The sequence below is a fragment of the Canis lupus genome, chromosome 26, assembly GCF_003254725.2.
Source record: "Canis lupus dingo isolate Sandy chromosome 26, ASM325472v2, whole genome shotgun sequence".
Lineage (NCBI taxonomy): Eukaryota > Metazoa > Chordata > Mammalia > Carnivora > Canidae > Canis > Canis lupus.
Genome location: NC_064268.1, coordinates 25,911,291 through 25,983,379, shown reverse-complemented (window position 1 = coordinate 25,983,379; position 72,089 = coordinate 25,911,291). Strand labels below are relative to the sequence as shown.

General features: G+C 44.8%; 3 pseudogenes and 3 gene segments (V, D, J or C); all 6 read right to left on the bottom strand.

Moving 5' to 3' along the window:
• Positions 1-9,873: 9,873 nt before the first annotated feature.
• LOC112676867 (immunoglobulin lambda variable 1-40-like) lies at positions 9,874-10,484 on the bottom strand. The segment is given in 2 exon segments: positions 9,874-10,238; positions 10,317-10,484. Coding segments are annotated over 2 exon segments (423 nt in total).
• An 18,104-nt stretch (positions 10,485-28,588) lies between these two features.
• On the bottom strand, positions 28,589-29,277 carry LOC125753770 (immunoglobulin lambda variable 1-40-like). The segment is given in 2 exon segments: positions 28,589-29,013; positions 29,126-29,277. Coding segments are annotated over 2 exon segments (483 nt in total).
• An 8,291-nt stretch (positions 29,278-37,568) lies between these two features.
• LOC125753769 (probable non-functional immunoglobulin lambda variable 1-50) lies at positions 37,569-39,249 on the bottom strand (annotated as a pseudogene).
• A 7,867-nt stretch (positions 39,250-47,116) lies between these two features.
• On the bottom strand, positions 47,117-47,735 carry LOC118352330 (immunoglobulin lambda variable 1-40-like). The segment is given in 2 exon segments: positions 47,117-47,487; positions 47,580-47,735. Coding segments are annotated over 2 exon segments (414 nt in total).
• A 1,190-nt stretch (positions 47,736-48,925) lies between these two features.
• LOC118352338 (ATP synthase subunit d, mitochondrial-like) lies at positions 48,926-49,401 on the bottom strand (annotated as a pseudogene).
• Positions 49,402-52,771: 3,370 nt separating this feature from the next.
• LOC112676886 (60S ribosomal protein L12-like) lies at positions 52,772-53,247 on the bottom strand (annotated as a pseudogene).
• Positions 53,248-72,089: the final 18,842 nt, after the last annotated feature.

Here is a 72,089-nt window from a genome sequence, read left to right as displayed (position 1 = left end):
GCTGTGGTCATCAAGACAGTGTAGTACTCACACAAAAACAGACACATAGATCAATGGAAAAGAATAGAGAATCCAGATATGGCCCCTCAACTCTATGGTCAACTAATATTTCACTAAGCAGGAAAGACTATCCACTGGAACAAAGACAATCTCCTCAATAAATGGTGCTGGGAAAATTGGACCTCCACATGCAGAAGAATGAAACTGGACCACTCTCTTACACCACACACAAAGATAAACTAAAAATGGATGAAAGATCTAAAAGTGAGACAAAATTCCATCAAAATCCTAGAGGAGGGATCCCTGGGTGGCGCAGCGGTTTGGCGCCTGCCTTTGGCCCAGGGCGCAATCCTGGAGACCCGGGATCGAGTCCCACGTCAGGCTCCCGGTGCATGGAGCCTGCTTCTCCCTCTGCCTATGTCTCTGCCTCTCTCTCTCTCTCTGTGACTATCATAAATAAATAAAAATTAAAAAAAAATTAAAAAAAAATCCTAGAGGGGAACACAGGCAACACGCTTTTTGGAATTGGCCACAGCAACTTATCACAAGATACATATAAGAAAGCAAGGGAAACAAGCAAAAATGAATTATTGGGACTTCATCAAGATAAAAAGCTTCAGTGCAGCAACATTAACAGTCAACAAAACTAAAAGCCTACAGAATGTGGGAAGATACTTGCCAATGATATATAACATAAAGGGCTAATATCCAAGATATATAAAGAACTTAAAGTCAACACCCAAGAAAAAATAATCCATCATGAAATGGACAGAATCTATGAAAAGACTTTTCTCCAAAGACCTGCATGAGACCGAACAAACACATGAGAAAATGCTCCACGTCACTTGTTGTCAAATCTCCATGAGATATCACTTTACACTAGTGAGAATGGCTAACATTAACAAGACAGGAATCAACAAATGTTGCAAAGAATGTGGAGAAAGGAGAACTCTCTTGCACTGTTGGTGGGAATTCAAGCTGTTACAGCCACTCTGGGAAACAGTGCAGAGGATTCTCAAGAAGGTAAAAATAGAGCTACCCTACCTCCCAGTAATTACACTACTGAGTATTGGGGGCAACCACTGGGGGCAGCCCAGAGATCCAGATGTAGTGAAATTATGGGATGCCTGCATCCCAGTGTTCATAGCAGCAATGTCCACAATAGCTAAACTGTGGAAGGAGCCACCATATCCTTTGACAAATGAATGGATAAAGGGGATATATACAATGCAATATTACTCAGCCGTCAGAAAGGATGAATTACCTAAAATTTATGTTGACCTGATGGAACTGGAAGATATTTTGCTGAGTGAAATAAGTCGATTGGAGAAAGACAATCATCAAATGGTTTCACTCATATGTGGAATATAAGAAATAGTGAACAGGACTATAAGGGAAAGGAGCAAAACTGGGTGGTGGGAAGTTTGGGAAGAAGACAAACCATAAGAGTCCTGACTCTGGGAAACAAACAAAGGGTTGCAGAAGGGGAGGAGAGTAGGGGACAGGGTGACTGGGTGAGAAGCACTAAGGAGGGCATTGATGGGATGAGCACTGGTGTTATATGTTGACAAATTGAGTTTAAATAAATAATTTTTAAAATATTATTATGCCTGGGTGGCTCAGGTGGTAAATGGTCTGCTTTCAGCTCAAGACATGATGCTGGGGTCCTGATATTCAGCCCAGCATAGGGCTACCTACTGAGCAAGTAATCCTTTGTCCCTCTCCGTCAGCTCCCCATTATCTTATGACATCTCTCTCTTTCAGATAAATACATAAAATATTTTTTGTGTTGAGTGTACACATTTAGGGATGCCTAGGTGGTTCATAGTTTGAGCGTCTGCCTTTGGCTCAGGGCATGATCCTAGAATCCCGAGATGTAGTCCCACATCAGGCTCCCTACAGTGGGTTTGCTTCTCCCTCTGACTATGTCTCTGTCTCTCTCTGTGTAGCACTCATGAATAAATAAATAATTTTTTTGAAAAAAATAAATATACATCTGTAGGAGCTCCTTGTTAGCTCACTCACTGGAGGGTGGGATTCTTGATCTCGGTTGTAGGTTTGAGCCCGATGCTGGATGTAGAGGTTTCTGAAAACTAAAATCTTAGAAAAAGAAAAATATATAAATATAAGTGTAATATTTCCTAAAACATAGTATGCTGGTGTGTGCTATCATCTGTATGGATTTCATCTATACTACACATTTTATGAGCAAGAAAGTATTAGTGATGTTAAGATTTTAGTATTAATAAACATTTTATCTAACAGTTTAGAGGGTCCACGGATACTGTCGTTAAGAAAGCAAAGAGTTACAGGGAGGCACATTTTCATGCCAGCATCCCCGAGGAATATGCTCTACTGTGGTCACCAGTAAAGGGATTCAGTACCTTAGGGCCTGTGTCCCTGCTTGGGAGCTATGGCCCCAGGTCTGTGGCCCACCTCCTCATCTGTCTCTGTCACTGTGCTTAGCATCACTGTCATACACCTGACTGTAAGCTCCACAGAGGCTTCTCAATGAAGAGGACCAGATAAAAGGACCCAGGGGTTTTTGTTTCACTTCCTCCTTATCTGAGATGCTGTGGGTAAGTGAGGCTGCTCCCACTGCCATGTTGTATACCACAGTAGTAGTCAGTCTCATCCTCAGGATGGGCTCCTGTGATGGTGAGGGCAGCTTTCTTCCCACAGATGGATCCAGAGAAGCGATCAGGGACCCCAGAGGGGCGGCTGTTTGTGTCATAGATAATCATGCGAGGAGCCTGCCCTGGGGTCTGCTGGGACCAGTTGGGGTATTTATTGTAGTGACTGACCCAGAGCTGAGGCCACAAGTGAGTGTGACTGTCCCTCCCCTAGACACTGACAGTGATGGGTCCTGGGTCACCACAATCTGAGAATCAGCTTCTAAAACGAAAAAAAAAGAGAAAGGTGCCATTATGGGAGACAAGGGTCACATGAATCCCTGCTTCTCTGTGCCTCCAACAGATGCAGAATCCATTTCCCTGACCTGAGCCATAAGCAAGGAGCCTGAGGAAAAGAACCATCCAGGCCATGGTGGGGACCTTCACTGGAGGTGGGCTCCATAGTCTCTTTGGCTGGAAAAGGCTGTCCGAGAACATTTCCATGACTCCAGACCTATGAGAATAAGCAAGTGCTTTATGCAAAGCAGCTTTCTCTCTCTCCCTGCCCCACGGTCACCAGCAAGTCACCTGGGAGATCTTGAATGGGACAGATTCTGGGACCTCACACACACAAATGTCTGCAGGGTGACCTGGGACACAGACTGGCAGGAAGACATCTATCTCCAAATCAACGACCTATGACCCTGGTGACCTCCATCCCAAAGTTCCTCTCTGAGAATCCTGACACCTGTATGAAGAGATGGATACATTCTCCAACTCCTGGCCCAGCCTCTAAATCACCTCAACTTTAAACCCTGTCTGGAACATTTTCTTCCCTCCCCAGGGACATTGCTCCTTGTCTCTGGAGGATCCTAGCAGTCACTCCTCCAGCCATGAGGACACTGGGAATCTCAGAGTCCTTGTGACAGATGTAACGCTGGTGCTCTCCTCTTTGTTAATCAGGGACCATGTATGCAGTAGTCCAGGGAGAGCTGACCAAGGATGTCTCTTTATCAGAAATGAACCCAACTTTCTGTGAACAAATGATCCTCATGGTCCATTTTGAACTCCATTTCCCATTGTGTTTTGCTGAGGATCAGAGGGTCCTGAAGGCTGTGGAAGGAACTTGGAGACTGAGGACTGGCAGGAGCATAAGGAGTCTTCAGGAACAGGGGAAGATGAAGCTCAGGCCATGTGTTTGCCCAAGTGTTAGATACCAAAATGCCTGCCATTCATTTTGTAACTACTTGCAAATTGTTGGTTTGATAAATCATGCATGTTCCTTTTTCCTTTCTCTTCATGTTTTAGAGCCTGAAATCATATCAGAGAAAAACAATCATACTCATGATCTTCCAGTTAAACTAAGGCATCCCTGACACTTTAGAAAACAATAGGTAATTTCACATCTATCAAATTTTGAGATGAGGAATGATATTCATACAAAGAAAAAAGAAAGAATGGGGAAATCTAAAAACACAAACACTATTTATTTCCATATATAACTATAAAGTAGTGACATAGGGGGATCCCTGGGTGGCGCAGCAGTTTGGCGCCTGCCTTTGGCCCAGGGCGGGATCCTGGAGACCAAGGATCGAGTCCCACATCAGGCTCCGGGTGCATGGAGCCTGCTTCTCCCTCTGCCTGTGTCTCTGCCTCTCTCTCTCTCTCTGTGACTATCATAAGTAAATTTAAAAAAATTAAAAAAAAATAAAGTAGTGACATATACGAGAAAGTCCAGTAAGAAATAACAAGTGAAATGATGGCAGACAAAGGACTCAGGCACTTAGTCCCTATTTCATCAAGAGCACAATTGGAAGTCATAGTATGAGCAAGGGTCCCTGAGGGTGGCCACCTGGACACATTGCCCCAGGCCTTCCCCAGACAGCAGTGTCCTATTGACTTTCCAGTGGGGAAGATCTGGGTGTAGATCTGCAGCCAGAGCAGAATGGAGGGATTTTTTTAATAATAAATTTATTTTTTATTGGTGTTCAATTTGCCAACATACAGAACAACACCCAGTGCTCATCCCGTCAAGTGCCCCCCTCAGTGCCCATCACCCATTCACCCCCACTCCCCACCCTCCTCCCCTTCCACCACCCCCAGTTCGTTTCCCAGAGTTAGGAGTCTTTATGTTCTGTCTCCCTTTCTGACATTTCCCACCCATCTCCTCTCCCTTCCCTTCTATTCCCTTTCACTATTATATTATGCTGAGTGAAATGAGTCAATCGGAGAAGGACAAACATCATATGTTGTCATTCATTTGGGGAATATAAATATAAATAAAGAATGGAGGGATTGATAGACTGGAGACAGAATCACCCAAGTGCCCAAGAGTCCTCACAGGAAGGAAGGTGATAGAGCAACGCCCCCGTGGGTCCTGAGTGATTCTACATGAGTCAGGCAGGAGCTTCCTCTGGGCAGTTCTTGTACCTCTGAGAGGACATATTGATGCAGGCCAACCAGGGCGCTCTAGAGATCACTGTGTCCCTGTGGTGCGTCCTGTCACATCACTGTTCTCTCCCACAGGGCACGAAATATAGTTCATCTTGAATTAACTGGGGAGTCACGGTAATCAGCCAGCCTCCCTCACCTTGAAGGGAGCCCTGAGCCTCCCCTAGAACCTGTCTCAGGCATCCTCAAGGCTTCCCAGGTCAAATAAATCCTTTCCTACTGGGAAGGTCTGGAGCCACTGGTGAGCACAAGGATTGGAGACTGGGTGTGGAGAACCCAGGGCCCAGGATCCCCTCTCAAAGTTGGAAGATGCAGACAGAAACCCTGTCCCCCGCTGGCTCTAGGGTGATGCAGGCTGTCCCTGGGGAGAGCTGTCTTTGGGCTGTGCTGCTCATCTCGGAAGGACCATGCTGATGCACTCCATTCATGAGGGTCTATGGTACCCAGGAGACCCATCAGTGGGACAAAGTGTGAGCAGATAAAACTACAGGGTGCCCAGTATGTAAATAACAACAAAAACAGTGAGATATAGGTTTCCTGACACAAGAGAAGTCATTTTAGTCCCCAGCTATATTCTGGGATCTCTGTCCTAGTGTTTCTCTGTTCCCAGCACACATCTTGCAGATCTACCTAAGAATTAAAAAGAAATACAAAACAAACAAACAATACAAAACTCAAACAATACTTGAGGATTTTAACAGGACAAAGAGAATGGGGACCTGACGGTTTCTACCAGGCCAGGAGAGATCCTGACCACATCAGAGAACACAAATCACTGTTGAACCCACCAGTGCTGATTCAAAGGAAGCCAGGCTTTGCACTCCTTACCCCAAATGAGGAGCCCAAACCCTTTCTGGTTTACACTGGCTCTGAGACCAGGTCCTCAGCGCCTTCCCCCCTGTGGGACAGTGACCTCTGCTTCACTCCTGAACAAAAGAAACTATTTGGGAAGCCCAGGGTGGCTCAGCTGTTTCACACTGCCTGCAGCCTGGAGCATGATCCTGGACCCCAGGATGGAGTCCCAAGTCGGGTCCCTGCATGGAGCCCCCTTCTCTCTCTTCCTGTTTCTCTGCCTCTCTCTGTCTCTCTGTTTCTCTGTCTCTCTCTCTGTCTCTGTCTCTCTCTCTGTCTCTCATGAATAATAAACAAAATCTTAAAAAAAGAAACTATTTAACGTTTCTCCATACTTGATCCCTGCAAAACTTACAATCTGTCATTGAGCACTCTTATACTTTTATAACAATATATTTATTAGCACAAGGGTTTAAGATTCTGTTTTTCTATAAGATGATATAACTGGAAACATCGGTTATATTATCAAGATGGTTTTTTAATTTAATTTTTAATAGACTATTTTTAGAATAGCTTTATTTTCACAGAAATACTTTTTTTTAACTTATTTTTTATTGGTGTTCAATTTACTAACATACAGAATAACACCCAGTGCCCGTCACCCATTCACTCCCACCCCCCGCCCTCTTCCCCTTCTACCACCCCTAGTTCATTTCCCAGAGTTAGCAATCTTTACGTTCTGTCTCCCTTTCTGATATTCCCCACACATTTCTTCTCCCTTCCCTTATATTCCCTTTCACTATTATTTATATTCCCCAAATGAATGAGAACATATAATGTTTGTCCTTCTCCGACTGACTTACTTCACTCAGCATAATACCCTCCAGTTCCATCCACGTTGAAGCAAATGGTGGGTATTTGTCATTTCTAATAGCTGAGTAATATTCCATTGTATACATAAACCACATCTTCTTTATCCATTCATCTTTCGTTGGACACCGAGGCTCCTTCCACAGTTTGGCTATCGTGGCCATTGCTGCTATAAACATCGGGGTGCAGGTGTCCCGGCGTTTCATTGCATTTGTATCTTTGGGGTAAATCCCCAACAGTGCAATTGCTGGGTCGTAGGGCAGGTATATTTTTAACTGTTTGAGGAACCTGAGTAAAAGACACCAAGATTTCCCATATTCTCCCTGTCTCACACATGCATAACCCCTCCTTGCTATTGACATCCCCCATAAGAATTGTATATTTGTTACAATTGATTAACCAACACTAACACATTATTATCACCCAAAGCCCATACTTTACATTAGGGCTGACTCTTCATGAGCGAACATTCCATGAATTTGGACAAATGTAGAATGACAGGTACCCATCATTATTTTATGCTACAAAGCATTTTCATTGCCCTAGAAATACTCTATAACCTCCCCCCTCTAACCTTGGCCACCATTGATCTTTTTATTATCTCCATAGTTTTGTCTTTACTAAAATGTCATATAGTTGGAATCATAGTATGTAGCCTTCTCAGATTGGCTTCTTTCACTTATTAATATGCATTTAAACTTTCTTCATATCTTTTCATGGCTTCATAGCTCATTTCTTTTTAGTACCGAAAAATATTCCATTATCTGGATGTACCACAGTTCATTTATCCATTCATCTACTAAAGGACATCTTGGTTACTTTCAAGTTTTGACAATAATTTTTTTAATAATAAATTTATTTTTTATTGGTGTTCAATTTGCCAACATACAGAATAACACCCAGTGCTCATCCCATCAAGTGCCCCCTCAGTGCCCGTCACCCACTCACCCCCAGCCCCCGCCATCCTCCGATTCCACCACTCCCAGTTCGTTTCCCAGAGTTAGGAGTCTCTCATGTTCTGTCTCCCTTTCTGATATTTCCCACTCACTTTTCTCTTTCCCGTTTATTCCCTTTCACTATTTTTTATATTCTCCAAATGAATGAGACCATATAATGTTTGTCCTCCTCCAATTGACTTATTTCACTCAGCATAATATCCTCCAGTTCCATCCACATTGAAGCAAATGGTGGGTATTTGTCGTTTCTAATGGCTGAGTAATATTCCATTGTATACATAGACCACATCTTCTTTATCCATTCATCTTTCTTTTTTTTTTTAATTTTTTTTTATTTATTTATTTATGATAGTCACACAGAGAGAGAGAGAGAGAGAGGCAGAGACACAGGCAGAGGGAGAAGCAGGCTCCATGCACCGGGAACCCGATGTGGGATTCGATCCCGGGTCTCCGGGATCGCGCCCTGGGCCAAAGGCAGGCGCCAAACCGCTGCGCCACCCAGGGATCCCTCCATTCATCTTTCGATGGACACTGAGGCTCCTTCCACAGTTTGGCTCTTGTGGATATTGCTGCTATAAACGTCGGGATGCAGGTGTCCCGGTGTTTCATTGCATCTGTATCTTTGGGGTAAATCCCCAGCAGTGCGATTGCTGAGTCGTAGGGCAGATCTATTTTTAACTCTGAGGAACCTCCACAGTTTTCAGGAGTGGCTGCTCCATTTCACATTCCCCCCAACAGTGTAAGAGGGCTCCCCTTTCTCCGCATCCTCTCCAATATTTGTTGTTTCCTGACTTATTAATTTTCCCTATTCTCACTTGTGTGAGGTGGTATCTCATTGTGGTTTTTATTTGTATTTCCCTGATGGCAAGTGATGCAGAGCATTTTCTCATGTGCGTGTTGGCCATGTCTTGACTAGAATGTCATACTGGTTTTATATATAAATATTTTCTTTTATTTGAAACGCCCTTGGACGTTGTGGTTCAATTCCAGGAAAGGCTCCAACACATCACAATGACTGAGCCCTCAGCCCAGGGGACACACTCTGTCATCCTAAGGGGCTCAAGTGCAGTTTCTTTGCTCCTTTTTCAAACTTCCTGTTCACACTCCCTCAGGTCCCCACCTTCCTGTCCTCCCCCTTTGGGGACAAGGGCCACACACCTTGGAGAAGTGGATGGGATGATATTCCCCTGTGAGATCTGTCATGGACCCCAGACTCCTAGAAGACATTCTCTGCCTGCGCGAGGGTTCTGTGACTCTGGGGTACAGTTTACTGAATTGTGACCACACAGCAGTGTGGTGTGGACGCTGACACAGGGCCCCATAGGAGAGTGACATCACCACAAATACCGTCACCTCACACACTCACCTTCCTCCTTCCTCCACATGCTGTCAGTCACTGGTGTCCTTACCACCTCTAGATTCCCGCCTCTTCCAAAATACAATGAAATTCCTATGATGTGGAATTTAGCCTTTTATATGTTATTCATCCTGAGGAAATTTGCAGTTAATATTCATGCATGTTTTTGAACTTAAGAAATTATTTCTTTAAATGTTGACTACTATTACCCTCTCCGACTATACATCAGTTTGGATTAAATCTTCCTTACTTCAAGTCTGGTCATTTTATAAAAATCTGGTATAAAAAAAGTGTGCAGATTTATAATTGCTTTGAATTGTGTTGATTATGAATAAAGTTTCCATAAACATTCACATGGGGATTTTTCTCTAGAAAGCTTCTTTTCTTACCTTTTATAATTCTGAGTGTGGCATTGATTTATGTGTTCCATGTCATCATCAAATAATAAGAAGAACTCATCCTCTGGTTGAAGCTAAGAAATAGTGATCCCAGCTGCAAAAAGAGCTGACATGTGCTTCAGCAGAACAGGGATGAGGAAGAAGGACCATGATAGCTTCATGACCTAAGATTATTTCTTTTACTGAGAAATCAGAAGATCCCAAGTGAATGTACACTAGCCTAAAAGAACCTGTCCCTGATCATGAGGACAAAACTGTCTCTTTCCTTTGACACCTTCTGTGCACAATGGGATACTCTGAGTTACTCTGAGGTCAGAGATGATCAAGCAAGTGACATTCCCGGGAGGTCCCCCAAATGCACCTGGGATCAGGGCATCAACTGAAGAATCAGCAGAAACCCAGGGGGAGCCTAAGCAGGCAGCTGCTGGGGCACTCACTCACTTTGCAGTCGGGTAAGTAGGTTTTTGTCTCACTACCCCACAGGCCTGGAGGACCGTGGGAGCTTTGAGACTACTGTCGTATGTTGAGCAGTAATAATCAGCCTCGTCCTCAGCCTGGAGCCCAGAGATGGTCAGGGTGGCTGTGCTGCCTGACCTGGAGCCAGAGAATCGATCAGGGACCCCCAACGGTCGGTTACTACTACCATAGATGATGGTTCTGGGGCCTGATCCTGGGAGCTGTTGGTACCAGCCTACACTATATGTACCAATGTTGGAGCTCCTTCCAGTGCAGATGGTGACCCTCTGACCCAGGGAACCGGACACTGAGGCCGGCTGAGTTAGCACAGACTGGGCCCAGGAACCTGCAAGAAGGAGAGAAATAGGATGATGCTGTATCCTGGACCCCACATGTCCTCCCAGGGCCCCTCCACTTGTCCCACCTGTGCAGTGAGTGAGGAGGGTGAGGAGGAGACGGGACCAGCCCATGGTGGAGGTCATCACTGATTCTGTCTTCAGTGGCCCCTCAGCTGAGCAGAGCCTCCCCTCATCTCTCCCTTCCCCTCTTCATCCTCTGAGAGAGGGAGGGGCCCTTCCTTGCAAATGAGACCCCAGCTCTCTTAACCCTCCCTGGCCCTGGGTCAGGTCCCTCTGTCTGAGGATGTCAGGGGGGTGGGCAGAGGAGGGGCTGTTTGGGGCTGGGGTGTGGTTAGGGAGGTCCCCGCTGTGAGTCCAGAGCAGAGGCCACAGTCAGTGCCAGGAGGTCTTTCCAGCTCTGATCAAGCCTGACCCCTCATAAATATGCCTCAATCGCCTTGTGGCATCCTGACACCACCTCACCCTGCATGACATGGGGATCAGTTGGCCATAGGACTCAGGTCCTGTCTCCAGAGCTCTATCCACTTTCCTCGTATGATCTGGACATGTCTCCCCACATGTGGTCTCCCATGACTGCGGCATAGACTTTAGGCTACACTCTCATTTCTTGGTGTGAGGGACTACTAGGTTGCTCAGTGGTAAGCATCTGTCTTTGGCTCAGGGCATGAACCTAGAGTTCTGGGATCAAGCCCCCCATCCGGTTCTGTGCAGGGAGCCTGCTTCTCCCTCTGCCTATGTCTCTCTCTCTCTGTGTGTCTCTCTCTCTGTGTCTCTCTCTCTGTCTCTCTCTCTCGGTCTCTCTCTCTCTGTGTCTCTGCCACAGATCCCTTGGTTTTTCTTGGGCCGCTCAGGACTGAGGTGGTGTCACTACACCAATTCGACTGACATCACTGTCACATCAAGAGGACTGAAGGGTCCCCATAAACAAATGGCCTCTTCTGCGCAGGATACTTAGACCTTCCTCCTATATGATGACCCTGGTTGCAGCCCTCTCCTTCTCTGAGTTTTCTGAAATACTGAAGACCCAGGGAGCAAGATTTTCCAGGTTGTGGGGGAAGCCCTTGTGTGCTTTCCTAGAAAGGTTACACTTAACATCGTTGTCGTCTCTCACTGTTTTTTGACCTGTTTTAAACTTAGTTTAAATAAATAAAACGTTTTTTAAAAAGGAATGATTTTGGCCTTCATTTAAACAGACATTTATAAACATTTTATAAAATGATTTGTCTCTTTTTTTAACCTCATGGGTCTGATCATGCAGGCAGGAAAACCTGAAGTGGTGCCCATGAGCCCCCATGAGGACCCTGTTGTATGAACTTCACAGCCATATGAGTGCTGGAATTCCCATACACAGACGAGCTTCCTGGATAAAAATTCCAGGTCCCACTCATATCTGGGGTGGGCAAAGCTGGGGCCTGGGTCCAGCATGTTCAGGACAGAGCAATTGTTAATTCAGCCCCCCATGAGTAGGAGAATGAATTTCTATTGGCAAAAAGCACCTGGACCCAGGGTTGTTGTCAAGGTCACCTGTGAGTGGTTAGAGTAGAAATGAGGGGCCATGTCCCTGAGGTCACAGACCCTGTGGCTCCTACTTGGAACAGATGAATTAGCAGAGGTCCAGCCTGGCTGGATGTGTCCCTGTTGAGACTGTGGGAGGGAAAGCCCAGCCATAGAGCATAGGGAGGGTGAGTCCCACATCCTCAGGGGGCTTGACCTCTGGTGGAGCAGCCCTGCGGCTGGGGTCCCAGAATCAATATACTGATTAGCCTCAGGCGCTGATTGGAGCCCAGAAATGGTGGGGGGCTGAGCTGCCTGTGGGGACAGAGAGTTTCCCTAGGAATCCTGAGGATCAGCATTGTCCCAAGGAACAGGTATTCAGAGAATATCCTGGCTGCCCAGGTGACACGACCAGAGTCCCATGTGTTCCCTGCTACTAGAGATTGTGCCTTCTGGAGACTGTGACACCAAGGATAGCGGTGAGCACAGAGGAGCCTAAATTTTGGATGGATGGAGAAGCCCAAAAACTGCAGAGCTCAGGACAATATACAACCGGAGATGAGACAACTGTGATTGTGAATGTGTGTGTGTCTGCATGTTTGTGCACACACGACCCAAAATTAGGCCATGTGGCCCTCATTCCCTTCTAAGCCTTCTCAACACACTGGGGGATTGCCCTTTATTTCAGGCCCTGGAGCCCGGATTTCAAGGCCCATGTCTCAAAGTCCTTCACCCTGAGAGAGGATTGATCCAGGCAGTGAGGACTCATATGAGAGCAGCCCTGTAATAACATCCCTGAATCAGACGTGCAGGTGCTGATGAGTGACAGAAATAGGAAGGAGAATGTAGGGTGTCACATGCAGCCCCAATTTCTTTTCATTCTTCTCCTCATAGATGGACTCTGGGGACTCGAAACTTCAGCAAATTCATTTCTGGTTTTCTCTGAAATCCTGAGGTGGAGACAAAGCTCAGACCTGAAGAACTAGTGGGAGAGAGAAGCCTGAGGGACAGAGGAACAGAGGGGAGAAGAGGAGGGAGGGGTGGGGGTGTTGTCAGGGAGAATCTGCAGGACCTGGTCCAAATTCACGAGTGTCTGGTTCAGAGAGACTGTCTGTGACCAGGGTTATAGACAGTGTTTCAACTGTGGGTACATCAGGAGTGACAAAGGTCACACTTTATGGAATGAGATGATAGAACTGATTGTGGATGAATATTTGCTGGGCAGCAGGTTCAGTTGCAGACACAGTATTTATCCCTGTCCATCTTCTCCAGCCCCAAAGGGGGTGTGCAGTTGGGCTTTGATTCTTCATCGCTTCCTGTCTTCCTCAGATGTCCTGTGATGTGTCACTTTGCAGACATCCCTTAGTATTTATCTTCTGTGTTTGAATCCAGACCTTCTGGGGCACTGGGGTGGCTCAGTGGTTGAGCGTCTGTCTTCACCTCAGGTTGTCTTCTCAGGTCCAGGGATGGAGTCCTGAATCAGGAACCCCACGGGGAGCCTGCTTCTCCCTCTGCCTATGTCTCTGCCTCTCTCCGTGTTGCAAATAAATAAATAAATAAATAAATAAATAAATAAATAAATATTAAAAAAAAAACAAAGAACCCAGACCTTCCTACATATATGTGCCCCTGCATGTATCTCCAGGTAATATTCTCTGAGAAGTAGCTCCATACCATGTCTGTGGGTCCAGGGGTCTTTGTCTCACGTCTTCCTTATGTGAGACGCTGTGAGTATCGGGAGCTGCTCCCACTGCCATGGTCTGTAGCACAGTGACAGTCAGCCTCGTCCTCAGGCTGCACCCCAGAGATGAGCAGGAGCCCTGCATTGGCTGAGGTGTCCTTGGAGCCTGAGAAGAGGCTGGGGACCTGAGGCCCTGGTGAGTCTCAGTAGACCATTAACAGGTACTCAGGAGGCCTCCTGGCTGCTGGAACCAGCGTATGGCCACCGCTTCAGCCACTGCTCATAGTGGAGGTGAGTCTGGCTGTTGTTCCCAGGGATGCAGAGAGGGAGGTCGCTGGGTCAGCACAGGCTGGGATGGGGAACCTGCAGACACATTCACGGGTGATGGATCAGGGGCCAGACTGAATTTCCTCAAACCTCTAAGCTAGACCAGCTGACATAGGCTGACAGTGGCTCTGTTTCCTTGAGGTCAGTCCTGACCTGTGCATTGACAGAGTAGAATGAACATTAAAGATCCCAGGGCAGGGTGACAGAGTCCATGGTCCCCTCCATGGGGCTGGGCTGCGCCAGGCCTCCTCTTCTCCTCCACCCTCTGCCACAGGAGGGGCTGTCCATGCACATGGGCTCCACCCACTGACTGCCCAACCCCTCCCCAGGCCCTGATCCTGGAGCTCTGCTCACACCACACACTGAGGAGGATGGAGATGGCTTCAGTTCCGGAGAGAGCCCTGGGGGGAGGCACCTGCTGAGACCACACACATGTCCCCAGGGGAGACTGCCAGGCCAGAGGGGACACAGATGCTGAGTCCATATCAGGGAGCTCAGAACCCAGTTCTCAGGCCCAGGCACCCTGAGTGAAGGGTCCTCACTGAGCAGCCCTGTAGTGACCACAGGGCAGTTCGTCAGCGCCCCCTCCTGATTACAGGGCACACACTTCCGCAAGGCCAAAGCCCTGAGAGCCCAGCTGGTTTCCAGGGCTCATCAGTTCCCTCTCTATTGACATGTCCAAGTCTGACTCTGAGAATGGGTTCTTTTTTTTTAATTTATTTTTTATTGGTGTTCAATTTACTAACATACAGAATAACCCCCAGTGCCCTCACCCATTCACTCCCACCCCCCGCCCTCCTCCCCTTCTACCACCCCTAGTTCGTTTCCCAGAGTTAGCAGTCTTTACGTTCTGTCTCCCTTTCTGATATTTCCCACACATTTCTTCTCCCTTCCCTTATATTCCCTTTCACTATTATTTATATTCCCCAAATGAATGAGAACATATAATGTTTGTCCTTCTCCGACTGACTTACTTCACTCAGCATAATACCCTCCAGTTCCATCCACATTGAAGCAAATGGTGGGTATTTGTCATTTCTAATAGCTGAGTAATATTCCATTGTATACATAAACCACATCTTCTTTATCCATTCATCTTTTGTTGGACACCGAGGCTCCTTCCACAGTTTGGCTATTGTGGACATTGCTGCTATAAACATTGGGGTGAAAAAAAAATAAACATTGGGGTGCAGGTGTCCCGGCGTTTCATTGCATGTGTATCTTTGGGGTAAATCCCCAACAGTGCAATTGCTGGGTCGTAGGGCAGGTCTATTTTGAACTGTTTGAGGAACCTCCACACAGTTTTCCAGAGTGGCTGCACCAGTTCACATTCCCACCAACAGTGTAAGAGGGTTCCTTTTTCTCCGCATCCTCTCCAACATTTGTTGTTTCCTGCCTTGTTAATTTTCCTCATTCACACTGGTGTGAGGTGGTATCTCATTGTGGTTTTGATTTGTATTTTCCTGATGGCAAGTGATGCAGAACATTTTCTCATATGCATGTTGGCCATGTCTATGTCTTCCTCTGTGAGATTTCTGTTCATGTCTTATGCCCATTTCATGATTGGATTGTTTGTTTCTTTGGTGTTGAGTTTAAGAAGTTCTTTATAGATCTTGGAAACTAGCCCTTTATCTGATACATCATTTGCAAATATCTTCTCCCATTCTGTAGGTTGTCTTTTAGTTTTGTCGACTGTATCCTTTGCTGTGCAAAAGCTTCTTATCTTGATGAAGTCCCAATAGTTCATTTTTGCTTTTGTTTCTTTTGCCTTCGTGGATGTATCTTGCAAGAAGTTACTGTGGCCGAGTTCAAAAAGGGTGTTGCCTGTGTTCTTCTCTAGGATTTTGATGGAATCTTGTCTCACATTTAGATCTTTCATCCATTTTGAGTTTATCTTTGTGTATGGTGAAAGAGAGTGGTCTAGTTTCATTCTTCTGCATGTGGATGTCCAATTTTCCCAGCACCATTTATTGAAGAGACTGTCTTTCTTCCAATGGATAGTCTTTCCTCCTTTATCGAATATTAGTTGACCAAAAAGTTCAGGGTCCACTTCTGGATTCTCTCTTCTGTTCCACTGATCTATGTGTCTGTTTTTGTGCCAGGACCACACTGTCTTGATGACCACAGCTTGTAGTACAACCTGAAATCTGGCATTGTGATGCCCCCAGATATGGTTTTCTTTTTTAAAATTCCCCTGGCTATTTGGGGTCTTTTCCGATTCCACACAAATCTTAAAATAATTTGTTCTAACTCTCTGAAGAAAGTCCATGGTATTTTGATAGGGAGTGCATTAAACGTGTACATTGCTCTGGGTAACATTGACATTTTCACAATATTAATTCTGCCAATCCCTGAGCATGGAATGTTTTTCCATCTCTTTGTGTCTTCCTCAATTTCTTTCAGAAGTGTTCTATAGTTTTGAGGGTATAGATCCTTTACATCTTTGGTGAGGTTTATTCCTAGGTATCTTATGCTTTTGGGTGCAATTGTAAATGGGATTGGCTCCTTAATTTCTCTTTCTTCAGTCTCATTGTTAGTGTATAGAAATGCCACTGATTTCTGGGCATTGATTTTGTATCCTGCCACGCTACCGAATTGCTGTATGAGTTCTAGCAATCTTGGGGTGGAGGCTTTTGGGTTTTCTATGTAGAGTATCATGTCATCAGCGAAGAGGGAGAGTTTGACTTCTTCTTTGCCAATTTGAATGCCTTTAATGTCTTTTTGTTGTCTGATTGCTGAGGCTAGGACTTCCAGTACTATGTTGAACAGCAGTGGTGAGAGTGGACATCCCTGTCTTGTTCCTGATCTTAGGAGAAAGGCTCCCAGTGCTTCCCCATTGAGGATGATATTTGCTGTGGGCTTTTCATAGATGGCTTTTAAGATGTTGAGGAATGTTCCCTCTATCCCTACACTCTGAAGAGTTTTGATCAGGAATGGATGCTGTATTTTGTCAAATGCTTTCTCTGCATCTAATGAGAGGATCATATGGTTCTTGGTTTTTCTCTTGCTGATATGATGAATCACATTGATTGTTTTACGGGTGTTGAACCAGCCTTGTGTCCCAGGATAAATCCTACTCGGTCGTGGCGAATAATTTTCTTAATGTACTGTTGGATCCTCTTGGCCAGTATCTTGTTGAGAATTTTTGCATCCATGTTCATCAGGGATATTGGTCTGTAATTCTCCTTTTTGGTGGGGTCTTTGTCTGGCTTTGGAATTAAGGTGATGCTGGCTTCATAGAACGAATTTGGAAGTACTCCATCTCTTTCTATCTTTCCAAACAGCTTTAGGAGAATAGGTATGGTTTCTTCTTTAAACGTTTGATAAAATTCCCCAGGGAAGCCATCTGGCCCTGGACTCTTGTGTCTTGGGAGGTTTTTGATGACTGCTTCAATTTCCTCCCTGGTTATTGGCCTGTTCAGGTTTTCTATTTCTTCCTCTTCCAGTTTTGGTAGTTTGTGGCTTTCCAGGAATGCGTCCATTTCTTCTAGATTGCCTAATTTATTGGCGTATAGCTGTTCATAATATGTTTTTAAAATCGTTTGTATTTCCTTGGTGTTGGTAGTGATCTCTCCTTTCTCATTCATGATTTTATTAATTTGAGTCTTCTCGCTCTTCTTTTTAATAAGGCTGGCTAATGGTTTATCTATCTTATTAATTCTTTCAAAGAACCAACTCCTGGTTCTGTTGATCTGTTCCACAGTTCTTCTGGTCTCGATTTCGTTGAGTTCTGCTCGAATCTTTATTAACTCCCTTCTTCTCTTGGGCGTAGGATCTATTTGCTGTTTTTTCTCTAGCTCCTTTATGTGCAAGGTTAGCTTTTGTATTTGAGATCTTTCCAGTTTTTGAATGGATGCTTGTATTGCGATGTATTTCCCCCTTAGGACTGCTTTTGCTGCATCCCAAAGATTTTGAACGGTTGTATCTTCATTCTCATTAGTTTCCATGAATCTTTTTAATTCTTCCTTAATTTCCTGGTTGACCCTTTTATCTTTTAGCAGGAGATGGTCCTTAACCTCCATGTGTTTGAGGTCCTTCCAAACTTCTTGTTGTGATTTAGTTCTAATTTCAAGGCATTATGGTCTGGGGAAGATGCAGGGGACAATCCCAATCTTTTGGTATCGGTTCAGACCCGATTTGTGACCCAATATGTGGTCTATTCTGGAGAAAGTTCCATGTGCGCTTGAGAAGAATGTGTATTCAGTTGAGTTTGGATGTAAAGTTCTGTAGATATCTGTGAAATCCATCTGGTCCAGTGTATCATTTAAAGCTCTCGTTTCTTTGGAGATGTTGTGCTTAGAAGACCTATAGAGTATAGAAAGAGCTAGATTGAAGTCACCAAGTATAAGTGTATTATTATCTAAGTATTTCTTCACTTTGGTTAATAATTGATTTATATATTTGGCAGCTCCCACATTCGGAGCATATATATTGAGAATTGTTAAGTCCTCTTGTTGAAAAGATCCTTTAAGTATGATATAGTGTCCCTCTTCATCTCTCACTACAGTCTTTGGGGTAAATTTTAGTTTATTTGATATAAGGATGGCTACCCCTGCTTTCTTTTGAGGACCATTCGAATGGTAAATGGTTCTCCAACCTTTTATTTTCAGGCTGTAGGTGTCCTTCTGTCTAAAATGAGTCTCTTGTAGACAGCAAATAGATGGGTCCTGCTTTTTTATCCAGTCTGAAACCCTGCGCCTTTTGATGGGGTCATTAAGCCCGTTCACATTCAGAGTTACTATTGAGAGATATGAGTTTAGTGTCATCATGATATCTATTAAGTCCTTGATTTTGTGGACTGTTCCAATGAACTTCTTCTTAAAGGGGAATTTTAAGAGTCCCCCTTAAAATTTCTTGCAGAGCTGGTTTGGAGGTCACATATTCTTTTAGTTGCTGCCTGTCTTGGAAGCTTTTTATCTCTCCTTCCATTTTGAATGAGAGCCTTGCTGGATAAAGGATTCTTGGTTGCATGTTCTTCTCATTTAGGACCCTGAATATATCCTGCCAGCCCTTTCTGGCCTGCCAGGTCTCTGTGGAGAGGTCTGCTGTTACCCTAATACTCCTCCCCATAAAAGTCAGGGATTTCTTGTCTCTTGCTGCTTTTTGGATCTTCTCTTTATCTTTGGAATTTGCAAGCTTCACTATTAAATGTTGAGGTGTTGAACGGTTTTTATTGATTTTAGGGGGGGATCTCTCTATTTCCTGGATCTGAATGCCTGTTTCCCTTCCCAGATTAGGAAAGTTTTCAGCTAGAATTTGTTCAAATACATATTCTGGCCCTCTGTCCCTTTCGGCGCCCTCGGGAACCCCAATTAAACGTAGGTTTTTCTTTCTCACGCTGTCGTTTATTTCCCTTAATCTATCTTCATGGTCTTTTAATTGTTTGTCTCTTTTTTCCTCAGTTTCCCTCTTTGCTATCAACTTGTCTTCTATGTCACTCACTCGTTCTTCCACTTCGTTAACCCTTGTTGTTAGGACTTCTAGTTTGGATTGCATCTCATTCAATTGATTTTTAATTTCTGCCTGATTAGCTCTAAATTCTGCAGTCATGAAGTCTCTTGAGTCCTTTATACTTTTTTCTAGAGCCACCAGTAGCTGTATAATAGTGCTTCTGAATTGGCTTTCTGACATTGAATTGTAATCCAGATTTTGTAACTCTGTGGGAGAGAGGACTGTTTCTGATTCTTTCTTTTGAGGTGAGGTTTTCCTTCTAGTCATTTTGGTCAGTGCAGAGTGGCCAAAAGCAAGCTGTATTGGGAAAAAGAGAAAAAGAGAGGAGAGAAAGAAGGAAAGAAAAGAGAAAGAGAAAAAAAAGGGAAGAAAGAAAAAAACGAAAAAAAAAAAGAAAAAGAGAAAGAAAAAGAAAGGAGAAAAAAAGAGGTGGGGGAAGGAAACAAATCAAAAAGCAAAACAAAACAAAACAAAACAAAAAATAAATAAAAAAAAGAACCACGGGGCAGTATCTTCTGATTCTGTGTACTTTAAGTCCCTTGGCTTCTCCTGGAAGTTGTCAGTCTAGCTGGTATTCTGGGGGAGTGGCCTGCTGTGCTGATTTTCAGGTGTTAGCACTTGGGGGAGCTGCTGTGCCCCCTGCCTGGTGCAGGGCTCAGTGGGGGTTGTTTACCCCGTGAGGCCCCAAGAGCAACAGCCCCAGTGGCGGGGCCAGCTCTGGAAACCTGGATTCAGCTCCTGCAGGAACTCCGGAGCTCTCCGTCTGCAGGGTCTGGAGGCTCCGGGGCGGGGCCGCTGATCTGCTCAGCTCGGGCAGGAGCGTCCTTGCTCTCCTGGACTCTCCCGGCCTCTGCCTGTCCCGGGGGGAGGCCGGATCCTGGGCTGTGTCCCGGCGCCCTGTGCTCCGGAGCCTGCGCTGGTGGATTCACGCTCCCGGTTCGCGCAACCCCCTCCGCGGAGGTGCCGCCCAAGCCCCTCCGAGCTGCTCCTGGAACCGCGGAGGCCCCTCTGCACGGAGCCTCTTCCTCTGCCCGAGCCCCTCCGAGCTGCTCCCGGGGCCGCGCAGCCCCCTCCGCGGAGCCGCCGCCCGAGCCCCTCCTGGCTGCTCCGGGTCCCGCCGGGTCCCGCCGTGCGCTCTCCAGCCCTTAGGGAGCTCGGCGCACTCTCCTGGGCGCGCAGTTGCTCTTTTACTGTCCCAGGGAGCCCGAGGGCATCCCCTCCCTCCTTGGTCCTGCTCCAACTCCCTGTGAGCCCCTTTCCGCCCAGGAAGGTCGGTGCAGCTCCTGCATCTCCGGGACAGGGCTCTCCTGTCCTGGGGACACTCGCCCCGGCCTCAGCCCGGCTCCTCGCGGGGCCCCTCCCCCTCGGAGGCCTTTTGTTTCTTTATTTCTTTTTCTCCGTCTTCCTACCTTGATAGATGCACGAACTCTTCTCACTGTAGCATTCCAGCTGGTCTCTCTTTAAATCTCAGGCCGAATTCATAGATTTTCAGGATAATTTGAAGGTTTTCTAGGTAATTTGGTGGAGACAGGTGATTTGGAGACCCTACTCTTCCGCCATCTTCTATTTATTCTGAGAATGGGTTCTATCCAGCATTAAAAGCATGAGTTCCACATGTTCTCACAGAAATGTATTTGCATTTTAACCTCCATTTTTTGTTTATTTTTGTGTATTTTAGGGATCCCTGGGTGGCGCAGCGGTTTGGCGCCTGCCCTTGGCCCAGGGCGCGATCCTGGAGACCTGGGATCGAATCCCACATCGGGCTCCCAGTGCATGGAGCCTGCTTCTCCCTCTGTCTGTGTCTCTGCCTCTCTCTCTCTCTCTCTCTCTCTCTCTCTGTGACTATCATAAATAAATAAATAAAAATAAATAAATAAAAAAAATAAAAAAAAATTAAATATTTTTTTTGGAGTTAGTTTGCCAACATATATTATAACATCCAGTGTCATCCATCAAGTGCCACCCTCATTGCCCGTCACCCAGTCACCCTATTCCCCACCCACCTCCCATTCCATTACCCTTGTCCGTTTTGTTTTTTTTTATAAATTATTTTTTATTGGTGTTCAATTTGCCAACATATACAATAACACCCAGAGCTCATCCCGTCAAGTGCCCACTTCGGTTCCTCTCACCCATTCACCCCCACCGCACGCCCATCTCCCCTCCACCACCTCTAGTTCATTTCCCAGATATTGGAGACTTTCATGTTCTGTCTCCCTTTCTGATAATTCCCTTGTTCTTTTTGTACTAAAATATTTGTTGTATCAGTGACAAATCCAAGAAGCACAGTGTGTTCACAGATGAGCACTAGTGTGGCTCACATCAGGCCATATTGTGTTAGATACAGTCTACACATTAGAGATATATTCAGACCCTCAATCATTGTCTCCATCATTCATTTCTCCCTGTACAGAGTCTTTTCTTTTTGGACAAACCTAATTTTTTCACATATTTTGCTGTGGTAAATCCCCAGCAGTGCAGTTGCTGGGTCATAGAGCAGGTCTATTTTTAATTCTTTTTTTTTTAATTTTTTTTTTATGATAGGCACACAGTGAGAGAGAGAGAGGCAGAGACACAGGCAGAGGGAGAAGCAGGCTCCATGCACCGGGAGCCCGATGTGGGATTCGATCCCGGGTCTCCAGGATCGCGCCCTGGGCCAAAGGCAGGCGCCAAACCGCTGCGCCACCCAGGGATCCCTATTTTTAATTCTTTGAGGAACCTCCACACAGTTTTCCAAGGTGGCTGCACCACTTCACATTCCCACCAACAGTGCAGGAGAGTTCCCGTTCTCCACATCCTCTCCAAAATTTGTGGTTTCCTGCCTTGTTAATTTTCCCCGTTCTCACTGGTGTGAGGTGGGATCTCATTGTGGTTTTGATTTGTATTTCCCAGACGGCAAGTGATGCACAGCATTTCCTCATGTGCTTGTTGGCCTTGTCTATGTCTTCCTCCATGAGATTTCTGTTCATGTCTTTCGCCTATTTCATGATTGGATTGTTGTTTCTTTGATGTTGAGTTTAATACGTTCTTTATAGATCTTGGATACTAGCCCTTTATGTGATTTGTCATTTACAAATATCTTCTCCCATTCTGTAGGTTGTCTTTGAGTTTTGTTGACTGTATCCTTTGCTGTGCAAAAGCTTCTTATCTTGATGAAGTCCCAATAGTTCATTTTGCTTTTGTTTCTCTTGCCATGGATGTATCTTGCAAGAATTCCATGTTGTACTACAAAGCTGTAGTCAAGACAGTGTGGTTGGCACAAAAACAGACACATAGATCCATGGAACAGAATAGAGAATCCAGAAGTGGCCCCTCAACTTTATTGTCAATTAATCTTCGACAAAGCAAGAAAGATTATCCACTGGAAAAAAAAACATTCTCTTCGATAAATGGTGCTGGGAAAATTGGACATCCACATGCAGAAGTATGAAACTGGACCATTCCCTTACACCATACACAAAGATAAACTCAAAATGAATGAAACATATAAATGTGAGACAAGATTCCATCAAAATCCTAGAGGAGAACACAGGCAACACCCTTTTTAAACATGGCCACAGTAACTTCTTGCATGATTTCACAAAATTCTTTTTTTCTTAATTGGAATTCATTTTGCCAACAATTTGCTATGTTATGTTAGAGCATAACACCCAGTGCTCATCCCATCAAGTGCCCCCCTCAGTGCCTGACAGCCAGTCACCCCCTACCCCCACCCACCTCCTTTTCCACTACCCCATTTCCATTTCTCAGAATAAGGAGTCCCTCATGTTCTGTCTCCCTTTCTAATATTTCCCACTCATTTTTCTCCTTTCCTCTTTATTCCCTTTCACTATTTTTCATATTCTCCAAATGAATGAGACCATATAATGTTTGTCCTTCTCCAATTGACTTATTTCACTCAGCATAATACCTCCAGTTCCATCCACATCGAAGCAAATGGTGAGTATTTGTCGTTTCTAATGGCTGAGTAATATTACATTGTATACATAAACCACATCTTCTTTATCCATTCACCTCTCGATGGACACCGAGGCTCCTTCCACAGTTTCGCTACTGTAGACATTGCTGCTATAAACTTCGGGGTGCAGGTGTCCTGGTGTTCCACTGCATGTGTATCTTTGGGGTGAGTCCGCAGCATTCAATTCCTGGGTCCTAGGGCAGATCTATTTTTAACTCTTTGAGGAACCTCCACACAGTTTTCCTGAGTGGCAGCACCAGTTCACATTCCCACCAACAGTGCAAGAGGGTTCCCCTTTCTCCACATCCTCTCCAATATTTGTGGTTTCCTGCCTTGTTAATTTCCCTCATTCTCTCTAGAGTGATTCCACACAATTCTTAAGATGACTGTTTCCAAATCTCTGAAGAAAATCCATGGTATTTTTTTTTTTGCTCAGAATATATAAATTTATTTATTTATTTATTTTTAATCTATCTATCTATTTATTTTTAAATTTATTTATCTAATTATCTATTTACTTATTTTTATTTTGTATTTTGTATTTTTTTAAATATTTTTTAAATTGTAGTTCAATTTATCAACATATAACATAACACCCAGTGCTCATCCCATCAAGTGCCCCCCTCAGTGCCTGTTACCCAGTTACTGCAACCTACCACCTATGGTATTTTCATGGAGATTACATTACATGTGTAAATTGCCCTGGGTAGCATGGACATTTTCACAATATTAATTCTTCCAATTCATGAGCATTGAATACTTTTCCAAGTCTTTGTGTCTTCCTCCATTTCTTTCAGAAGTGTTCTGTAGTTTTTAGGGTATAGATCCTTTACCTCTTTGGTTAGGTTTATTCCTAGGTATCTTATGCTTTTGGGTGCAATTGTAAATGGGATTGACTCCTTAATTTCTCTTTCTTCAGTCTCTTTGTTAGTGTATATCAATGCCATTGACTTCTGAGCATTGATTTTGTATACTGCCACACCGCCAAATTGCTGTCTGAGTTCTAGGAATCTTGGGGTGGAGTCTTTTGGGTTTTCTATGTAGAATATCATGTCATCGGTGAAGAGGGAGAGTTTGACTTCTTCTTTGCCAGTTTGAATGCCTTTTATTTCTTTTTCTTACTTCTTTTGTCTGATTGCTGAGGCTAGGACTTCTAGTTCTATGTTGAATAGTAGTGGTGAGAGTGGTCATCCCTGTCTCGTTTCTGATCTTAGAGGAAAGGCTCCCAGTGTTTCCCCATTGAGAATGGTATTTGCTGTGGGCTTTTCATAGATGGTTTTTAAGATGTTGAGGAATGTTCCGTCTATCCCGACACTCTGAAGAGCTTTGATCAGGAATGGATGCTGTATTTTGTCACATGCTTTCTCTGTTTCTACTGAGAGGATCATATGGTTCTTGTTTTTTCTCTTGCTGATATGATCAATCACATTGATTGTTTTACGAGTGTTGAACCAGCCTTGCATCTCAGGGATAAATCCCACTTGGTAATGGTGAATAATCTTCTTAATGTACTCTTGTATCCTTTTCTTTTTTATAAATTTATTTTTTATTGGTGTTCCATTTGCCAACATATAGAATAACACCTAGTGCTCAACCCTTCAAGTACCCCCCTCAGTGCCCGTTTTGTTGTATCCTATTGGCAAGTATCTTGTTGAGAATTTTTGCATCCATGTTAATCAGGGATATTGGTCTATAATTCACCTTATTGGTGAGGTCTTTGTCTGGTTTTGGAATTAAGGTGATGCTGGCCTCATAGAATGAGTTTGGAAGTATTCCATCTCTTCCTATCTTTCCGATCAGCTTTAGTAAAATACGTATGGTTTCTTCTTTAAAAGTTTCATAGAATTCTCCAGGGAAGACATCTGACTCTGGACTTTTGTGTCTTGGGAGGTTTTTGATGACTGCTTCAATTTCTTCCCTGGTTATCGGCCTGTTCAGGTTTTCTATTTCTTCCTGTTCCAGGTTTGGTAGTTTGTGGTTTTCCAGAAATGCTTCCATTTCTTTTAGATTGCCTATTTTTTTGATGTATAGCTGTTCATAATATGTTTTTAAAATCGTTTGTATTTCCTTGGTGTTAGTAGTGATCTCTCCTTTCTCATTCTTGATTTTTTTAATTTGAGTCTTCTCTTTCTTCTTTTTAATAAGGCTGACTAATGGTTTATCTATCTATTAATTCTTTCAAAGAACCAACTCCTGGTTTTGTTGATCTGTTCCACAGTTCTTCTGGTCTCGATTTCATTGAGTTCTGCTCGAATCTTTATTAACTCTCTGCTTCTGCTGGGTGCAGGATCTATTTGCTGTCTTTTCTCTGGCTTCTTTAGGTGCAAGATTAGCTTTTGTATTTGAGTTCTTTCAGTTTTTGGATGGATGTTTGTATTGCGATGTATTCCCTCTCAGGTCTGCTTTTGGTGTATCCCAAAGATTTTAAATGGTTGCACCTTCATTCTCATTGGTTTCCAGGAATCTTTCTAATTCTTCCTTAATTTCCTGGTTGACCCTTTCATCTTTTAGCAGGATGGTCCTTAACCTCCACGTGTTTGAAATCCTTCCAAACTTCTTCATGTGATTTAGTTCTAATTTCAAGATATTATGGTCTGAGAATAGGCAGGGGGCGATCCCAATTTTTGGTATCGGTTAAAACCTGATTTGTGACCCAGTATGTGATCTTTTCTGAGGAAAGTTCCATGTGCACTTGAGAAGAATGTATATTCAGTTGCAATTGGATGTAAAGTTCTGTAAATATCTGTGAATTTCATCTGGTCCAGAGTATCATTTAAAGCTCCTATTTCATTGGACATGTTGTTCTTAGAAGACCTATCGAGGGTAGAATGTGCTAGATTGAAGTCACCAAGTATAAGTGTATTATTAACTGGGTATGTCTTAACTTAGGTTATTAATTGATTGATATATTTGGCAGCTCCCACATTTGGGGCATAAATGTTCATGATTGTTAGGTCCTCTTCTTGGATAGATCCTTTAAGTATGATATTGTGTCCCTCTTCATCTCTTACTACAGTCTCTGGGATAAACCTTAGTTTATCTGATATAAGGATGGCTACCCCTGCTTTCTTTAAAGGACCATTTGAATGGTACATGGTTCTCCAACCTTTATTTTCAGGCTGTAGGTGTCCTTATGTCTAAAATGAGTGTACTGTAGACAGCAAATAGATGGGTCTTGCTTTTTTATCCAGTCTGAAACCCTTCGCCTTTTGATGGGGTCATTAAGCCCATTCACGTTCAGAGTTACTATTGTAAGGTATGAATTTAGTGTCATCATGATACCTATTCAATCCCTGTTTTTGTGGACTGTTTCCTTGGACTTCCTCTTTCTTTTGCAGAGTCCCCCTTAATATTTCTTGTAGAGCTGGCTTGGTGGTCACATATTCTTTCAGTTCCTGCCTATCTTGGAAGCTCTTTATCTCTCCTTCTATTCTGAATGAGAGTCTTGATGGATAAAGTATTCTTGGCTACATGCTCTTCTCATTTAGGACCCTGAATATATCCTGCCAGCGCTTTCTGGGCCTGCCAGGTCTCTGTGGAGAGGTCTGCTGTTATCCTGATGCTTCTCCCCATAAAAGTTAGGGATTTCTTGTCTCTTGCTGCTTTAAGGATCTTCTCTTTATCTTTGGAATTTGCAATTTTCCCTATTAAATGTTGAGGTGTTGAGCGGTTTTTATTGATTTTAGGGGGGGATATCTCTCTATCTCCTGTATTCTGATGCCTGTTTCCCTTCCAAGTTAGGGATTTTCTCAGCTATGATTTGTTCAAATACATATTCTGGATCTCTGTCCCCTTCGCTATCCTCAGGAACCCTAATTACACGTAAATTTTTCCTTCTGAGGCTGTCATAAATTTCCCTTAACCTTTCTTCATGATCTTTTAATTGGTTTTCTTTTTTTTTTCAGTTTCCCTCTTTTACATCAACTTGTCTTCTATGTCACTCACTCCTTCTACTACCTCGTTAACCCTCGTCATTAGGCCTCCAGTTTGGATTGCATCTCTTTTAACTGATTTTTAATTTTGGCCTGATTAGATTTAAATTCTGGAGGTATGAAGTCTCTTGAATTCTTTATGCTTTTTTCCAAAGCCACTAGTAGCTTTATAATTGTGCTTCTTAATTGGCTTTTGGACATTGAATTGTTTCCAAATTTTGTTATAGTGATTTTTTTAAGATATAGAATTAGATTGCATAATGTTCAATCCTCTAAGATAAGACATCAAATTAGTAAATCAACTGATGAATATCACATGGTCTCATTAGACCCTGAAAGATCCTATGACTAAACACACTCTCTCCCACACACAAAAAAACTTAGCCCCACAGCTAGGATATTAGCCAGTGAGGTGGTGGGTGGAGTACATTTCTACAAGTTCAGAAACAAGGAAGTGTGAGTTAAATTCCATTATAATTCAACATCTTCTTCAAGTATTAGACGACACAAGTAAGAAATAAAAATTACTGGTTACATCATAGCATTGAGGGAATGGTCATGAAGTTATTTCAAAAGACCCAAATATATAATTCTTCCATAGATTCTTGGGGCTGGTGCAGGTGTGACAGGAGAAATCACCCCAATGAGCAAAAATAATAGGCCTTCCTATTGAAGACTACTAAGAGTATTACATGGGTCTCGAAATTCCAGAAATAGGTAAATGACCAAGGATGGAGATCCTGGATTCATCAGAGGTCAGGTGAGAGAATGAGCACCCTGAACATTTCACTCCACAATCAATGAACTTCAGTCCAAAGAAAATCTGTGCACTAACCTGATGAGGGAGATGACCTTTCTGTGTCCTTTTAGCCCCTTTGTCTAGGAAGTGGCTGAATGACTTTGGGGACAGAGGGAAGGAGGATTGCTTCCTCCCAGATGGTTCCCCTGGAAGGACCTTGACCCATGTTGGTGGAAGCAGGAGCAACAGAAACAGAATCCAAAGGCTAAGCCTGAGCAGATGAGGAAGGGGTTCTGATCTCAGTTCCCACAGGGCTGGAGCTCTGTGTGAGCCCTGAGATGTTGTCATAGGAAAGGTTGTGAGGAGTAGCTTCCTCCTCAGGCCTCAGCCCAGCGATGGTCAGGGAGCTAGATCACCAGACAAGGAGCCAGAGAATGGATCAGGGTCCACAGAACATCTAACCATCATAAATAGATGAGGATTGGTTGCCCATTCACGGAGCTGTTTGCACTAGGACACATACTGGACACTTCTGATGTGTCCTGACTCAGAAAGAGCTGTATTCAGGGTGGCCATTTCTGCCCTGATCTGTCATGGAATCTATCCTCAGGGCAGTGGACCCTGGCACCCAGGAATCTGTGCTCAATTTAAGAAAATCACACAATATCTAGCTCCCAAGGATAGGCTTCAAGGAGAAATTTCAAAGAATGTGGAAAGACTTGGGTAAACAAATTTAGTGAGATGGATCTCAGAACTCAGTTCATATCAAAGAAGTAGCTGACTTTGCCATAAGGCCAGGGGTGCACAGGCAGTGCCACTGTTTTAGGGACAGCAGGTTTGTGTCTCACTTCCCTGTAGGCCCGGAGCACTGTGGGAGCACCAAGCGTGAGATCATAGGACTGACAATAATAATCAGCCTCGTCCTCAGCCTGGAGCCCAGTGATGGTCAGAGTGCCTGAATTGCCAGATTTGGAGCCAGAAAATCGGTCAGGGACCCCTGAAGGTCGATTCCCAGTACCATCTACAAGGAGTTTAGGGGCATTTCCTGGGAGCTGTTGGTACCAGTTCACACCAAGCATACCGATGTCATTCGTGCTTCCAGAGCAGGAGATGGTGATTCTCTGGCCCAGGGATCCAGACACTGAAGGTGGCTGATTCAGCACAGACTGGGCCCAGGACCCTGAATGGGGGAGAGACACAGAGAAAGTTATGTTCTTTTCTTTAGACAAGAGGAGAAATCAAGGCACATGTATCCTACCAGGGCCCCTTCTCTCATCCCCATATCTAATCACCTGTGCAGTGAGCAAGGAGGGTGAGGAGGAGAGGGGACCACGCCATGGTGGAGGTCATCACTGATCCTGCCTTCAGTGGTTGCAGAGCTGAGCAGACCTCCTCTAATCTCTCCCTTCCCCTATTCAACCTCTGAGAGAGGGAGGGGCCATCCATGCAAATAAGACCCCAGGTCCCACTACCAGCGGATATTAATGGGGTGTGACTGGGAGGGGCTGAATGGGCTAGGCGTGGGAGGTCTGAGCTATGAGCCCTGACACAGGCAGTAGCAGGTGGAAAATTTCTTGTTCTGATCAACCCTTATCCTTCAGAAACAGGTGAAGGATGCTCCCTGGGTCCAGGCCTAGACAAAGCATTGTATGACATGGTGACACAATGAGTCTATTAGAGATAACTCAGGCCTCCTCACTACACTGTCCATTGTCAACCTCATTAGGGCCAGGACATGTGTCCCCTTATGTGGCCTCCTATCCCCACAGGGCACATTTTTACTCTATTCATGCTCCACATAGTGAGTCTGTCCACAGATCCCTGAGCTGTTCATAGGACAGGCCTGAGGTGATGTCTCTTGTAGAACCACATAGATGAGGATCACAGCAAGAGCAGTGATGTGTCCATATTGACACATAGCCGGGTTTGATTTCTTTCCTCTTACTTGATTTCTCTCTGGTTTGTGGAGTTCTCCTCTCCTAGAAGTTCCCTCAGCACTGAGAACCAGGGAGCGCTCTTCCCGGGTTGTGGGTAGAAGTGGTTGTGTGCATTGTAGAAGATTATACACTGGACATCCCTCAGAAATCTCTGCCAGGCCTGAGTCCCCAGCAGAGAGCACAGGGCCCAGCCCCCAGGACCAGGCTCCTTAGTGTCTATGGTCCTCAGTAAGCAGTGGAGTAGGGACCACAGGGTAGTCCCACCGCACCCCCTGCTGGTTTGAAGAGCACACACTCACCCTGGCCTGAAGACCTGAGTCCAGCAGGTTTCTGCAACTGCTGATTTGATTTCTAGATATGGTAAAACTAATATATTGTACTTCATTCTTTTGTATCTCACCCTTGGGAGGTGTCCCAATCTTTAGGAGGTTCAGGAATGTACATCAATGGCCATTTAAGATATTTTTCCTCCAAAGAAGGCACTGCACACTTTGTGTCACTTCATTGGCCTGTGATTTTGGTTACACTTTCATTGTTAGTTTTCCATCTGCTATGCATCAAAATAAGAGTTTTTACCTACTGTCACAAAAAACTACATTGTGTTGCACATCTTCATGTTGTCATAAACGAAAAGTTGCTCTAATTGGCATTGTGACAGGAGCATCATGTATGCCATTTTGCAGATGCTATGTTTACACCATGCCACACTGTCGAAAAGTAAAATGCAATGGAGGTATCAATTCTCAGGCATTTATTCACTGGCTTCCATCCTTCCCTTCTCTATGTGAAGAACCTTCTCTTCTGTGAATACTGCACTCACGCACCATCATTCTTCAATAGATTTGCCACTATGTGGTCTTTTCAAGGAATTTGGATGAGGATGTAAATACGACAATTTTGCAATCCTGTAATGTGTTTGACAAAATGCATCCTCATGTAGGCAAATGGCAATTCAACAGGTACTCAGTTAAGTGAAATGTTAGCAGATTTTCATACAGCTGACCCGCATGCTGCAGTTCATTTTCTCAAGAACTTTGTCTTCTGTGCTCAGAATGTTCTCTACGATTGAGCTATTCATTTTCTTCAACCAGTAGCTGTAGCCTAGTCAGGTCCTTTCTTCTTCCCCACGTGAACAAATGGAATCCAGTCCATGGGTCTGTCACCCTCCCCAAGATGGAAGTCTATGTATTCCTCTTGTCCTCTGTCTTAATATCAATTCCTTAGTTCACAACTCCTCTCCAATCAAATCAGACCCCCAAATATAGAAAGGTCCACAGGCATAGGTCATTTTTTTATTGCCACAGATCTATTCCTCTTCATGGATTTTCTATTGAGGTGAATTTACAAATGTATTCAACAAGCTGGTCTTGAATTTGTCTTTGGTGTCAGGGTGGGGTTTCAGCTTTGTGTATTCAGTAGTAACACATACACAAAAGGAAAAATCTCAAGTGTGGGACACACAGTGAAGACAGACACAGAGAAATCTATCCATGCTGTTGATGCTCCCCAACATGAGATCACTCTGGCTATGTGGAGGCACTGCCTGTGTAGACTCCATCACCTCCTACAGAACTTCAACATTAACCTCTCCATGTTCTCTCCACAGCATGGCCTTGCACTTCACACTTCCCTGCTCCATTCCAGTTGCCTCAGTACAGGTGCCCAGCCCTGCCCACCTGGTGTTGGTTTTGAACACTTTTGGAAGCTCCTACATGTGAGCTGAAACTGGCCCCAGTTCTGAGAGAGCTGGGAAAGACAGGAGAAAGAGGAAGGCCATGATAGATTAGTAGATGACTAATAAGTAAAGGGGACATGCATACAAGTCTTGTCTTGATCAGCAGCAAGATGAATAGATCCTCACATGCATCCACTAAATCTTAACTTTATGAAGAGGTCATTACTAGGTTGAGGCATGTGTACACCAAATCACTATCTCAAGGATACATTCTTGGGGCAGATTCTGGAGTAGCAAGGCAACCAGAACCCACCAAACACAGACAGGACAGAGGTGAAGAGCCTCAGAGGGCCTGAACCCAGCTCTTGGGTCAATCTATGGTTACACCTATTTCTGACATTCCCCAGCAATTGCGATACAGAGTTTGTTCTGTGACCTATGCAAAACCTTTGTCATTTTTAATCTGGATTAAGGATTTCTAATTGGAGTGGGGGGTGTCTGGGTAGCTCAATCAGTTAATATCTGCCTTCAGGTCAGATCATGTCCCTGGTATCCAGAGATAGAGACCTGTGTTTGTCTCCACACAGAGCAAAGTCTGCTACTCCAGCTGACCCTCCCCACCTCATCTTCTTCCTCTCAAATTAATTAATTAATTAATCAATTAATCAATCAATTATGTTTATAAAATTTATTTTTTATTGGTGTTGATTTGCCAACATATAAAATAACACCCAGTGTTCACCCCATCAAGCGGCCCCCTCAGTGCCCGTCACCCACTCAACCCCACCCCCCGCCCTCCTCCCCTCCCACCACCCCTAGTTAGTTTCCCAGAGTTAGGAGTCTCTCATGTTCTGTCTCCCTTACTGATATTTCCCACTCATTTTTTCTCCTGTCCCATTTATGCCCTTTCACTATTATTTATATTCCCCAAATGAATGAAAACATATAACATCTGTCCTTCTCCAATTGACTTATTTCACTCAGCATAATACCCTCCAGTTCCATCCATGATGAAGCAAATGGTGGGTATTTGCCATATCTAATGGCTGAGGAATATTCCATTGTACACATAGACCACATCTTCTTTATTCATTCATCTTTCGATGGACACCAAGGCTCTTTCCACAGTTTGGTTATTGTGGACATTGCTGCTATAAACATCAGGGTGCAGGTGTTCCAGTGTTTCATTGCATCTGAATCTTTGGGGTTAATCCACAACCGTGCAATTGCTGGGTCATAAGGCAGATATATTTTTAACTGTTTGAGGAACCTCAACACAGTTTTCCAGAGTGGCTGCACCAGTTCACATTCCCACCAACAGTGCAAGAGGCTTCACCTTTCTCCACATCCTCTCCAACATTTGTGCTTTCTTGCCTTGTTAATTTTCCCCATTCTCACTGGTATGAGGTGGGATCTCATTGTGGTTTTTATTTGTATTTCCCTGATGGCAAGTGATGCAGAGCATTTTCTCATGTGCTTATTGGCCATGTCTGTCTTCCTCTGTGAGATTTCTGTTCATGTCTTTTGCCCATTTCATGACTGGATTGTTTCTTTGCTGTTGAATTTGATAAGTTCTTTAGAGATCTTGGAAACTAGCCCTTTATCTGATTCATCATTTGCAAATATCTTCTCCCATTATGTAGGTTGTCTTTGAGTCTAGCTGACTGTTTCTTTTGCTGTGCAAAAGCTTCTTTTCTTGATGTTCCAATAGTTCATTTTTGCTTTTGTTTCTTTTGCCTTAGTGGATGTATCTTGCAAGAAGTTACTTTGGCCAAGTTGAAAAAGGGTGTTGCCTGTGTTCTCCTCTAGGATTTTGATGGAATCTTGTCTCACATTTAGATCTTTCATCCATTTTGAGTTTATCTTTGTGTATGGTGAAAGAGAGTGGTCTAGTTTCATTCTTCTGCATGTGGATGTCCAATTTTCCCAGCACCATTTATTGAAGAGACTGTCTTTTTTTCAGTGGATAGTCATTCCTCCTTTGTCAAATATTAGTTGACCATAAAGTTCAGGGTCCACTTCTGGATTCTCTATTCTGTTCCATTGATCTATGTGTCTCTTTTTGTGCCAGTACCACACTGTCTTGATGACCACAGCTTTGTAGTACAACCTGAAATCTGGCATTGTGATGCCCCCAGACATGGTTTTCTTTTTTAAAAATCCCTTGGCTATTCTGGATATTTTCTGATTCCACACAAATCTTAACATAATTTATTCTAACTCTCTGAAGAAAGTCCATGGTATTTTCATAAGGATTGGATTAAACGTGTAAATTGCCCTGGGTAACATTGACATTTTCACAATATTAATTCTGCCAATCCATGAGCATGGAATACTTTTCCATATCTTTGTGTCTTCCTCCATTTCTTTCAGAAGAGTTCTATAGTTTTTAGGGTATAGATCCTTTACCTCTTTGGTTACGTTTATTCCTAGGTATCTTATGCTTTTGGGTGCAAATGTAAATGAGATTGACTCCTTAATTTCTCTTTCTTCAGTCTCACTGTTAGTGTATAGAAATGTCACTGACTTCTGGGCATTGATTTTGTATCCTACGGCACTGCCAAATTGCTGTATCAGTTCCAGCAGTCTTGGGGTGGAGGCTTTTGGGCTTTCTATGTAGAGTATCATGTTATCGGTGAAGAGGGAGAGTTTGACTTCTTCTTTGCCAATTTGAATGCCTTTTATTTCTTTTTGTTGTCTGATTGCTGAGGCTAAGACTTCTAGTACTATGTTGAATAACAGTGGTGAGAGTGGTCATCTCTGTCTCATTTCTGACCTTAGGGGAAAGGCTCCTAGGGTTTCCCCATTGAGAATGATATTTGCTGTGGGCTTTTCGTAGATGGCTTTCAAGATGTTGAGGAATGTTCCCTCTATCCCTACGCTCTGAAGAGCTTTGATCAGGAATGGATGTGTATTTTGTCAAATGCTTTCTCAATGCCTATTGAAAGGATCATATGGTTCTTGTTTTTTCTCTTGTTGACATGATGAATCACGTTGATTGTTTTACAAGTGTTGAACCAGCCTTTCATCCGGGGATAAATCCTGCTTGGTCATGGTGAATAATCTTCTTTTTTTATTTTTATTTTTTTTTAATTTTTATTTATTTATGATAGTTACAGAGAGAGAGAGAGGCAGAGACACAGGCAGAGGGAGAAGCAGGCTCCATGCACCGGGAGCCCGACGTGGGATTCGATCCCGGGTCTCCAGGATCGCGCCCTGGGCCAAAGGCAGGCGCCAAACCGCTGCGCCACCCAGGGATCCCTAATCTTCTTTTTTTAAATTTTTATTTCTTTATGATAGTCACATCACAGAGAGAGAGAGAGAGAGAGAGAGAGAGAGGGAGACACAGGCAGAGGGAGAAGCAGGCTCCATGCACCGGGAGCCCGACGTGGGACTCGATCCCGGGTCTCCAGGATCGCGCCCTGGGCCAAAGGCAGGCGCTAAACTGCTGCACCACCCAGGGATCCCAAATAATCTTCTTAATGTACTATTGTATCGTATTGGCTAGTATCTTGTTGAGAATTTTTGCATCCATGTTCAACAGAGATATTGGTCTATAATTCACCTTTTTGGTGGGGTCTTTGTCTGCTTTTGGAATTAAGGTGATGCTGGCCTCATAGAATGAGTTTGGAAGTACTCCATCTCTTTCTATCTTTCCAAACATTTTTAGTAGAAATGGTATGGTTTTTTCATTAAACGTTTGATAGAATTCCCCTAGGAAGCCATCTGGCCCTGGACTTTTGTGTCTTGGGAGGTTGTTGATGACTGCTCCAATTTCCTTCCTGGTTATCGGCCTGTTCGGGTTTCCTATTTCTTCCAGTTCCAATTTTTGTAGTTTGGTAGAAATGCATCCATTTCTTCTAGATTGCCTAATTTATTGGTGTATAGCTGTTCATAATATGTTTTTAAAATCGTTTGTATTTCCTTGGTGTTGGTAGGGATCTCCTCTTTCTCATTCATGATTTTATTAATTTGAGTCTTCTTTCTCTTCTTTTTAGTAAGGCTGGCTAATGGTTTATCTATCTTATTAATCTTTCAAAGAACCAGCTCCTGGTTTTGCTAATCTGTTTTGGTCTCAATTCTATTGAGTTCTGCTCGAATCTTTATTAACTCTCTTCTTCTGCTGGAGTTAGGATCTATTTGCTGTTTTTTTCTCCAACTCCTTTAGGTGCAAGGTTTGCTTTTGTATTTGAGTTCTTTCCAATTTCTGGATGGATGCTTGTATTGTGGTGTTTTCCCCCTCAGGACTACTTTTGGTGTATCCCAAAGCTTTTGAACGGTTGTATCTTCTTTCTGATTAAGTTTCCATGAATCCTTTTAATTCTTCTCTAATTTCCTGGTTGACCCTTTCATCTTTGAGCAGGATGGTCCTTAACCTCCATGTGTTTGAAATCCTTCCATACTTCTTCTTGTGATTTAGTTCTAATTTCAATGCATTTGGTCTGAAAATATGCAGGGGATGGTACCAATCTTTTGGTATGTTAAGACCTGATTTGTGACCCAGTCTGTGGTCTATTCTGGAGAAAGTTCCATGTACACTTGAAAGAATGTGTATTCAGTTGCCTTTGGATGTAAAGTTCTGTTGATATCTGTGAAATCCATCTGGTCTAGTGTATCATTTAAAGCTCTTGTTTCTTTGGAGGTGTGCTTAGAAGATCTATTGATTATAGAAAACACTACATTCAAGTCACCAAGTGGAAGTGTATTATTACCTAAGTATGTTCATGATTGTTAGGTCCTTTTGTTGGATAGATCCTTTAAGTATGATATAGTGTCCCTCTTCATCTCTTCCTACAGTATTTGGGATAAACTTTAGTTTATCTGATATAAGGACGGCTACCCCTGCTTTCTTTTGTGGACCTTTTGAATGGTACATGGTTCTCTAACCTTTTATTTTCAGGCTGTAGGTGTCCTTATGTCTAAAATGAGTGTCTTGTAGACAGCAAATAGATGGGTCTTGCTTTTTTATCCTGTCTGAAACCCTGCACCTTTTAATGGGGTCATTAAGCCCATTCACGTTCAGAGTTACTATTGACAGATATGAATTTAGTGTCATCATGATGCCTATTCAGTCCCTGTTTTTGTGGATTGTTCCCTTGGACTTCCTCTTTCTATTACAGTATCCACCTTAGTATTTCTTGCAGAGCTGGCTTCATGGTCACATATTCTTTCAGTTCCTGCCTATCTTGGAAGCTTTTTATCTCTCTTCTATTCTGAATGAGAGTCTTGCTGGATAAGTATTCTTGGCTGCATGTTCTTCTCATTTAGGACCCTGAATATATCCTGCCAGCCCTTTCTGGCCTGCCAGGTCTCTGTGGAGAGGTCTGTGGTAATCTAATATTTCTCCTTAAAAGTTAGAGGTTTCTTGTCTCTTGCTGCTTTGAGGGTCTTCTCTTTATCTTTGGAATTTGCAATTTCCACTATTAAATGTTCCAGTGTTGAGAAGTTTTTATTGATTTTAGGTGGTGATCTCTCTATTTCCTGGATCTGAATATCTCTTTCCCTTCCCATGTTTGGAAAGTTCTCAGCTATGATGTGTTCAAATACATATTCTGGACCTCTGTCCCTTTTGGCGTCCTCGGGAACCCAATTAAACAGATTTTTCCTTCTGAAGCTGAATTTATTTCCCTTAACCTATCCTCATGATCTTTTAATTGCTTTTTGTTTTCCTCAGTTTCCCTCCTTGCCATCAGTTTGTCTTCTATGTCACTCACTCGTTCTTCTACCTCATTAACCCTCATTGTTAGGACATCTAGTTTGGATTGAATCTCCTTTAGTTGATTTTTAATTTCTGTTGACAGGCCTTTTAATAGAAGACTTCATAGTAATACATCAATGGATAGCAGCATATTTTCTCAAAAGAACTTGAAAGAGCCTTTGACAAAATCTAAAATATATATATATATATATATATATATATATATATATATATATATATAATAGAAAGTCTCAAATACACTTGCAATTTGGTAACCCATTCTTTCCCTTGTGCATGTATTTAGCGCCACAGCCAGGACCTTAGCTAATGGGGTGCAGTAAGAGAATATTTTCCAAGGAACAGGGTGGTGTAACATTCAACTCCCTTATTACTCGACCTAATTCTGCAAGTATTAGATAATGCAATTAGACAAGAAAAGTCACTGGCTGCATCCTGTAATGGATGGGAATGGACAGGTAGTCATTCTAAAAGATGCAAATACAGAATTCAGGTATACATACTCCAGTCCTGGTGCAACCATAACAGAAGAAATCTCCCCAATTGTGTGAATAATACGTGTTCCTGCTGATGACTAATGAGGGGATGGCCTAATTCTGGAAACTTCTATGAATAGGTAACTGAAAACCCATGAATCCTGAGATGTCAGGAGTCAGATCCACATCTGCCTGTCCCTGTCATGAACTTCACTGCAAAGACACTCTGTGTCCCAACCTGATGGGGGATGTCTTTTCTATGTATTTTTGGAAACTTGGTCTAGAAAGGGTTGCTGTGAGTGACTTGATGATAGAAGGGAAGGAGGAAGCCTTCCCTCCAGGGCAGTGTCCTGGATAGCCCCATGGTGGCAGCAGCAGGAGCAGGAGAAGCAGAAGACACAGGCTGAGCATGAACAGATGCTGTGTTCCCGCTCCCAAAATATGAGAAAGGCGTTCTGCTCCCAATTTTCACAGGTCTGTGGCTCAGTGTGAGCCCCAAGAATATTGTACCAGGAGGGGCTGTGAGGAGAAGCCCTATCTTCATACCATAGCCCAGTGATGTTCTTGAAGCCATAGTTGCCAGACATGGAGCCAGAGAATGGATCTGGGCCACCAAGTGATCTAAATGTTATTTATAGATATAAATATAGATATAAATAATGTTATTATAGATAAGGATTTGGGAGCTATAGGTACCAGGACACACACTGCACACCCCTGATGAGCTGTGTCTCAGACAAACCTGGCTTCTGCATGTCTGTCTCAGCCTTGACCTGTACAATCTCATTGCCCAGGGCAGCCTGCCCCTGGCAACCAGGAATGTCTGTTGAATCTGAGAAAATCCTACCACGTGTTCATGCCTAAGTTGGATTTTGGGAGCTCAGTTTAAAGAGAATGTGGACAGATTTTGTAGATAAACTCTCCTGGAGTGTATCTCAGACTCCAGATTACACCAAGGAAATAAAGGAACCAGCTGACAGCCAAGGAATAGGAGCTGCAGCGGAAACCCTTTTGCTGTGGGGACAACAGGTTTGTGTCTCACTTCCCCATGGACCCAGAGCACTGTGTGAGCATTAAGACTATCATCCCACACTGAGCAGTAATACTCAGCCTCGTCCTCAGCCTGGAGTCCAGAGATGGTCAGGGAGGCTGAGCTACCAGACCTGGAGCCAGAGAATTGATCAGGGACCTCGGAGTTTCCGGTATCATCCCCATAGATGAGGAGACTGGGTGCCTTTCCTTATACTGTTGGTACCAGCTCACATAAGTATAAATTTCCAATCCACTATAATCAGTGTTGCTAGGGATTCCAGTGCAGTAGATGGTGACCCTCTGGCCCAGTGACCCAGACACTGAGGGTGGCTGAGTCATCATGGACTGGGCCCAGGACCCTGCAAGGGTGAAAGATACAGAGAAGGTGATGCTGAGGTCTGAAAACAAGAGGAGGAAGCAGGTCCTCATATGTCCTCCCAGGGCCCAGGCCCCTGTCCCCACAACCAGTCACCTGTGCAGTGAGCGAGGAGGGTGAGGAGGAGAGGGGACCAGACCATGGTGGAGGTCATCACTGATCCTGTCTTCAGTGGTCCCACAACTGAGCAGAGCCTTCCCTCATCTCTCCCTTCCCCTCTTCATCCTCTGAGAGGGAGGGGCTGTCCATGCAAATGAGACCTAGGCCTCTGACTCCTCCCTGGCCCAGTGTCAGGTGCCTCTGCCAGAGGATATGGGAGTGGTGGGCAGTGGAGGGGCTGTGTGCGGACCCAGGGCATGGGGATTTCCTAGCTGTGATCCCTGAGCAGAGGGCATAGGCTGTACCAGGTGACAGGTCCCAGCTCTGATCAACTCAGATTCCCAAGCAAATGGACCCTAGTGCACTCTGGTGCATGTTGCCAGGCATACCCTCATCTGATTGGTGACTAGAAACTGTTAGAGATAAGTTCTATCTTTCCACTTTTCTGTCCAATGTTTTCTCCATTAAGGACTTGCCAGCTGTCCCCTTCAGGGTCCTCCCATTTCCTCAGTGTAAATGTTAGGCTCTACTCAGACTCCTCAGTTGACTCCAACCATGGTGCTCTCAGCTCTTCATGGATAAGGACTGAGCTGGTGTCTCTACATAAACTACATTTAAGTCAGGATCAAGTCCAGAGCAGGTATGGGTGCCCCTAGACCCCTTCTGTGAAGGACACTCTGTATTTTTTTCTTTTGTGACACCTCTCTGTTTTCCAGATCTCTCCTTGCTCTGAGGGTCCCCATGGGCCTTGAGCACCATGATAGCATCCCCAATTCTGTTTTCACAGAATCAATACCCTGATCACCCCAGGCATACCCTAGATATCCAGAGATCCTCTGGAGCTGAGCTGCCTACAAGGACCGACACATTTGTGGGATCCTGCGCATCAGCCTCCTCCCAGGAGAGCAGGTGTTCATGACATCTCATGGCTTTCCTGGTGACAGGAACCCTGTTACACTGAGTGTCACTGGTATTACTTGTTGATGGGGTTATGCTACTTGGAGATTATAATGCTGAGGGTGACCCTGAATTCGGGAGTGAGAGGGAAGCCTGGAAACTGCAGAGACAAACTCTACGAGAGAGGAGGAGAGAGGGGTGTCCCAAACACGTACACACACACACACACACACACACACACTCACACACATCTAGAATGAGAAAAATCTCCATGAATGCTCAATATACCTTTCCTTAGAGGCTTAGCATGAGGACAAGTGTCCCCTGTCCCTCTTATGCCTTTTCTACTATCGAGGGTTGATCTCCATGCACACCCATCCCAGAGCAGGATTCCTGTCAGACTTCCCAGAGTCCTGGAGCCCGGAGCTAAAGAAGGCCAGTGTCTGGAACGTCACTTCCCCTCAGGAGGTTGGAATTGACACAAGGACAAGGAACTTGGTGCAGATGGACTCTGATAACACATCCTGTGAAAAGGAAGATTGAGTCTTTTGCAGCAGGAGATGTCTATCCATTTTCATCCCTGCAAACACAAGTCTCACAGCTGAGGGGTCTCCAGGTCCCAGGAAGCACAGCACAACAGGGACCACACATTCCCCTTTTCCTGCTCCTCCAACTTCACTGACATACCTCACTGTGCCACAGGACCACTGGGGACTCCCTGGGGTGCCCTTGAGGGGACATTTGTAAAGGAGCTAATGAATGTGACTTCATGGATGGAGGGAAAGTGTGTGGCTGAGTGAGTGTCCTGATGATTTTTAAAGCAAATATTCTCCAAAACAAGAAAAATAGTGTATGTGAAAATGTAAATCCACTGTCTCCCGTGCCGACTATGTCAACACTGACCTTCCGTGGGGCCCCAGTGATGCTGAAGGTGAAAAATTAAATACACCAGTAGGTCCTATGTGCCAACCCTCAAAGCCTGAAAGAACATCCATTTGTGGGAAATACTATAATGTCATTGCCATATTACAGAGATTGACCAGGCTGGTGGCGTGTGTGAACTACATCGAGGATGAGATCAGGAGTCAGATGGTGAACGGATTCCATGTTGGTCCACGTTCTGCTACTTCTCCTTAGAGATGGACCATGGAGACTGGAAATGACACCAAGAGCATTGTCACTTTTCTCTGAATTCCTGATGTGGACACAGAGTTCAGACCATGAAGAGCCAGAGACACTGGAGCCTGAAGCACAAGGGAAAGGAGAGAAGAGGGGTATGGAGGTGGAGGTGTTGTCAGGGAGTCTGAAGAAGCTGTGACTATTTATCAGTTGGTTCAGAGGGAGGAGAAATTGTGTCTGTGATCAAGGTGGGTGTTAACATATGGTCTATGGTTGTGTCCTCAGTCACACAAGAGTCACATTTTATGGCATGAGATGTGGGTATGAGCTTGACTGTCTAGGCTCCATTTTCTGTTGAGACACCTTATTGTGAGATCTTAAAAACTACCGTTCGGTCTGCCCCTGGTCCCCGCTCCTGAAAACCCCATCTATTCCTAAGTGACAAGAGCACTGGGAGCATCTTTTTTTGAATGAAGGGACTCTGGATGGGCTCCTGGGTGGCTCTCAGATGGAGCTGATCCCTAGAGAGATCAAGCCCTGGTCAGAGGCTGGGAACATACACCTGCCCAGCCCCATCCTTGTGAGAGAGAGAGAGAATGAGCTCCAGGAGGGTGAACATATCCCTGCCAGATGAGTGACTGCCCAGGTGTGTGGGGGGTCCCCCTGAAGGGCCCAGGGGATGCACAGAGCCCCTGCTGGTTACATGTCCCTCTCTGGGTCCTCAGTGTCCTGAGGTTAACATCTAGAGCTCTGTCACCAGCACTCAGCAGTGACCTGGACTGTGTGAAGCACCCTGTGGGGTCTGATGTAAAGATCATGGATACAGGGTCTGTGATCTGAGAGCATCCCACATGGAGGGAAGAGTCATCCCGAAATAAGCACCCCTGTGAGAGGGGGAATGTCTACAAAACGTAAGTCATGCAAAAGACTGAGCCTATCACACTCCTTGGGACATTTAGGGAGCTGCTCAGAGGAGGGCCTTTCAGTTCACCTCAAGAAAGCAGTGACCATGTTTTGCACATAGTCATAGAAGAAAAAAAATCAAAGCCGGCCATAAAGATCTTCAAATTAGGATGGAAGGCAGCGATTTCACAGAAGCACCAGCATCTGGTGGCGACGTGGCCCTGTGATGGGAGGACGGACAGAACAGGGCAGGACTGAAGATACCAAGTTGTCAGGGCAGAGCAACTGAGGCAGGAACACAGCAGGTGGGGTTGCAGGTGGTTGTACTCCCAGGAGCTGCTCAGGCCTCCCATCCAAGTACTAACCAGGCCCGACCCTGCTTAGCTTCCGAGATCAGACGAGATCGGGCGCGTTCAGGGTGGTATGGCCGTAGACTGCTCAGGCCTTTGTAGCTGTAGGAAGGTGAGGAGAGAAGGGGGAAGAGGACAGTGTGAACCGGGGTCTCTGCTATGACAGGCCCATCAGAGGGGCTGCTGTTGCTGCAGGGAAGCCTCAGGTAGAGAGAGGCTTCTCTGTGCATGAAGGAGTAGAAGATCTGGGGAAGGAGCACAAACACTGAATTCCTAGCTCAGAAATGGGAGACCCTGACCTTCAGGAGCAGTGCCCAGGACCCGAGGTTGGTTTGCAGGCCTGGTGAGCACGTCCCAGAGAAGGTGTGGCTGTGTAGGGGGGTACAGGAGCCTGGAACTGACCCAGAGCCCCCTTCCAGGTGAAGGACAGGAGACAGGAGTCCTGGAGGCAGTGTCTGTCAGTCCAGGCTGGCTCCCTGGGGCCATCCCTTCAGTGTCCCTGCAGCATGAGGGGGAATGAATCCTCATCACTGTTCTAGGTCTCCAGGAGTGAACCGGGTGTCAGATGAGGTGAGACCTGCCCCTCTTCATATTCCCATGGGAATGTTGTAGGAGAGCTCAAGACAGTAAGCATGTGTTTGGAGGAGATGTTTGCAAACCTTCACACCACAGGGGAGAAGGATTGATGGAGGAGTATGAGCTGAATTTCCCAGGTGAGGCTGCAGTGGCCAGGACACCAGACATCATAAATAAGGGGGGATGCAGAAGGACCCCAACTTTTCCCCCCACCTGATATCCCAGGACCCAAGGCACAGGGAGGCAGAGCTGAAGGGTCTCTTTTCCCTTCAGCACTCCCAGGACGAGGAGCTCTGTATTCTCAGTACTGCTCCCCACTCCTACTTCCTCTCCCTGGTGTCTATCATGGGGAGGGGTTGGTCGGAACCCCATGAACTCTAGGGACCTGGGGCTGACAACAGGTAGGTCCTGGGCCCAGACTCAGGCAGGAGTACCTTCCTAGCTGCCAGCACCCCATCAACCCAGGGACAGGCACCCAAGATGTTGCTGCCCCAGGCCTGGTCCGCTCTGACTTAGATGAGGGGACAGGAGCCCAGAGAAGAGCTCCCTGCCCCAGTGCTGTGGGTCCCCTACCCATTGAGTTTGGAGGACAGGCCACACCCAGGTCACACCCAGCCTTCTTGAGGCTGCACCTCATGGCCCCAAATGGCTCAGAATCCCCTGCTGTGGCTCCTCCCTAGGGACTGCCTCCAACTGTCCCCACTGCTTCTCCAGGATTAGAGAGAGGCTCAGGGTCAGCACAATCCCCAGGGCAGGGAGCACATGGACAAGGACATCAGTGTTGCTGCCCCCTTGGACTCCAGTGTGGGTCCCTGAATCCTGGTCTCTCTCTATCTCTGTGTCTGCCTCTCACCCCAGCTCCTTCCTCTGTCCGCTGAGCTTCTGTCCACACTCCTGGTTGGGAGGCCACAGGCTCGCTCTGTATCATGACCTCTGTGTATGACCCCAGGTGAGTTCTACAATTTTTAGTTTGATAAGTAATCAACCTTTACTTTTCAAAGTTTCCTGAGTTGTAGCTGAAGGACCTCCTGCAGTCGTCCACAAGGGTAGGTCCGACCTTGACATTGGTTATGGAGAGGCTGACCCCTCACAACACAGGACCTTCTGTTCCTGAAGGGACAACGCTGGCTCCCACCATCTGCACCCTTGGACGTCATCGTTCAATTCCAGGCAAGGCTCTGACACATCACAATGACTGCTCCCCCGCCCGCCCTGGGGACAGGCCCTGTCATCTGGACTAAGGGGCTCATGTGCAGTTTCTCTGCTCCCTTTTCAAACTGCCTGTTCAAACTCCCTCAGGCACCACCTTCTTGTCTTCCCCCCTCAAGGAGACGGGGGTTCACACTTCATTGGAGAAGTGGATAAGATGAACACTGGTGTTATATAGAGACAAATTGAATGCAAATAAAATATTTTTTTAAAATTAGGGTGCCTAGGTGGCTTAGAGTTTGAGCATCTGTCATTGGCTCAGGGCATGATCCTGGAGTACTGGGATGGAGTTCCCCATTGGGTTCCCTGCAGCGAGGCTGCTTCTCCCTCTGCCTGTGTCTCTGCTACTCTCTCTGTGTCTCTTACGTATAAATTAAAAAAATCTTTAATAAAAGAAGAAAATATGCATCTACAGAGACTCCTTGCTGGCTCAGTCAGTGGGGGTAGGATTCTTGATCTTAGTTGCAGGTTTCAGACCCATGCTGTATGTAGAGGTTAGTGAAAAATTCTTAAAAATAGGAAAATATAAATGTAATATTTCCTAAAACATAGTATGATGGTGTGTGCACTCATCTGTATGGATTTCATTCCTGTTCTACATATTTTATGAGGGAAAAAGCATTAGTGATGTTAATATCAATTTGTATTAATAAACATTTTGTCTAGCATTTTCGAGAATCCATTGGTATCATGGGTAAGAAAGGAAAGCATTACAGAAAGGCACCATTTCATGCCAGCATCCCCAGGGAATATGCTCTACTGTGGTCACCAGTAAAGGGATTCACTACCTTAGGGCCTGTTTCCCAGGTTGGGAGCTATGGACCCAGGACTGTGGCCCACCCCCTCATCTGTCTCTGTCACTGTGCTTAGGATCACTGTCATGCACCTGACTGTAAGCTCCACAGAAGCTTCTCAATGACAAGGATCAGAGACAAGGGCCCAGAGGTTTTTGTCTCGCTGCCTCCTTATCTGAGATACTGTGGGTAAGTGTAGCTGCTCCCACTGCCTTGATACACAGCACTGTAGTAGTAAGCCTCATCCTCAGGCTGGGCTCCTGTGATGGTGAGGGTGGCTTTGTTCCCAGAGATGGATCCAGAGAAGTGATTAGGGACCCCAGAGGGGCGGTTGTTTGTGTTGTAGATAAGCATGCGAGGAGACCGGCCTGGGGTCTGCTGGTACCAATCAGGGTAGTTACTTGTAGTGACTGACCCAGAGCTTAGGCCACATGTGAGTGTAACTGTTCCTCCTGGAGACACTGACAGTGATGGCTCCTGGGTCACCACAATCTGAAAATCAGCTCCTAAAACCAAGAGGAGACAAAGGTTTTGTTTTGGGAAACAAGAGTCACATGAGTCCCTGCTTTTATGTTCCCCCAACAGATGCAGAGTCCATTTCTCTGAACTGAGCCATAGGCAAGGAGCCCGAGAAGAAGCACCGACCAGGCCATGGTGGGGACCCTCACGCGATGTGGCCTCATGAGCTGTTTGGCGGGATTAGGGTGTTCCTGAGCCTTTTCATGTCTCCAAACCTATGAGAACAAGCAAGAGCTTCATGCAAATCAGCTCCCAGGCTCCTGCTGACCCAGTCTTGGTCCACACTGGCTGAGATGAAGGAAGAGAATTCCAGAGCAGAGCCCTCTGCCTCCAGGCCTGTGGGTCCCCACCCCTTGTGCATGGAGGACAGGCCACATCCAGGTCACACCCAGCCTTCCTGAGGCTGCATCTCATGACCCCAAATGGCTCAGAATCCCCTGCCTTGGCTCCTCCCTGGGGACTGTCTCCAACTGTCCCCACTGCTCCACTGCTTCTCCAGGATCAGAGTGAGGGTCAGGGTCAGGACCATCCCCAGGGCAGGGAGCAGATGTATAAAGACATCAGGGATGCTGCCCCCATGGACTCCAAGGTGGGTCCTCGAGGTCTGGTCTCTGTCTCTCTCTATCTCTGTCTCTCACCCGAGCTCCTTCTCTGTCAGCTGAGCCTCTGTCCCCACTCATGGTAGGGAGGCCACAGGCTCGCTCTGTCTCCACGATGACCTCTGTCTGTGGCCCCAGGTGTGTGCTATAATTTACAGGTTTATAAATAATCAACCTTTAGTTTTCAAACTATCCTGTGTTGTACCTGAAGGACCTCCAGAAACATAAGGGCGGGTCCGATCTCCACACTGGCTATGCAGAGGTCGAGACTCTCACAACACAGGACCTTCTGTTCCTGAAGGGACAACGATGTCTACCATCAGCTGTGACCATGGACATCATGGTTCAATTCCAGGCCTGGCCCGACACATCACAAGGACTGAGCCCTCAGCCCAGGGGACACACTCTGTCATCCTAAGGGGCTCAGGTGCAGTTTCTTTGCTCCCTTTTCAAACTTCCTGTTCACAATACCTCAGATCCCCACCCTCCTGTCCTCCCCCTTTGGGGACAAGGGGTCACACCGCCTTGGAGAAGTGGATCGGATGATATTTCCCTGTGAGCTCCGTCATGGACCCGATTCCTAGAAGACATTCTCTGCCTGCATGAAGGAGCTGTCGCTCTGGGGTAGAGTTTCCTGAGCTATGACAACACAGCAGTGTGGTGTGGCCACCATCCCAGTGCCGACATGTGCATCAGCAGAGCAGGGATGGGGCTGAAGGACCATGATAGCCTCACGACCTAAGAGTATTTCTTTTACTGAGAAATAGACAATGACAAGTGAATGTACACTAGCCTAAAAGAACCTTTCCCTGATCCCAAGGACAAAACTTTCTCTTTCCTTTCACACACTGTGTGCACAATTGGCTACTCTGAGTGATTCTGAGGTCAGAGATGATGAAGCAAGTGCCATTCCCAGAAGGTCCCCAAGATGCACCTGGGATCAGGGCATCAACTGAAGAATCAGCAGAAACACATGGGGAGCCTAAGCAGACAGCTGCTGGGGCGCTCATTCACTTTGCAGTCAGGTAACTGGTTTTTGTCTCACTTCCCCACAGGCCTGGAGCACTGTGCCAGCATTGAGACTGCTGTCCCATGTTGAGCAGTAATACTCAGCCTCGTCCTCAGCCTGGAGCCCAGAGATGGTCAGGGTGGCTGTGCTGCCTGACTTGGAGCCAGAGAATCGATCAGGGACCCCTGAGGGTCGGTTACTACTACTATAGATGACGGTTCTGGGGCCTGTTCCCGGGAGCTGCTGGAACCAGCCAACATTATATCTACCGATGTTGGAGCTGCTTCCAGTGCAGGAGATGGTGACCCTCTGGCCCAGGGACCCAGACACTGAGGCCGGCTGAGTCAGCACAGACTGGGCCCAGGAACCTGCAAGAAGGAGAGAAATAGACAGGGTGATGCTGGAGTCTGGACCCCACATGTCCTCCCAGGGCCCCTACCCTTGTCCCACATCCAGTCACCTGTGCAGTGAGCGAGGAGGGTGAGGAGGAGAGGGGACCAGCCCATGGTGGAGGTCATCACTGATTCTGTCTTCGGTGGCCCCACAGCTGAGCAGAGCCTCCCCTCATCTCTCTCATCCCCTCCCTCTTCATCCTCTGAGAGAGGGAAGGGCCTTCCCATGCAAATGAGACCTCAGCTCTCTGACCTCTCCCTGGTCTTGGGTCAGGTCCCTCTGCCTGAGGATGTCAGAGGGTGGGCAGAGGAGGGGCTGGTTGGGGCTGGTGTGTGGTTCGGGAGGTCCCACCTGTGAGCCCTGAGAAGAGGTCACAGTCAGTGCCAGGTGGTGTTCCCAGCTCTGATCAAGCCTCAGCCCTAAGAAATAAGCCTCATCTGCCTTCTAGAATCCTGACACCACCTCACCCTGCATGACATGGGGATCAGTTGGCCATAGGACTCAGGTTCTGTCTCCAGAGCTCTGTCCGCTCTCCTCCTATGATCTGGACAAGTCTCCCCGCATGTGGTCTCCCATGACTGTGGCATAGATTTTAGTCTACACTCTAATATCTCGGTGTGAGGGACTCCTGGGTCATTCAGTGGTTAAGCGTCTGTCTTTGGCTCAGTGCCTGATCCTGGAGTCCTGGGATCAAGCCCACCATCAGGCTCTGTGCAGGGACCCTGCTTCTCCCTCTGCCTATGTCTCTGTATCTCTCTGTGTGTGTCTCTACCATGGACCCCTTGGCTTTTCATGGGCCACTCAGTACTGAGATGGTGTCACTACACCAATTTGTCTGACATCACTGTCACATCCAGAGGAGTGAAGGGTCCCTGTGTACAAGTGGCCTCTTTGCGCAGGATGCTGAGATCTTCCTCCTATATTATGACCCTGGTTGCAGCCCTCTCCTTCTCTGAGTTTCCAGAAATACTGAAGACCCAGGGAGCTAGATTTTCCAGGTAGTGGGTGGAAGCCCTCGTGTGCTTTCCTGGAAAGGTTACACACTGAACATCATTGTCATCTTTCATTGTTTTAACCTGTTTTAAACATTAGGTCTCCCCACCCTGTGGGCAGGGACTCCCTCCCAGGGTCTGTCCTCCCTGCACATGGACACAGGTCCGCAGGAGCCCTGCCATGTGAGGTTGTGTGTGTGCCACTGACCTCAGAGCACTAGGGGCAGACGTGCCAGGGTGTTTTAGCAGGAAGATGTGACAGCTGGAGAATTTCTGCCAAGAATCCAGAGGAAGAGATTGCATATTGGTCACCCCCTAGACCAACTGTGCACATAAATTGGATGAATTTTTTTTCCATATCATTATTTTTAATGTCCAAGGTTTATAATATGAGAGCCAGGTCTTTCTCCTCAACTCAAGTTTATAAATTTTCAACTGGCTTGTGAGGTCAACAGGGATACTTCTTCTTGTCTAATTTGGTTTCTGGGAAGACTTCATTCAGGTCCTCAATGGTCATCTGATCAAATGGAATTATGTTCTTCGTCATCTCCAGCTCTTTTTCATGTTCTTCAATCCTGGCCTTTGAGAGGGACAAAAACTCAGCACAGCTTTTCACATATTCTTTTTCCTCAGCATCCACCTGGACAGTGTATTTATCCTCTGACACAAGAAACTTCAGGGCATTAAACTTCTTCTCAAAGTCACCTACCCAGCCAGCCCTTGTCACATTGGCCTTGTAGTAAGCCCAGTCGGTAGAAGGTGGTTTCTCAGGAAGAGTAGCCAACCGGGAGGTATCTCATTCCACGATTTCAGGGAGTTGTCAATGCCCTTCTGGTTTCGGGGTATGATCTCCACAAAAGCTACCCAGTCAATGGTTTTTATTTTTATTTTTTTAATTTTTATTTATTTATGATAGTCACAGAGAGAGAGAGAGGCAGAGACTTAGGCAGAGGGAGAAGAAGGCTCCATGCACCCAGAGCCCGATGTGGGATTTGATCCCGGGTCTCCAGGATCGCGTCCTGGGCCAAAGGCAGGCGCCAAACCGCTGTGCTACCCAGGGATCTCCAGTCAATGGTTTTAGAGCAAGTTTTCGCCCAGCCATCTTGAGATCCTTCACTGACCCTGGCAACCCACAGTCCTGAATGTTCTTTTTAAGAAAATCTTCTCAATATGCATTGATGAAGACTCAATGATGACGTCACTGTGAAGACACAGGTGGAATTACGAGTATATTGTTCACATCTGTGCGTACTGCTTGGAGAATAACGATGGAAGTTGCATTTAAAACCTCAGTGCAGTTGCACCTGGTGGCTCAGTGCTTGAGTATCTGCCCTTGGCTCAGGTCATTATTCCAGGGTACTGGGATCAAGACCTGCATCAGGCTTCCTGTGGGGACCCTGCTTCACCCTATGACTGTGTCTCTGTCTCTCTCTATTTGTGTCTAATGAATAAATAAATAAAACGTTTAAAAAAAGAATGACTTTGGCTTTCATTTAAATAGACATTTAAAAACATTTTATAGAATCATTTATCTCTTTTTTTTTCTAAAGTTTTTTTTTTATTTATTTATGATAGTCACACACACACAGAGAGAGAGAGGCGGAGACACAGGCAGAGGGAGAAGCAGGCTCCATGCACCGGGAGCCCGATGTGGGATTCGATCCCGGGTCTCCAGGATCGCGCCCTGGGCCAAAGGCAGGCGCCAAACTGCTGCGCCACCCAGGGATCCCTCTCTTTTTTTAACCTTATGATTATATCATGTGTCTGATCATGCAGGCAGGAAAACCTGAAGGGGTGCCCATGAGTCCCCATGAGGACCCTGTTGTATGAACTTCGCAGCCATCTGAGTGCCCTGCATTGGCCATGGTGTCCTTGAAACCAGAGAAGTGGCTGGGGACCCTGAAGCCCTGGTGAGTCTCAGTAGAACGTCAGCAGGTACTCAGGAAGCTTCCTTGCTGCTGGAACCACCGTATGGCCACTGCTGCAGCCGCTGCTCAGATTGCAGGTGAGTCTGGTTGTTATTCCCCAGGATACAGAGAGGGAGGGCGCTGGGTCAGCACAGGCTGGGACGGGGAACCTGCAGACACATTCATGGGTGATGGAGCAGGGGCCAGACTGAATTTCCTCAAACCTCTAAGCTAGACCAACTGACGTAGGCTGACAGTGGCTCTGTGTCCCTGAGGTCAGTCCTGACCTGTGCACTGACAGAGTAGAATGAATATTAAAGATCCCAGGCCAGGGTGACACAGTCCCTGGTCCCCTTCATGGGCTGGGCTACCCCAGGCCTCCTCTTCTCCTCCACCCTCTGCCATAGGAGGGGCTGTCCATGCACATGGGTGCCACCCACTGACTGCCCAGCCCCTCCCTGGGCCCTGCTCACAACACACACTGCCCAGCCCCTCCTGGAGCTCTGCTCACAACACACACTGAGGAGGATGGAGGTGGCTTCAGCCCTGGGGACAGCCCTGGGGGGAAGCACTTGCTGAGACTACACACAGGCCCGCAGGGGAGACTGCCAGGCCAGAGGGGCCACAGATGCTGAGTCCCCATCAGGGAACTCATAACCCAGTTCTCAGGCCCAGGCACCCTGAGTGAAGCATCCTCACTGAGCAGCACTGTAGGGACCACAGGGCAGTCCCTCAGCGCCCCCTCCTGGTCACAGGGCACACACCTCGGCAAGGCCCAAAGCCCTGAGAGCCCAGCTGGTTTCCAGGGCTCACCAGTTCTCTCCCCATTGGCATGGACAGGTCTGACTCTCAGAATGGGTTCCATCTCTTGGGCATTAGAAGCATGAGTTCCACATGTTCTCACAGAAATGTATTTGCGTTTTAACCTCCCGTTTTTGTTCATTTTTGTGTATTTTTTATTGGAGTTCGATTTACCAACCTATAGTATGACATCCAGTGCTCATCCGTCAAGTGCCCCCCTCATTGCCCATCACCCAGTCACCCCATTCCCCCACCCACCTCCCCTTCCACTACTCCTTGTTTGTTTTGTACCAACATATTTGTTGTATCAGTGACAAATCCGAGAAGCACAGTGTGTTCACAGATGAGCCCTAGTGTGGCTCACAACAGGCCATATTGTATTAGCATACAGTCTACACTGTAGGGACATATTCAGACCCTCACTCATTGTCTCCATCATTCATGTCTCCCTGTACAGAATCTTTTCTTTTATGGACAAACCTCATTTTTTTCACATATTTTGCTAAGGAATCCCCTTATTAGGATTGTGTTGAAACATGGAAATTATATATACTACTGAAGATGGTGGAAAAGTAGGGTCCCCAAGTCACCTGTCCCCACCAACTTACCTAGATAACCTTCAAAGCATCCTGAAAACTTACGAATTCAGTCTGACATTTAAAGAAAGAACAGCTGGAATGCTACGGTGAGAAGAGTTCATGGTTCTATCAAGGTATGAAGACAGCGAAAAAAGAAATAAAGAAAAAAAGGCATCCGAGGGGGAGGGTCCCCGAGGAGCCGGGCTGAGGCCGCGGCGAGCACCCCCAGATCAGGAGAGCCCTGCCTGGAGGAGCAGGAGCTGTACCAACCTTCCAGGATGGACAGGCGCTCACAGGGAGTCGGAGCAGGACCCCAGGAGGGCGGGGATGCCCTCAGGCTCCTGGGGGCACGAGCAGAGCCCCTGCCCCTGGGGAGAGCCCCACACCCCACGGCGGAGCTCCCTAAAAGGCTGCAGTGCGCCCCACAGCCTGGGAGCAGCTCGGAGGGGCCTGGGCGGAGGCTCTGCAGAGGGGGCTGCACTGCCAGGAGCGTGATTCCAGCAAAGCAGGCCCGGGAGCCCAGGGTGCCAGGGACACAGCCCAGGATCCTGCCTTCCCCTGTGATAGGCGGGGGCGGGAGGGCCCAGGACAGCGAGGACACCTGCCGCCGGGGGCCCCGACCTGAGCAGATCAGCAGCCCTGCCCAGGAGCATCCAGACCCCTGCAGACTGGGAGCTGCGGAAGTTACTGTGGGAGCTGACTCCAGGGATGGGGAGCTGACCGCTGCCTCTGCTATTGTTCCTCCTGGTGTCACCTAGTGCCACAGACAGAGCAAGTCTGCCAGGGAACAGGGACTTCACAGGATAAACAGCTCCCACTGAGACATGACGTGGCAGGGGGCAGGACAGCTCCCCAAGTGCACACACCTGAGAGTCAGCATAACAGGCCCCTCTGCTAGAACCAGCTGGAAGGACAGGGGAAGAGCAAGTTCTTTTTTTTTTTTTGTCAAATGATCCTTTATTAAAATATTTTCCTTTGTAGTCAACTCTCTGGGCATTCAACTGCATAGCTATTGATTTCATCTATGATGTCATGATAGTTACAGCCACCAACATTGCAGCCCAGAGACTGGGCAGTCCCCAGGATCTCTTTAATGGTTCTAGAGTGTTCTCTGGCTAGAAATCCATGTCGCGTCTGTTGGGCAATATTGACAAGCTCATCAAAAGTGATATTTCCACTGTGCTTAATGTTTTTCTGCTTTTTTCTGTCTCTTGGTGGTTCCTTGAGGGCTTTGATAATCAGGGAAGAGGTAGAAGGTACCACTTCAATCTGGGCCTGTCTGTTCTGAATGATCAGTTTCACTGTAATCCTTATAACCTTCCAATAACCAGTTGTCTTGACGATGTCATAACCAACCTTTTTTGGAGACAGACCCAGCAGCTGATCTTCGGGGTCAGGGCAGATGTGGCACCAACCTCACCACCGGTGCACCTCAGGAACATGACTTTGATCTCTTTGGGATTGAACTTAGGCGGAATAGTGGAGGCAGCTGGTGTCGGATGAACCCGGATTCGGGAGGACCAAATACAGTTGCACCTTTGCCTCCTCCGAGCCAAAAGCGGAAGAGCAAGTTCTTGACCAAGCAGTGCTGGAAAGCTCCAGGGGAAGTTCAGGGACTTACAATATATAGAACAGAGGATACCCCTCCTTGGTTTTTTGTTTGTTTGTTTGTTTTTTGTTTTTTGTTTCTGTTTGGTTTGGTTTTTTGTTCTTTGTTTGTTATATCTTATTTTTACTTTTTTCCTTCCATTTTCCAGTACATCTAGCTTTTAGCCACTCTGCACTGAGCAAAATGAGTAGAAGGAAGAACTCACCACAAAAGAAAGAATCAGAAACAGTACTCTCTCCTAGAGAGTTACAGAATTTGTATTTTTTTTTAATTTTTTTATTGGAGTTCAATTTGCCAACATATAGCATAACCCCCAGTGCTCATCCCAAATACCCCACTCAGTGCCCATCACCAAGTTACCCCAACTCCCCGCTCAAATCCCCTTCCAGTACCCCTTCTTAATTTCCCAGAGTTAGGTATCTCTCATGTTTTGTCAACCTCACTGATATTTTCACTCATTCTCTCACTTTTCTCTTTATTCCCTTTCACTAATTTTTATATTCCCCAAATGAACAAGACCATATAATACTTGTACCTTTCCAATTGACTTTCTGACATCGAATTGTAATCCAAATGTCAGAAAGCCAATTCAGAAGCACAATTATAAAGCTACTAGTGGATCTGGAAATAAAAGCATAAAAGATTCAAGAGACTACATGACTGGAGAATTTAGATCTAATCAGGCTGAAAATAAAAATCAAATAAATGAGATGCAATCCAAACTGGAGGTCCTAATGACAAGGGTTAACGAGGTAGAAGAACAAGTGAATGACATAGAAGACAAGTTGATGGCAAGAAAGGCAGCTGAGCAAAAAAGAGAAAACCTATGAAAAGATCATGAGGAAAGGTTAAAGGAAATAAATGACGGCGTCAACAGGAAAAATACACGTTTAATTGGGGTTCCAGAGGGCAATGAAAAGGATAGAGGAGCAGAAGGTGTCTCTGAACAAAATGTAGCTGAGAACTTCCCTAACATTGGAAGGGAAATAGGCATTCAGATCCAGGAGATAGAAAGATTCCCCCTAAAATCAAAAAAATAAAATCAAAATTCAAAACCTCAACATTCAATAGGGAAACTTGCAAATACCAAAGATAAAGGGAAAATCCTTAAAGCAGCAAGAGACAAGAAATCCCTAACCTTTATGGGGAAAAGTATTAGGTTAACAGGAGACCTCTCCACAGAGACCGGGCAGGCCAGAAAGGGCTGGCAGGATATATTCAGGGTCCTAAATGAGAAGAACATGCAGCCAAGAATACTCGATCAAGCAAGGCTCTCATTCAGAATAGAAGGAGAGATACAGAGCTTCCAAGACAGTCAGGAACTGAAAGAATATGTGACCACCAAACCAGCTCTGCAAGAAATAGTAAGGGGGACTCTGTAAAAGAAAGAGGAAGTCCAAGGAAACAATCCACAAAAACAGGGACTGAATAGGTATCATGATGACACTAAACTCATAACTTTCAACAGGAAATCAATGTGAATGAGTTCAATGACACCATCAAAAGGTGCAGGGTTTCAGACTGGATAAAAAAGCAAGACCCATCAATTTTCTGTCTACAAGAGACTCCTTGTAGACAGAAGGACACCTGAAACCTGAAAATAAAAGGTTGAAGAACCATTTACCATTCAAATGATCCTCAAAAGAAAGCAGGGGTAGCCATCCTTATATTAGAAAAATTAAAGTTTATCCCAAAGACTGTAGTAAGAGATGAAGAAGGACACGATATCATAATTAAAGGATCTATCCAACAAGAGGACTTAACACTCATGAATATTTATGCCCCGAATGTGGGAGCAGCCAACGATATCAATCAATTCATAACCAAAGTTAAGACATACTTAGATAATAAATCACTTATACTTGGTGTCTTGAACACAACACTTTCTAGAATCGACAGATCTTCTAAGCACAACACCTCCAAAGAAACAAGAGCTTTAAATGATACACTGGACCAGATGGATTTCACAGATATTTATAGAAATTTACATCCAAACGCAACTGAATATGCATTCTTCTCAAGTGCACATGGAACGTTCTCCAAAATAGACCACATACTGGGTCAAATATCAGATCTTAATCAATACTAAAGATTGGGATCGTCCCCTGCATATTTTCAGACCAGAATGCTTTGAAACTAGAACTAAATCACAAGAAGTTTGAAAGGATTTCAAACACATGGAGGTTAAGGACCAGCCTGCTACAAGAAGAAAGTGACAACCAGGAAATTAGGGAAGAATTAGAAAGATTCATGGAAACTGTTGAGAATGAAGATACAACCATTCAAAATCTTTTGGATACAGCAAAAGGAGTCCGGAGGGGGAAATATATCGCAATACAAGCATCCATCCAAAAACTGGAAAGAACTCAAATACAAAAGCTAACCTTGCACGAAAAGGAGCTGGAGAAAAAAACAGAAGATAGATCCTACATCCAGACGAAGAAGAAATTAATAGATTATAGCAGAACCCAATTAAATAGAGACCAGAAGAACTGTGGAATGGATTAACAAAAACAGGAGTTGGTTCTTTCAAAGAATTAATAAGATAGATAAACCATTAGTGAGCCTTATTAAAAAGAAGAGAGAAAACACTCAAATTAATCAAATCATGAATGAGAAAGGAGGGATCACTACTAATACCAAGGAAATACAAACAATTTTAAAACATTATGAGCAGCTATAAGCCAATAAATTAGGCAATCTAGAAGAAATGGATGCATTTCTGGAAAACCACAAACTACCAAAAATGGAACAGGAAGAAACAAAAAACCTGAACAGGCCGATAACCAGGGAGGAAATTGAAGCAGTCATCAAAAACCTCCCAAGACACAATGTCCAGGGCCAGATGGCTTCCCAGGGGAATTCTATCAAAGGTTTAAAGAAGAAACGATACCTATTCTACTAAAGTTGCTTGGAAAGATAGAGATGGAATAGTTCCAAACTTGTTCTATGAGGACAGCATCACCTTAATTCTAAAACCAGACAAAGACTCCAACAAAAAGGAGAATTATAGACCAATATTCCTGATGAAAATGGATGCAAAAATTCTCAACAAGATACTACCCAATAGGATCCAAAAACACATTAAGAAAATTATTCACCATGAACTTGGTCACAGTAGCTTCTTGAAAGATACATCCATGAAGGCAAGAGAAACAAAAGCAAAAATGAACTATGGAGACTTCATCAAGATAAGAAGCTTTTGCATAGCAAAAGAAACAGTCCACATGCAGCCCGGTTGGCTCAGCGGTTTAGCGCTGCCTTCAGCTCAGGGCCTGATCCTGGAGACCCGGGATCGAGTCCCATGTCGGGCTCCCTGCTTGGAGCCTGCTTCTCTCTCTCTCTCTCTCTCTCTCTCTCTCTCTCTCTCTCTGTGTGTGTCTCGTGAATAAATAAATAAAATCTTAAAAAAAAGAAAGAGTCCACAAAACTAAAAGGCAACCTACAGAATGGGAGAAGATATTTGCAAATGACGTATCAGATAAAGGACTAGCATCCAAGATCTATAAAGAACGTGTTAAACTCAACAACAAAGAAACAAACAATCCAATCATGAAATGGGCAAAAGACATGAACAGAAATCTCACAGAGGAAGACATAGACATGGCCAACAAGCACGTGAGAAAATGCTCTGCATCACTTGCCATCAGGGAACTTCAAATCAAAACCACAATGAGATAACACCTCACATATGTGAGAATGGGGAAAATTAACAAGGTAGGAAACCACAAATGTTGGAAAAGATGTGGAGAAAGGGGAACCCTTTTGCACTGTTGGTGGGAATGTGAACTGTTGCAGCCACTCTGGAAAACTGTGTGGAGGTTCCTCAAAGAATTAAAAATAGATCTGCCCTATGACCCAGCAATTGCTCTGCTGGGGATTTACCTCAAGGATACAGATGCAGTGAAATTCCGGGACACCTGCACCCCAATATTTATAGGAGCAATGTCCACAGTAGCCAAACTGTGAATGGAGCCTCAGAGTCCATCAAAAGATAAATGGTAAAGAAGATGTGGTCTATGTATACAATGGAATATTCCTCAGCCATTGGAAACGCCAAAAACCACCATTTGCTTTGACATGAATGGAACTGGAGGGTATTCTGCTGAGTGAAATAAGTCAATCAGAGAAGGACAAACATAATATCGTCTTATTCATTTGGGGAATATAAAAAATAGTGAAAGGGAAAAAAGAGGAAAGGAGAAAAAATGAGTAGGAATTATCAGAGAGGGAGATAGAATATGGGAGACTCCAAACTCTAGGAAAAGAACAAGGGGTGGTGGAAAGGGAGGTGGGCAGGTGTTGAGGGTGACTGGGTGATGGGCAGTGAGGGGACACTTGATGGGATGAGCACTTGGTGTTATGCTATATATTGGCAAATTGAACTCCAATAAAAATAAATAAATAAAAAATAAATAAATAAATAAATAAATAAATAAATAAATAAATATTTCGTTTAGCTCTGCAAGAAACTACCCAGTTATTTTCCCAAGCACCTTGGACATTTGGCATTCCCCCAAGCAGTGTAGGAGAGTTCCTGCTGCCCCACATCCTGGGCACCATCTGATGTTGACGTGGTACTGAATTTTAGCCTTGCTGATGGGAGTCTGGTGCTACCTCACTGTTTCGGTGTGTAGTCCCCCAGTGACTTTTCATGTGGGAAATCTTTACACAGGTGCAGTTGTTCTCTGTGTACATTTTTGGTAAGGGTTCTGTTCACATCTGCTCACTGGGATGACACGACCCAGCATCCTGTAATTCAGGAGCTTCCAAAGCTCCAATCTGAAAGGAAAGAGAGAAAAACGTTATCACCAAATACCAGAACTCAGGGAATTCTCACTAAATCCCTAGAATGGTACCAGTGGACAGGCAGGGCTAGGCAGTATGCCAACTGGTTCTCCTGGGTCACACATCTTGCACAACTGCCCTTCTTCTCATTCCAACACAGCAGTAGTGTGGGTCATATCGCTTCTGAAATCCATGTAACTATTTTTTCATTGGGAGATGAATATCTTCAAAAGGAGGTATTTTCATTGGAATTTAAACAAGTCTGGAATTTAAATTTAAACAATTCTGTTTCTAGTGAGATACAAAGCATTCAAAGCCAGATTCTGAGCCTGTGTTGCTTAGAGGCTGGGACAGGGGAGTGATGGAATAAGAGGTGAATAGTAGGGCAGCCCAAGTGGCTCAGAGGTTTAGCGCCGCCTTTAGCCCAGGGCGTGATCCTGGAGACCCGGGATCTAGTCCCACGTTTGTCTCTCTGCATGAAGCCTGCTTCCCCCTCTGCCTGTGTCTTTCCTCTCTCACTGTGTGTCTCTCATGAATAAATAAATAGAAGAAAATAAAGATGTGAAGAGTAGATGTTATCACATGTCCCTGGGAAACAGAACTTATCTGGGTGATGTTGATCGTATGTGGCTCTACAGTAATGATGATCAATCTCTCCCCAGGCTGCATGCAGCCCAAGGTGGTCAAAGACGTTTTTGTCAACACACCTGGGCCTGGAAAATTAGGGTTGAATCCCTGGCTGGTCTCTCAATGCTGTTCTGGGTCACAATATAGGATCTCTGCCTGAGAGCTGTGGTAACATTGCCATGGCAACCCCTGTGTTTCTACTGCTCTTGTGAAAGAGAAGATGACCTTGGATCTGGGGTCATCAAGAGATTCCTTAGGGCAGTGATACATGTACACATGGGAGAGTTCTTACTCTTGATATTCACGTCCCCTACAGCCCTGGATTATGGAAAAGCTCCAATGGGGACTAAGGGAAGAAGGAGACAGAGTCAGTACCTGTGGGCTCAGGATTCCCACTCACAGGAGTCTCTATCAACCTGGTGACAGCTATAGCAAATGTTCATTCATGCACCCACATCAACCAACTTCACTGAGGCAGGCTGAGCATTTTCCCAGTAATGGTGCAACATCCCCCAAATCTCATAGCCCATAAAAGAATTCATGGCCATAGGCCCCAAATTCGTACTTTGACGGACCCCATCTCCTCAGGTGCACAACCCAAGCCTCAGGTGCTGAGCGAGGGATCCCATCCAGCTCTGAGAATGGAATTGGCTACGACCTGTGTCCTCACACAACATCCCACATCCCAGTGTTCAGGCCTAAGACACAGTGAACCTTGGTCACTTCTGAGCAGTGGAGCCTGTGAGGGAAGGGAAGGCTCTGCTCTGAGCCCTGGAGGTGCCGAATCCATGCTGGGGAGGACTGCACCCCCTATTTATTTTTTTTATTTTTTATTTTTTTTTAAGTTTTCAAATCAAGATATATTTTATTTATTTATTTTAATTTATTTTTTATTGGTGTTCAATTTACTAACATACAGAATAACCCCCAGTGCCCGACACCCATTCACTCCCACCCCCCGCCCTCCTCCCCTTCTACCACCCCTAGTTCGTTTCCCAGAGTTAGCAGTCTTTACGTTCTGTCTCCCTTTCTGATATTTCCCACACATTTCTTCTCTCTTCCCTTATATTCCCTTTCACTATTATTTATATTCCCCAAATGAATGAGAACATACAATGTTTGTCCTTCTCCGACTGACTTACTTCACTCAGCATAATACCCTCCAGTTCCATCCACGTTGAAGCAAATGGTGGGTATTTGTCATTTCTAATAGCTGAGTAATATTCCATTGTATAAATAAACCACATCTTCTTTATCCATTCATCTTTCGTTGGACACCAAGGCTCCTTCCACAGTTTGGCTACCGTGGCCATTGCTGCTATAAACATCGGGGTGCAGGTGTCCCGGCGTTTCATTGCATTTGTATCTTTGGGGTAAATCCCCAACAGTGCAATTGCTGGGTCGTAGGGCAGGTCTATTTTTAACTGTTTGAGGAACCTCCACACAGTTTTCCAGAGTGGCTGCACCAGTTCACATTCCCACCAACAGTGTATGAGGGTTCCCTTTTCTCCGCATCCTCTCCAACATTTGCTGTTTCCTGCCTTGTTAATTTTCCCCATTCTCACTGGTGTGAGGTGGTATCTCATTGTGGTTTTGATTTGTATTTCCCTGATGGCAAGTGATGCAGAGCATTTTCTCATATGCATGTTGGCCATGTCTATGTCTTCCTCTGTGAGATTTCTGTTCATGTCTTTTGCCCATTTCATGATTGGATTGTTTGTTTCTTTGGTGTTGAGTTTAATAAGTTCTTTATAGATCTTGGAAACTAGCCCTTTATCTGATATGTCATTTGCAAATATCTTCTCCCATTCTGTAGGTTGTCTTTTAGTTTTGTTGACTGTATCCTTTGCTGTGCAAAAGCTACTTATCTTGATGAAGTCCCAATAGTTCATTTTTGCTTTTGTTTCTTTTGCCTTCGTGGATGTATCTTGCAAGAAGTTACTATGGCTGAGTTCAAAAAGGGTGTTGCCTGTGTTCTTCTCTAGGATTTTGATGGAATCTTGTCTCACATTTAGATCTTTCATCCATTTTGAGTTTATCTTTCTGTATGGTGCAAGAGAGTGGTCTAGTTTCATTCTTCTGCATGTGGATGTCCAATTTTCCCAGCACCATTTATTGAAGAGACTGTCTTTCTTCCAATGGATAGTCTTTCCTCCTTTATCGAATATTAGTTGCCCATAAAGTTCAGGGTCCACTTCTGGATTCTCTATTCTGTTCCACTGATCTATGTGTCTGTTTTTGTGCCAGTACCACACTGTCTTGATGACCACAGCTTTGTAGTACAACCTGAAATCTGGCATTGTGATGCCCCCAGATATGGTTTTCTTTTTTAAAATTCCCCTGGCTATTCGGGGTCTTTTCTGATTCCACACAAATCTTAAAATAATTTGTTCTAACTCTCTGAAGAAAGTCCATGGTATTTTGATAGGGATTGCATTAAACGTGTATATTGCCCTGGGTAACATTGACATTTTCACAATATTAATTCTGCCAATCCATGAGCATGAAATATTTTTCCATCTCTTTGTGTCTTCCTCAATTTCTTTCAGAAGTGTTCTATAGTTTTGAGGGTATAGATCCTTTACATCTTTGGTTAGGTTTATTCCTAGGTATCTTATGCTTTTGGGTGCAATTGTAAATGGGATTGACTCCTTAATTTCTCTTTCTTCAGTCTCATTGTTAGTGTATAGAAATGCCACTGATCTGGGCATTGATTTTGTATCCTGCCACGCTACCGAATTGCTGTATGAGTTCTAGCAATCTTGGGGTGGAGACTTTTGGGTTTTCTATGTAGAGTATCATGTCATCGGCGAAGAGGGAGAGTTTGACTTCTTCTTTGCCAATTTGAATGCCTTTAATGTCTTTTTGTTGTCTGATTGCTGAGGCTAGGACTTCCAGTACTATGTTGAACAGCAGTGGTGAGAGTGGACATCCCTGTCTTGTTCCTGATCTTAGGGGAAAGCCTCCCAGTGCTTCCCCATTGAGAATGATATTTGCTGTGAGCTTTTCATAGAAGGCTTTTAAGATGTCGAGGAATGTTCACTCTATCCCTACACTCTGAAGAGTTTTGATCAGGAATGGATGCTGTATTTTGTCAAATGCATTCTCTGCATTTATTGAGAGGATTATATGTTTTTTTTCTATTTTTGATGTGATGTAATCATTGATTGATTTATGAGTGTTGAAACAACTTTGAAACCCAGGGATAAATCCCACTTGGTCATGGGGAATAATCTTCTTAATGTACTTGTTGAGAATTTTTGCATCTCTCTTCATCAGGGATATTGGTCTATAATTTCCTTTTTGGCGGGGTCTTTGTCTGGTGTTGGAATTGAGGTGATGCTGGCCTCATAAAACAAGTTTGGAAGTATGCCATCCCTGTCTATCCTTTGGAACAGCTTTAGTAGAAAAGGCATTATTTCTTCTTTAAATGTTTGATAGAAATCCCCTGGGTAGCAATATGACCCTGGTCTTTTGTGTCTTGGGACATTTTTGATGACTGCTTCAATTTCCTCCCTGGTTCTTGGCCTGTTCAGGTTTTCTGTTTCTTCTTTTACAGTTATGTTAATTTGTGCTTCTCCAGAAATGCATCCACTTCTTCTAGACTGCCTAATCTTTTGGCTTATAGATGCTCATAATATTTTTTTAAAATTGTTTGTATTTCCTTGATTTTGGTTCTGGTCTCTCCTCTTTCATTCATGATTTTGTTGATTTGAGTCATTTCTCTCTTCTTTTTAATAAGGCTGGCTAAAGGTTAATCTATCTTATTAATTCTTTCAAAGAACCAACTCCTGGCTTTGTTGATCTGTTCTACAGGATTTCTGGTCTCTATTTCATTGAGTTCTGCTTGAATCTTCTGCTTGGTGTAGGCTTTTTTGCTGTTCTTCTCCAGTTCCTTTAGGTGCGACATTACCTTGTGTATTTTTTTTTTTGCAAATTATTGAGAGATGCTTATACTCCAATGTCTTTCCCTTTTTTTTATTTTTATTTTTTTTATTTATTTATGATAGTCACAGAGAGAGAGAGAGAGGCAGAGACACAGGCAGAGGGAGAAGCAGGCTCCATGCACCGGGAGCCTGGCATGGGACTGGATCCCGGGTCTCCAGGATCGCGCCCTGGGCCAAAGGCAGGCGCTAAACCACTGCGCCACCCAGGGATCCCAACAATCTTTTTGAACTTGGCCACCGCAACTTCTTGCAAGATCCATCCATGAAGGCAAGTGAAAATAAAGCAAAAATGAGCTTTTGGGACTTAATCAGGATAAAAAGCTTTTGCACAACAAAAGAAACAGTCAACAAAACTAAAAGACAAACTACTGAATGGGAGAAGAGATTTGCAAAGGACATTTCAGATAACGGTCTAGTATCCAAGATCTATAAAGAAATTTTAAACTCAATAGCAAAGAAACAAACAATCCAATCATTAAATGGACAAAAGAGATGAACAGAAATCTCACAGAGGAAGACATAAACATGGCCAACATGCACGTGAGAAAATGCTCTGCATCACTTGCCATCAGGGAAATACAAATCAAAACCACAATGAGATACCACCTCACACCAGTAAGAATGGGGAAAATTAACAAGGCAGGAAACCACAAATGTTGGAGAGGATGTGGAGAAGGGGAAACCTCTTGCACTGTTGTGGGATTGTGAACTGGTGCAGCCACTCTGGAAAACTGTGTGGAGGTTCCGCAAGGAGTTAAATATAGATCTGCCCTACGACCCAGCAGTTGCACTGCTAGAGATTTACCCCACAGATACAAATGCAGTGAAATGCCAGGATGCCTGCACCCCAATGTTTATAGCACCAATATCCACAAGAGCCATACTGCAGAAGGAGCCACCATGTCTTTGACAGATGAATGGATAAAGAAGATGTGGGAAAGATATCTATATATACTGGAATTTTACTCATCCATCAGAAAGGATGAATACCTACAATTTATTTCAATGTGGATTGAACTGTAAACTATTATTCTGAGTAAAATAAGTCAGTCAGAGAAAGACAATCATATGGTTTCACTCATATGTGGAATATAAGAAATAGTGAAAGGGACTACAAAGGAAAGGAGGAAACTGAATGTGGTAAAAGTAGAGAGGAAGACAAAGCATGATAGTCTCCAGAAATATCTCAGGAGAACTTTGTGTGCCTGAGACCCTTGTGGCTAGATCCTGTGAAGAAAGGGAGGGGGATAAGGAGAGGTCACCCTGGGCACTCTGGGACCCATGCAGAGAGGATCTGTTACCAATTGTGGCTTGATTCATGCTTCCCAGTCCTGTGGATCCAGGAGCTGAGACCCAGAGCCCCCACCCTTCAGCTCCTTCACTCCCCTTCCTCTCCCCAGGCCTGGAGGCCAGTCAGTGGCAGCCAAGATCAGCCTGGTGGTCCTGGGGCACTGAAGAAGGGGCTGCATGGTGTTGTGGGAAAGGAGGACATGAGGCGCCTGGAGAAGGACCTTCAGGTCAGGAATGTAACCTCAGGGACAGGATCTGGGAGGATCCTGGGAGGATGCATGATGTTTGTGTGAGTCATTGATTAGGGCCATTTTTCTTTCCTTCATTCCTTCTTTCCTTCTTTCCTTCTTTCCTTCCTTCCTTCCTTCCTTCCTTCCTTCCTTCCTTCCTTCCTCCTGCAAAAACTGGGCAATGTGTGTCCTCTTTCATATCTCCCTATTTTTAAAGATAATGTCATTCTCCACTTTCATGTCTAGATCTCTGAGCTCAAATGTGTAGTAGCTTGGCAATGATTAGTTCTTTCCTTAAGTCCAAGCTTTAATTTCCCTTCCATTAAAAAACAACATGACGGGGGGGAGGAGCAAGATGGCGGAAGAGTAGGGTCTCCAAATCACCTATCTCCACCAAACTACCTAGAAAACCTTCAAATTATCCTGAAAATCTACGAATTCGGCCTGAGATTTAAAGAGAGACCAGCTGGAACGCTACAGTGAGAAGAGTTCGCGCTTCTATCAAGGTAGGAAGACGGGGAAAAAGAAATAAAGCAGCAAAAGGCCTCCAAGGGGGAGGGGCCCCGCGAGGAGCCGGGCTGAGGCCGGGGCGAGTGTCCCCAGGAAAGGAGAGCCCCGTCCCGGAGGAGCAGGAGCTGCACCGACCTTCCCGGGGGAAAGGGGCTCGCGGGGAGTTGGAGCAGGACCCAGGAGGGCGGGGATGCCCTCGGGCTCCCCGGGACAGTAACAGCAACTGCGCGCCCAGGAGAGTGCGCCGAGCTCCCTAAGGGCTGCAGCGCGCACGCGGGACCCGGAACAGCTCGGGGGGCTCGGGGGCGGCTCCGCGGAGGGGGCTGCGCGGCCCCGGGAGCAGCTCGGAGGGGCTCGGGCAGAGGAAGAGGCTCCGTGCGGAGGGGGCTGCGCGGTTCCAGGAGCAGCTCGGAGGGGCTCGGGCGGCGGCTCCGCGGAGGGGGCTGCGCGGCCCGGGAGCGCGAATCCAACAGCGCAGGCTCCGGAGCACAGGGCGCCGGGACACAGCCCAGGATCCCGCCTCCCCCGGGACAGGCAGAGGCCGGGAGGGCCCAGGACAGCAAGGACGCTCCTGCCCCGAGCTGAGCAGATCAGCGGCCCCGCCCCGGAGCCTCCAGGCCCTGCAGACGGAGTTCCTGCCGGAGCTGAATCCAGGTTTCCAGAGCTGCCCCGCCACTGGGGCTGTTCCTCCTGCGGCCTCACGGGGTAAACAACCCCCACTGAGCCCTGCACCAGGCAGGGGCACAGCAGCTCCCCCAACTGCTAACACCTGAAAATCAGCACAACAGGCCCCTCCCCCAGAACACCAGCTAGACTGATAACCTCCAGGAGAAGCCAAGGGACTTAAAGTACACAGAATCAGAAGATACTCCCCGGTGGTTCTTTTTTTTTTTTTGTTTTGTTTTTTGTTTTTTTTTGTTTTTTTTGTTTTGTTTTGTTTTGCTTTTTGATTTGTTTCCTTCCCCCACGCCCCCCTTTTTTTTTCTCCTTTCTTTTTCTTTCTCTTTTTCTTCTTCTTTTTTTTTCTTCTTTCGTTTTTTTTTCTCTTCCCTTTTTTTTCTCTTTCTCTTTTCTTTCCTTCTTTCTCTCCTCTCTTTTTCTCTTTTTCCCAATACAACTTGCTTTTGGCCACTCTGCACTGAGCAAAATGACTAGAAGGAAAACCTCACCTCAAAAGAAAGAATCAGAAACAGTCCTCTCTCCCACAGAGTTACAAAATCTGGATTACAATTCAATGTCAGAAAGCCAATTCAGAAGCACTATTATAAAGCTACTGGTGGCTCTAGAAAAAAGCATAAAGGACTCAAGAGACTTCATGACTGCAGAATTTAGAGCTAATCAGGCAGAAATTAAAAATCAATTGAATGAGATGCAATCCAAACTAGAAGTCCTAACGACAAGGGTTAACGAGGTGGAAGAACGAGTGAGTGACATAGAAGACAAGTTGATAGCAAAGAGGGAAACTGAGGAAAAAAGAGACAAACAATTAAAAGACCATGAAGATAGATTAAGGGAAATAAACGACAGCCTGAGGAAGAAAAACCTACGTTTAATTGGGGTTCCCGAGGGCGCCGAAAGGGACAGAGGGCCAGAATATGTATTTGAACAAATTCTAGCTGAAAACTTTCCTAATCTGGGAAGGGAAACAGGCATTCAGATCCAGGAAATAGAGAGATCCCCCCCTAAAATCAATAAAAACCGTTCAACACCTCGACATTTAATTGTGAAGCTTGCAAATTCCAAAGATAAAGAGAAGATCCTTAAAGCAGCAAGAGACAAGAAATCCCTGACTTTTATGGGGAGGAGTATTAGGGTAACAGCAGACCTCTCCACAGAGACCTGGCAGGCCAGAAAGGGCTGGCAGGATATATTCAGGGTCCTAAATGAGAAGAACATGCAACCAAGAATACTTTATCCAGCAAGGCTCTCATTCAAAATGGAAGGAGAGATAAAGAGCTTCCAAGACAGGCAGCAACTAAAAGAATATGTGACCTCCAAACCAGCTCTGCAAGAAATTTTAAGGGGGCCTCTTAAAATTCCCCTTTAAGAAGAAGTTCAGTGGAACAGTCCACAAAAACAAAGACTGAATAGATATCATGATGACACTAAACTCATATCTCTCAATAGTAACTCTGAATGTGAACGGGCTTAATGACCCCATCAAAAGGCGCAGGGTTTCAGACTGGATAAAAAAGCAGGACCCATCTATTTGCTGTCTACAAGAGACTCATTTTAGACAGAAGGACACCTACAGCCTGAAAATAAAAGGTTGGAGAACCATTTACCATTCGAATGGTCCTCAAAGAAAGCAGGGGTAGCCATCCTTATATCAGATAAACTAAAATTTACCCCAAAGACTGTAGTGAGAGATGAAGAGGGACACTATATCATACTTAAAGGATCTATTCAACAAGAGGACTTAACAATCCTCAATATATATGCTCCGAATGTGGGAGCTGCCAAATATATAAATCAATTATTAACCAAAGTGAAGAAATACTTAGATAATAATACACTTATACTTGGTGACTTCAATCTAGCTCTTTCTATACTCGATAGGTCTTCTAAGCACAACATCTCCAAAGAAACGAGAGCTTTAAATGATACACTGGACCAGATGGATTTCACAGATATCTACAGAACTTTACATCCAAACTCAACTGAATACACATTCTTCTCAAGCGCACATGGAACTTTCTCCAGAATAGACCACATATTGGGACACAAATCGGGTCTGAACCGATACCAAAAGATTGGGATTGTCCCCTGCATATTCTCGGACCATAATGCCTTGAAATTAGAACTAAATCACAACAAGAAGTTTGGAAGGACCTCAAACACGTGGAGGTTAAGGACCATCCTGCTAAAAGATAAAAGGGTCAACCAGGAAATTAAGGAAGAATTAAAAAGATTCATGGAAACTAATGAGAATGAAGATACAACCGTTCAAAATCTTTGGGATGCAGCAAAAGCAGTCCTAAGGGGGAAATACATCGCAATACAAGCATCCATTCAAAAACTGGAAAGAACTCAAATACAAAAGCTAACCTTACACATAAAGGAGCTAGAGAAAAAACAGCAAATAGATCCTACACCCAAGAGAAGAAGGGAGTTAATAAAGATTCGAGCAGAACTCAACGAAATCGAGACCAGAAGAACTGTGGAACAGATCAACAGAACCAGGAGTTGGTTCTTTGAAAGAATTAATAAGATAGATAAACCATTAGCCAGCCTTATTAAAAAGAAGAGAGAGAAGACTCAAATTAATAAAATCATGAATGAGAAAGGAGAGATCACTACCAACACCAAGGAAATACAAACGATTTTAAAAACATATTATGAACAGCTATACGCCAATAAATTAGGCAATCTAGAAGAAATGGACGCATTCCTGGAAAGCCACAAACTACCAAAACTGGAACAGGAAGAAATAGAAAACCTGAACAGGCCAATAACCAGGGAGGAAATTGAAGCAGTCATCAAAAACCTCCCAAGACACAAGAGTCCAGGGCCAGATGGCTTCCCAGGGGAATTCTATCAAATGTTTAAAGAAGAAATCAAAAAAAAAAAAAAAAAAAAAAAAAAAAAAAAAAAAAAAAAAAAAAAGAAGAAATCATACCTATTCTCCTAAAGCTGTTTGGAAAGATAGAAAGAGATGGAGTACTTCCAAATTCGTTCTATGAAGCCAGCATCACCTTAATTCCAAAGCCAGACAAAGACCCCACCAAAAAGGAGAATTACAGACCAATATCCCTGATGAACATGGATGCAAAAATTCTCAACAAGATACTGGCCAATAGGATCCAACAGTACATTAAGAAAATTATTCACCATGACCAAGTAGGATTTATCCCTGGGACACAAGGCTGGTTCAACACCCGTAAAACAATCAATGTGATTCATCATATCAGCAAGAGAAAAACCAAGAACCATATGATCCTCTCATTGGATGCAGAGAAAGCATTTGACAAAATACAGCATCCATTCCTGATCAAAACTCTTCAGAGTGTAGGGATAGAGGGAACATTCCTCGACATCTTAAAAGCCATCTATGAAAAGCCCACAGCAAATATCATTCTCAATGGGGAAGCACTGGGAGCCTTTCCCCTAAGATCAGGAACAAGACAGGGATGTCCACTCTCACCACTGCTGTTCAACATAGTACTGGAAGTCCTAGCCTCAGCAATCAGACAACAAAAAGACATTAAAGGCATTCAAATTGGCAAAGAAGAAGTCAAACTCTCCCTCTTCGCCGATGACATGATACTCTACATAGAAAACCCAAAAGTCTCCACCCCAAGATTGCTAGAACTCATACAGCAATTCGGTAGCGTGGCAGGATACAAAATCAATGCCCAGAAGTCAGTGACATTTCTATACACTAACAATGAGATTGAAGAAAGAGAAATTAAGGAGTCAATCCCATTTACAATTGCACCCAAAAGCATAAGATACCTAGGAATAAACCTAACCAAAGATATAAAGGATCTATACCCTCAAAACTATAGAACACTTCTGAAAGAAATTGAGGAAGACACAAAGAGATGGAAAAATATTCCATGCTCATGGATTGGCAGAATTAATATTGTGAAAATGTCAATGTTACCCAGGGCAATATACACGTTTAATGCAATCCCTATCAAAATACCATGGACTTTCTTCAGAGAGTTAGAACAAATTATTTTAAGATTTGTGTGGAATCAGAAAAGACCCCGAATAGCCAGGGGAATTTTAAAAAAGAAAACCATATCTGGGGGCATCACAATGCCAGATTTCAGGTTGTACTACAAAGCTGTGGTCATCAAGACAGTGTGGTACTGGCACAAAAACAGACACATAGATCAGTGGAACAGAATAGAGAATCCAGAAGTGGACCCTGAACTTTATGGGCAACTAATATTCGATAAAGGAGGAAAGACTATCCATTGGAAGAAAGACAGTCTCTTTAATAAATGGTGCTGGGAAAATTGGACATCCACATGCAGAAGAATGAAACTAGACCACTCTCTTTCACCATACACAAAGATAAACTCAAAATGGATGAAAGATCTAAATGTGAGACAAGATTCCATCAAAATCCTAGAGAAGAACACAGGCAACACCCTTTTTGAACTCGGCCATAGTAACTTCTTGCAAGATACATCCACGAAGGCAAAAGAAACAAAAGCAAAAATGAACTATTGGGACTTCATCAAGATAAGAAGCTTTTGCACAGCAAAGGATACAGTCAACAAAACTAAAAGACAACCTACAGAATGGGAGAAGATATTTGCAAATGACGTATCAGATAAAGGGCTAGTTTCCAAGATTTATAAAGAACTTATTAAACTCAACACTAAAGAAACAAACAATCCAATCATGAAATGGGCAAAAGACATGAACAGAAATCTCACAGAGGAAGACATAGACATGGCCAACATGCATATGAGAAAATGCTCTGCATCACTTGCCATCAGGGAAATACAAATCAAAACTACAATGAGATACCACCTCACACCAGTGAGAATGGGGAAAATTAACAAGGCAGGAAACAACAAATGTTGGAGAGGATGCGGAGAAAAGGGAACCCTCATACACTGTTGGTGGGAATGTGAACTGGTGCAACCACTCTGGAAAACTGTGTGGAGGTTCCTCAAAGAGTTAAAAATAGACCTGCCCTACGACCCAGCAATTGCACTGTTGGGGATTTACCCCAAAGATACAAATGCAATGAAACGCCGGGACACCTGCACCCCGATGTTTCTAGCAGCAGTGGCCACGATAGCCAAACTGTGGAAGGAGCCTCGGTGTCCTTTGAAAGATGAATGGATAAAGAAGATGTGGTTTATGTATACAATGGAATATTACTCAGCTATTAGAAATGACAAATACCCACCATTTGCTTCAACGTGGATGGAACTGGAGGGTATTATGCTGAGTGAAGTAAGTCAGTCGGAGAAGGACAAACATTATATGTTCTCATTCATTTGGGGAATATAAATAATAGTGAAAGGGAATATAAGGGAAGGGAGAAGAAATGTGTGGGAAATATCAGAAAGGGAGACAGAACGTAAAGACTGCTAACTCTGGGAAACGAACTAGGGGTGGTAGAAGGGGAGGAGGGCGGGGGGTGGGAGTGAATGGGTGACGGGCACTGGGTGTTATTCTGTATGTTAGTAAATTGAACACCAATAAAAAATAAATTAAAAAAAAAAAAAAAAACAACAACATGACAAGGGAGCCTTTGAACCAACTTGCAGTTTGGAAACTTTGGTTCTCTTCTCTCATAAGCCCATGAGCACTTGGACTAGCAGATAGAAGGACTATTCCTGTCATTATTCTATTTTAATTTTATCTCAAGATGTGCACACAACACGTAAAGAACTCTGAAATTCAACAAGGAGAACATAAACAATTCCCTACTTTTTTTTTTTAAACTGAGCACAGTACACTGAGGAAAATATACTGATTGCAAAGAAGTGCTTGAAATGATTTTACATTACAGAAGGAACCGTTCCTACATATGTATTAGGACAGAAAAGAGAAACATGATGCCTGTCTGCTAATTTCCCATGAGGATAACGACATAGAACATAAATGCTGAAAACATTTGTCCACTGGAAATCCATGAAGACATGAAACTTTTTAAATGAAATAGGAACTAAATGTTGAAATAACAAAGGTTGAATTGGAACACACAGGAAGCTAGATTCTTTTGGACAATCCGCCAAATGCTGGCTATGGATCGGGGTGTCCTGAATTCCCTCTATCATTATTGAAGGAGGTACACTTAGATGAGAATTTGGCAATATAGAAAATAGATCCTGGTGACATAATCACGACAGCACCTTCTCTCATTGATGAACTGAACTGGGAGCTTTCAAAAGGAGCGCTACCTCCAGGCATATTTAACATTCTGACTGAATTAAAATGAAACAGTTCTCTTTCTCACATGCAAAGGCTCTGCTCTACTTTAATTTAAAATGAAAAATAAAACCTCATAGAGGCAGGAAACTTAAGTTGTGACAGAGTGGGGTGAAGTACAGTAAAAAAAAAGGAATTCTAATTTTATAGGACATATGTTACTATCCATTGGAGAGGCCCTGGGTATTCTGAGGCTCAGAGGGATGGTGTGTTGGACTCTAAAATGAGGAGGAAAAAACAAACACAAAGAAATAACCACCACAACACAAAGTGTGAGGTCCCTGAGCTGAGCTCCTAGGGCTTCTTACCTGTTGGTCCCAGAGGCAGCATTTTATGTTAACAGCAGAACCTCCGGGCAGTATAGTTTCTGAACCCTAGGCTCACTGCCAGTTTTC